At 38.1% G+C, this 51627-nt stretch overlaps 2 protein-coding genes across 2 annotated transcripts; one reads left to right on the forward strand and one right to left on the reverse strand.

Moving 5' to 3' along the window:
* Positions 1 to 4912: 4912 nt before the first annotated feature.
* zbtb21 (zinc finger and BTB domain containing 21) lies at positions 4913 to 12537 on the reverse strand. Its single transcript, XM_084730539.1, has 2 exons — positions 12400 to 12537; positions 4913 to 8827 (listed from the first exon to the last, which is right to left on the reverse strand). Exon 2 carries the CDS (start codon positions 8823 to 8825, stop codon positions 5754 to 5756), a length of 3072 nt encoding a protein of 1023 aa, XP_084586665.1. The 5' UTR covers positions 8826 to 8827; positions 12400 to 12537; the 3' UTR covers positions 4913 to 5753.
* A 2164-nt stretch (positions 12538 to 14701) lies between these two features.
* Positions 14702 to 43283, forward strand: umodl1 (uromodulin-like 1). The gene is made up of 19 exons (XM_084730276.1): positions 14702 to 15951; positions 16216 to 16458; positions 19082 to 19240; positions 21222 to 21349; positions 21591 to 21774; positions 23807 to 23947; positions 27164 to 27394; positions 28614 to 28871; positions 29939 to 30181; positions 30488 to 30745; positions 32097 to 32209; positions 32353 to 32566; positions 34000 to 34137; positions 34224 to 35092; positions 35184 to 35344; positions 36884 to 37120; positions 40406 to 40562; positions 40657 to 40741; positions 43084 to 43283. The coding sequence occupies exons 1-19, from the start codon at positions 15876 to 15878 to the stop codon at positions 43269 to 43271; spliced, it is 4083 nt and encodes a 1360-aa protein (XP_084586402.1). The 5' UTR covers positions 14702 to 15875; the 3' UTR covers positions 43272 to 43283.
* The last annotated feature ends 8344 nt before the right edge of the window (positions 43284 to 51627 follow it).

A 51627-nucleotide genomic window follows, 5' to 3' on the forward strand; every position in this document is an offset into this window, starting at 1 on the left:
TAACAATTTAGATGTGATGAGAAAGACTTGGAGAGTCTGGAAGGTTTTGGTTTAGGTACCTTGAAAGTGCTTGAACTTTACTCTTAAAAAACTGTGCAAAGGTTTGGGAATACGTGCCCAAATGGTTCTTATACCCTAAATTAAGATCGTGGGAGATGTGTTCCACTAAAACACCAACAACCAAGGCCCTGTATGTTTCCTATCATGTAAATGATCAGTTTGCCAAAGTTGGAAAAAGTATTTTGGTGACAGAGACACAGTATGTTCAGAAAGTGGTTTAAATCAGTGGTTCCCAACCTTTTTTTTTTCACTCAAGCCCCCCGACTACTTGTATGTAGCAAAACTTGGGAGCAACCAACAAGGAACAAAAGTAATATGGTAATAAAAGTAACATACCTAATTACTTTTGACACCAACTAATGAGTACAGTAATATTACTTTTTAACTGTGTTGTGCAAGTTCACATTTAATAAGAGTGAGCTCAAAGTTAAGTCCACAGTCTCAAAAACAAACTAGTTCATGTTCAGTTCTTCTGTTTTTTAACTTAATTTGAAATAGACCTTCTTCCTAGCAGGACACTACATCAGTGTTTGCCAGTCCTGGTCCTCAGAGCTCACTGCCCTGCATGTTTTAGATGTTCCCCTGCTCCAACACACCTGATTCACATGATCAGTTCGTCATCAAGCCTCTGCAGAAGATGAAGTAACACCTACAACATGCAGGACTGAAACACACTGCACTACAGGGAGTCTACAGAATGATGTTATACTAAATGTTACAGTTTATTTGTACATGTAATTAAAAATGAAAAAATATTTTAAAGTCATTTCAATAATTAAAATCTTACAGTAGCCAAGTCCTCTGCTAAAATAGAGACAAACATTCGGTTTAATGGCATATACCTGACATATAAAAGAATTCAAACCACATCATGTATATCATTTTGAGAAAGTTTCTCATTACTTTGAGATGTACAGTCAATATTTTGAAATATGAAATCATTCTGAAGTTCCAAGACATCACTAGAACAGTTTGTCATTATGATGACTTACAGGATCTTCTTTTCTTCCATCACATTGTCAGAAATGTTTCCACAGAAACACACGTTTGGAGACGAGTGTATGACCAGGATCTACCTGTGTGTTTCATAAACCTCACTCATATATCACAGAATTATAAAGAAACATCAGGCCTCATGATCAGGGTGAGTTTTTATCACGTCAACACTTCTGCTCTGGTCACACTCTCTCTCACACTTTTGTAAAAAATCAGCTGACGATGTGAGCGCCGTTATCTCTCTCAGGAAGGAACAACACTCACCATCCCATTAATTGGAAAACGATTTGTTGTATTCACTGTTCATCAAAACTAGGAGAAAAATAGTGCATTCATGCACAACACTGCTTTTTAAAAGGAATAAGTAAAAAGTAATTGTTAATATTTCCCAGTGCCCCAAAAATACATTTGAAAAATTCAACAGCAGGTGTCTCTTTCCAGAAATCATGACCTGGTTACTCTGGATAATCCACAGACCTTGTTGTGAGCAGTTTCACATTCAAACTATTTTCTTTCTACCAAACTACATCCACCAGAAAGACGTGTACATCTACTCATGGATGAGAGGCTCGTGCTCATGACAACCAAACCCCTTGACCTCACGACAAGGTCTGTGGATTATCTTGAGGAGTTGAGTTTTTCAATTTAATTTTTTTTCCACGTTGAGCACCATAAGTTGAGTGGCATCTAGTTCCATTATATTTGCGAGAAGGCAGGCATCTCTACAACTTACACTAAAGCTGTCTAGATAGATCAGTAGCATTACAGGTAAGAGAAAAAATCTTTAATATGCTGTGGGGCCAGGTAGAGTTTACCACTTCAAACCAAATAACTTAAATACCACAACTGGTTGTATATATACTCCATTGTTACTCTTTATTACAGAAATGAAGCACAAAAACTGTAGAAAAACCTAAACACAAAACAGCTGCAAGTCTCCAAAAGCAACAATAATGCAACCAATGCTGATACAAATATTCATTATTGCAGTGAGAGCACAGGAATACTAAAAAGATAAAACTTTTGTTTACTAACAAAATTGGTACAAAATCTAGGATACAAACACTTCCATATACACAATTCTAATCATTTCTGTGAAAGCTTTTATCACAAGAAATTAAGAGCACTATTATCAATACAGAAGTTCTCCAAAGAATTTAACATCACAATGCAGCTCGCGTTGCTCATTTAGTGGAAAACAAATTCCCATATAGTTTGTGTGGAGCACTCTTTGAATGCAACATCTCCCAAATAGTAGCGATCATAATAATTTATGACAAAGTTCTAATCCATCAAGCCAAAGCAGAAGTATATACTTGTACAAGAATACAATTGTGGAACAACTGGAATACAATCAAAACAATCTTTAATATTAAATCTTTAGGAAGCAGAATTGCTCTCTCTGGATTCGTAGAGTAAAAGATTTGCTTTCTCGTGCCTCCCTCTTCTTGACGTTACCACCGTGAAAAGCCTGAGTCATAAGTCATCTGAAACTCTATTGTGCTTTTATGTAAAACAATATTGACAAAATATTTCTCAAGTTGCATAAGGCCATCAAAGCGTTGTAAAGCTGGGTTAATTACCAAATGTGTTTAACTGCAAAAATCTATCGGTATGAGTATTTACATAACACTGGTGTTAGTGATTCAGAAATTGTGACAATGTCAAATATACACAAATTCATATTAGGATTTTTATGATTATTATTGGGGTATAATCATAAATTGCACTACTCTGCTGCAATGTGCTTTGCTTGCTATAAATATTTCAGATTGATTCCTGGCAGCTAAAGTAATGAGCCAAATACTTGATAAATGATGTTATCTAGTATGTAGGATACTATCAAATCAACCCGTCCACTTTTCACTGATGATTTCTCTGCTCCAAGCAACTTTTACACACAAGTTTTTCAGCAACATGTAGAAATGTTACAGTCATTAAATATGGACAAAACAACTTTCTCAAATCATATGACTTGTGGCTGATGATTGCACTGTCTCATTCGTTTTTATCACATAAAAATGATTCACCAGGTTAGTAAATAGGAAGATAAATTATAAGTACTAAATAGCGCAATTAATCGAGGCTGCATAATGAAATGCAACGCCTAAAACAACAGGTATCTGAGGTGTGTTTGATGTACAGTGTCTGATATAACTTCATTATTTTACTGAAGGTCTTATTCAATCAGCCCATTAAACAAACTGACACAAAGGCAACAAAAACTCAAATATGAGACAAAAGAAAATGCAAAAGTACAAAGAAACAATTCTGGAAACGACTGGGCCTAATTGTCATTTCTACTTGTGTAGCCTAAAATCTCAGTAAGTAAAAGGTTCCAAGCAAACATTTTGTACTATGTCCCCCTATAACAGAGTCAAACTGTTAAACAAAGTGCATATTGAATACATTGTTGAGGCCACCAATATTATCGTAAGGGATGTCACTCACATCAAGAGAGAGATCTGATACAAAAGCAAAGCACTACTCTTTAATTCAACTGCAGCCTCCAAAAAATTTAAAGCACTTTTTCCACACTCTGAGAAAACAATGTACATAGTTGTACTGTTTTTCACTGTGCCTTTAAGTGAAAAGTCATACATCAGTGTTGGGGAGAAACTAGTTACAATTAAATACAAAATGAGTCAAATGTAATATGTTACAGATAGTGAGGGAAAATATGTAATCCAATTACAGTTACTAATTAAAATGTTAGTGATTACAAAGGGGTTACATCTAAATATTCTTTATAAATATTCTGTTGCTTTGCAGGGATGCCTTTATTTTCGGTATATTTCAGCAAAACTGTTCAGACATATTTGAGCGCACCATCAGAGGCAAGACAGCTTACAAGGAGCAGTCTCTGTGTCTAGACAGGCTCCATTAATTGGGCAGTATCTGCTCAAGTTTTGGGTATTTTTTTATCGGTGCTCTCGTTTGAATCTGCACTGCCTTTTGTCTGCCAGTCAAGTCAATGCGCATCGCTTTAGGCAACCTGAGGCTGCCATGAACGCAACCAGCCGACCACATCGAGGCAGGTGGCTGTGTCGTCAGACAAGAACTGCTTTCAGCGCTGGAAATTCAACAATATCTTCTTTATGAAATCAGAAAAGGGCTCTAACGTTACTGAACAGTGTAAAGCTTGTTCGTTTGTTTGAAATGCTGCATGTCAAACCTGAGGGAATATCTACAGTTAAGTTAATGTAACTGTGGGGGGGGGGCACAATTTCAATATTAAGTCAAAAATCAATCGAAACGAGCTAGATCAAAGGCAGAATCTCAATTCTCCCAGTTTTTTTCTCTCCACCCCTGCCTACTGACAGCATCAGGCGCATGTCTGAAGCAAAATCCAACATTTAAGAAACGACACAGCGAAGCTTACTGGTCCTTATATCACACCTGATACCATATAAACTGTCTTTTCAAGAAGAATTTGAAAATGTTATGTTGTATTGTTGTCAGAACATAACAAGCAATGATCTGTTGTTTCTTTTTATAAATCAAGACACAACAGTTTAACAATGGCATAGGCATCAGTGCTGAAAAAATCTTAACACTCCTGTGTAACACAGATCAGGAACATAAAATAAAGTTGTGAGATTTACACCTGCCTGAATATGACTGTTTTTGCATTAATATGGCTAAAAACACTAGACCTATGTTATATATTTTGTTGAGTTGTGTACTTCCGTAACTTCTGGGAAAACATTGTTAGAGGGTGAGGAAAGAAGTCGACAAACGTGACTAAACGTAACGTGAATAACACTAAAACAAAAATAAATCATGTCAGATAGATTTGTGATGATCTCATACTACTTTACAACATCATCAAACTATGCCTTGTGTCATTGTAAAATTTAATCAATCTACTATCAAATAAAGATCTGAAACATAACAGATAATAATGTAATAATAAATCTAATAGAAATATAAAATATAAAGGTAATATTTTTGCATGTTATTTGATATTCAAGTATATGTGTTTAATATGTGGGCCTTTGCGTGTTTAATGGTGCACAGGCTATATAATGATGTAAGAGAATATGCTATATGTTGCCGTGGAAATAAAGCATTGATTGAAGAGAAAAAAGTTTTTTAAAATAACAATTAGTCAATTAATTAAGTTATCAATGATTGATTAGAGAAAGTGCTTACAGTTTACAACCCTAGGTTAAAGTTATGTTTATGGGGCTTTATCGGCCAGTTTAAAACATTTGTTAGAAATATAGTCGAAAAGTAATCGATGTAATAAGTTACATTACTTTGATAAAGTGATTAAAATAGTTACATAACTTATTAAATTTCTGACAGGGTAACCAGTTATCTGTAACATATTACATTTCAAAAGTAACCTTCCCAACACTGATCTGAAATAATGGTGGGTGCAACTCTGTACCTCGTTTTCTCAAAACAACTAGGTAGATAATTACAAGTAGACAACTAAAGGAGGTTGAAAATAGATAAATGCTTATAGCTCATTTCAAAAGGAAAATAAACCATTTATAATCATTTCGTCTCACAGAGGAATCTAGCACTTGATTGCACATTCACGTTTACACCTCTAATGAACATGGCCACTTTAATATAACATTGGAGGCAAGCGAATAAGCTATACATTCAAAGTCTTCCTTTTGTAGGCTGAGGTGTGTCTATTCTAATATTAAGTCTCTCAAGAGAAATGCACTACTATGACTTGCTTACATGTGGCTATGACTCTGCTCATGGCTCCACAGACTGAAGGCTGTCTTGAAGGTCCTGTGGCAGAGTTTGCACATGTACTGTCTCTTAAACGTCAGGGCAGAGAGAGACGGTGCATGGTAAAAGAGTGTGTCTGATTCCTGAGGGCCACCTGGGTTCTCCATGCTGTTCGACCTCGACAGAGGGCTGTGGCTGCTGGCTTGCCGTTCGAGTTCAGGCCTTTTCGTCTTGCTTACCGATGAGCTACATGGCTCTGGGCTGTTGGACTCCTCAGCCATCGCCGCGGCGACTGGCGCTGACTGGGTAGATTTGAGCACGGAGGCCTGCGGGGAGGGCCGTTCAGAGTTCTGAGGGGTAGTGGGAGGGGAGGGAGAAAGGGGCGAGGGGTGTCTGTCGATCTCTTTGGCTCCAGGTTCATTAGCAGTTGACATGTGGGACTGGAAGTGGCTCCAAAGGCGGAAGTTGGTCCTGAAGGCTTTGTTGCAGATGTGACAGATGAATGGTTTGATGTGGCATAGCAGCTCCTGGTGTCGCTCCAGGTCTTTGCGAGAGCTGAAAAGGTTTCCGCATTTCTCACACGGCCACACACCGGGTTCCTCTGGCCCAGCTTTGGCAGTCTCTGCATTTTCCCTCTCGCTCACGGCCTCCTCTAACGGCTCCTCCTTCACTACCAGCTTGCCGTGATGGCCCATGCTCAGGTCCTCAGGCACGTAGGAGGAGGAGTCTTCTGAATCGTACATGGGCGGACCTGAGGAGTCACTGTAACTGATGTTCTCTCTTGAGCTCCCGGTTGCTAGAGGCTCATCACTGTAATGCTCCTCTCTGAGCATCTCAGATGACTCATTATTGTTCTCTTGTTGCTTTAGGTGAATCTGGTCTTTAACAGTCATCATGTTTTGGTTGTGGACCTCCACCTGGTGGCGCCAGATGCTGAACGAGGACTTGAAGGTCCGCATGCATTCCAGGCACGTCAGTTTCTTGTACTTGCAATGTGCCTCGTGGTCCTTTTTGACCGTTGGACTTGAGAAGCGCAGGCCACAGTAGGGGCATACAGTTGCATGTCGACAGCCTCTCTCATGGTCGCCCTGTTCAAAGAGTGAAGACAGCTTCATGTTACAGAGCCTACAGGAGTAAACACCATCAGCATCTGTGTTCTTCTGCTGAATGATCTCATCCTGTTCCTGGTAGAGGATGCTCTCATTTGGCGTCTCCTGGTCAGCCTTTTCAGCAGGATGTGTCCTTAAATGCTGTCTGTACTGAGACTGGAACACGAACACTTTCCCGCAGTAAGGACATATGAAGCTGGGTCTCGATCTCTTTTTGGTGAGTGCAGGAGATTGCAAACCCTGCTTATTCCTCTTCAACTTCCAAAGCAAGGCTTTCTTTATTTCTCTCTCTCGCACAATATCTATCAGCTTCTTTTGAAATTTCTCATCCAGTACAGAGGAGCTGGAGCTGGAGGCTGGGTTTTGTACTACACCATGCTGAGTTTGGCAGTGAGTCCACACTTTGAAGTTGGTATGGAAGCGCTTGTGGCAGATGTCGCAAGCATACGGCTTTTCCGGGTTGTGATACATATTTACATGACGATGCAGTCCAGCACTGGACCTGAAAACCTTTAAACAGTTCCAGCATTTGAAAATCTTGTTCTGAGGTGATTCCCCACTGTTCTCATTAGAGTCGGTGCTGGCACTCTGAGGTACTGTTTTTGACATGTTCTCATCAAGCGAGAGGGCATGTTCTTTGAATATTTTGCTCTTCTTGAACGGGTACCTTCTGTTGTCTGGCCTGTCTTTTCTTTTCCCAAAAGAGTTGAAGTCTGGCTTGGAACCCTGATCATAATTAGTTTGCAAGTCTTTAAGATTGACCGGCAACGCATCTCCAACTGTGATCCGAATAATGTCCATGGGGTCAGCGAGTGGACTGCTGGGCTCAGCTTTCACGCTGACCTCTCTTTCTACCTGAGTTTCTTCATCACACCTGCTGGGGTACTTTGACCTGAGAACCAGGGGAGATGTTCTTTTTGAATCGCCGTTGTGAGCAGATGTTTCTGGTCCTGATGCTTTTGATGCCATTTTAACAACGGACTGTTCACGATTTTGCAGCTCCTTGAGCTCCAGTGTTGGTGAGAAGACTGGAACAGGGCTGTCCATGGATAATGATCTTCGGAGCAGGCTTTTTATAAGTGGCCCGCTCCGGTCAATGGTCTGGCTCGGCTCACTGGCCTGACCCTGAAAGGGCACTTTGGTGTGGTAGTGGGGCTCCTGCTCCTCATTCTCCTCTTTAGTGTCCTGATCAGTGGCAGACTGCAGCCTGATGTGCTGCACTTCAGCATCACTGAAAGACACGGATGACGTCAGCTGGGGCCTGACAGATGTGATGTGTGATGAATTTCCTTTTAATATGGAGGTGTATGGATAGGTGGACTTCCTCTCAGCACCTTCACTCTGCTCAGATGACTTCCTGCTAATGGATTCAGAGTTCCTGGCTGATTCGTATGAGTTATGTTCTGGTGGAGGCTGAGCTGACTCTCGAGTAAAGTGGGGAGATGATGATCTCTCTGATGTTTTTCTCTGATAATTCGAGCGAGAGGGATGGTTCGTATCATTCCGGACCCGACACACAATGACACTCCTTGTCTGGACATCATTTTCATCTCCTTCTGAGAACGAAAGCCTTTTTCTGGACACGCAGTAGGATGCATGTGGCCTTGTTGACACAATGTTGGTGAGGAAAGGGATTCCAAGGCTGTAGCCAAGTTCTTGAATGGCTGCCAGGCTGCCTTTGTCAACAAAAAGTGAGGAGGAGTAAATGTAATTCAGAACTATCTCAAAGGCGTCAGGCTCGCAGAAATCCAGGTTTACAACTTTGAGTGAGTCTGCATCCATCCGTGTGAACAGGGTCTGGAAATACTCACTGCTGGCAGCCAGAACACTCTTATGGGCCTGGTACCTCTGGTCCGCCACAACCAGGACAACATCACACATCTGGCCCCGCAAGCGCTGCTCATTCAGAAGCCCTAACACTGAGAGGGCATGGGAGGGATTGCTGTAATGCACCAGGCTCTCCATGGCTGAAAGACAAGACAAGAGGATTATAATTTACAACATAACACAGGAATGTAAATACAGAAAGAATGTAAATATAAAAGCTGATCATTAACTGTGCATAAAATTAGTTTGTCATAGAGACGTGCATGAACAGCCACATGCACACATACAATAACAGCCAGCTGGAGCTCAGATACCTGCCTTATTACCCTCTTACTAATGTATGCCTGTGTCTATTGGTCTCGTGATTTCTTTTGCCACACACCATCACTGTCAGAGATAGTGTGCGGTGTGATTAGTAATCCCATATGTAGCCTTTTTTATAGTTAATCTGGCCAGAAAAGACTCGTGTCTTGACAAAACCAATGCACAGTTATAGCCTTGAAATACCAAATAAATCTACCACAAGAAGATAATGATATCTTGCACTGTTTTCACTCAAAGTATCTTGATCTACTGTACTTTGTGTGTTTTGAACAAATATAACAAACTAAAACAGACAAGAGAGAAAGATGTTTTAAAATTGTTTTTGTATTAAGACCAGAGATTTTTTTTTTCCATTTTAGAAATAATTTTACATTTTTTACTCAAACTTCATATAATTTACAAGTATCAGCTGCCACCTGATGATAAACTGAGGCAACTATGAGCCTTGAACTTCACTGGTATTTGGATCTATTTCTTTACATATAATTACTTACATTTAGACACTACTTGGCAATGTTATCTTAACATCTTGCTTAAAAAAGTGTGGTCTATGTGTAAACAAATATTTGCTTATTTGTTTGTTTAAAAAATATATTTTTTTTGTTATTTTTATGCCTTTAATTAGATAGGCTAACTGGAGATATGACAGGAAATGGGGAGAAAGCACACAGCCTCACTACATGAGATGCTCAATCCACCAACTGAGTTATTTTTGGTCTTTTTAAACCAAGCTATCAAGTGATAAAAAAATTATCAGAAAAATTATCAGATGAAATTATACTGAAAATACTCACTGGTTGCTGGTTTACCTTTGAAAGTTAACCCCTTTTATTTACCACAACCTGGTGCACACTACTACAGATGCACATACAAAGCAAGTTTAAGGGCATTACATCATGCTGGGAGTCAGAAGGTATGGAAATACAGCTGTGAAGTCACTGTCAATGATACAGACTAATGCAGGAAGTTTCAAAAGTTTGCCTTTAAAATAAAAGCTCTTCACCACAGAATGTGTGTACTGACTGGGCAGAGGTGGGCTGCCTCAGTTGAATAAAAAATCACCTTCAATTACATCATAAAAATGTTTAATATGCCTCTTTTCTGCAAATAAAATAAAAGAGCAGAGATTGTATTTCATGCAGCAAATGCAAACATATTTATCTGCAGGTATTCCTTTCAGGCTGCATACAGCCCAGGCGACACACACTCAGCTCATTGCTGAGAGTACATGGTAATAAGTAAAGGGAACTCATGAAAGTATCAGCATTATTATCCTCTCCTTACTTCTCTCACTTGCACAGTTGTGACTGGACAATGCTTAGAGAGGTTTTAATGAGAATTTTTCCCTGAATTTTAAAAAGTGACAGGGAGGGGGGCATGTTCTACCTATCCCCGGTTGAAATTATACCATCGGGAGGTACACCCAACTAAACTTAACACAGTCTAATACATGAGCCCTGCAGTAAATGATGCCTTCATTAAACTGATTTAGAGAGGTGTGGATCAGCTTTATAGTCATTTTGGAGACTGCAGCCTTTACAAATGTAGGACTGTTGTAAGGCACAGCATTAGTAAAATGGCAATTCAATTAACAATATCTGGCATATATAGGGCTGCCACAATGATTATGTTATCAACTTATTGTACAATTTATGGACATCAAGTCAGTAACTTATTGCCTGTTGTGTTACATATGAATGTCACCCACATTTAGTGCAAAATGTTATTACTATTTAAATGCAAGATTTGTTAACATTTTTAGTCATACATAATTTTTTAAAATATTGTATTTTTTTTTTCACTAGGGCTGCAACTAGTGATTTTTTTCAGTCACTTAATCAGTCAATTATTTTCTCAATATATCCATTAATAGTTGTTTGCCTATAAAATGTGAGAAAATAGTGAAAAATGTTGATCAGTGTTTTCCAAAGCTCAAGGTAACGTCCTCAAATGTCTTATTTTGCCCACAACCCCAAAATACTCAGTTAACTGACAGAGAAGAGGAAACAAACAAGAAAATATTCACTTTTAAGAAGCTGAAATCAGAGAATTTTTACTTCTATCCTTAAAAAATGACTCAAACCGATGAATCATTTATCAAAATACAATTGTTGACTTATTTGATAATCAATAATTGTTGCAGCTCTATTTTTCACATTCTAATAGGATAAGCTAGGATAGTATAAGATAAACTTTAATGATCCCACACCAGAAGAGCTCAAGGATAGAAAATACATGTGGAAAAAGCCTGAGATACAAATAAAATAAAATGTGAAATATAGAATTAAATATTCTGAACAGCATAAGTAATTATCATACAGGTCTACTGGCACAGAGCATAGTTGTGCATAAAACTGCTGTTACAGAGCAAAGCAAAAGGTTGGTCGTTCCTCGTCTTTTCTAAATACATGAAAAGCCGCATTATCACCTACAAGAGGTGATCTTTATTTGTATGTTTCTCACATTCTTATTTTTCTCAAACACAATAGTATTAATAAATAATAATATATAAATATTAAAATTGATAAATAATATTATCATTTTATAATATTAAATAACGACATATATGAGATATCATTAAAAAAAACAATAATATGACGGACGTTGCTCGTGGGGCGTTTATTTTGAAAACTGTGACCGGAAGGCATGGTGTTATGTTGACGCCATTGACACTTGCTATATTAGGTTCATGGGCAGTAGCTTCATTCATTCATCAAAAACTAAGAAGCGCTCGTTCGCCTCTTCATGAAAACTTGTATCCCAGGTGAAGAAAACAACAGGGAACAGTCAGTCGTGTCTGTTTTGCTATGAGGAAGTCGAGTGAGGCTTTCAGCATTAGATCATCCATGAGACGTGGCTCAATAGCTCATGACAGACAACTTCTCCAACCGAAACGACGCTTTCAGTTTAGAAATTAGTCACGCGTTTCTCGTTTTTGCGGGTAAACGGCGACAGAGCCGAAGCTTGAACCGTTCACACGTAACGTTACAGCGGTTCTATCAAATGTAGAAGGGGGGAAAAGTTAAGCGCGTTACAATGGACTCCAGCACGGTAAATCCCGGAATGAAAACACAGTCGGTGCAGACAGAAGCTGTGAGAGTGTGGGGGAGTGAATTGTTGTTCCCGCTACCCCGGCGGACGTTGGAAGTGCTGTTTTGTTTTGTTTTTTTTCTCTAACGGTCTAACCCCGGTGGCCTCACACGGCGCAGTCGCTTGGCTGCAAAACAGGTTGTAGCTGGTCGGGTTTTACAGCAGCACAATCCCCCTTTCGAGTTACGTCAGGGAGGAAAAGGAAAAAGCTTGTCCTCAACAGCACTCTACCAACTCTGTGTGAGCCTCCCGGCTAATGTTTTCTCAACGTTAAGTTTGGTATTCTGTCCACACTTACCCTGCCCGTCGTCTATATGCTGTTTCCTCCACACAGCCGGGACTTTATTCACTGTTGTGTAGATTTCTGCGCGCTGGTCGTGATTCCATCCATCTTGAATTTGACGTCATCCCACACCAGGGATGAGGTCATCGCAAAGAGCGCTCGTCACGTGCACTGCGCGCTGATAGGCTGGTTAAGGACCAGGAGGCGGGGACAACGGAAGACTTGACACTTGGGCTAATTTAAAGGGATAGGTCATATTTTTCTTTTAGCTGCCAATTTTTCTGTAATTTGCAATGGTTTTCAGTATGGCCAAGGTTAATGAATTAATGATTAATGAAATATATCATATTAACATGTGTGATAATAATGAGGAAGAACTTTTTGACTACTTTGATCCTGACGGTGATCAAATGTTTGTAAATTATTAAGAATTATCTGATAAAGCTGACAGGTATAAGTGTTGCTGATGAAGAACACAAAGTAAGCTAAAAAAACCCCCAAAAAACATGAGATCTGAGGCTTAACAGTACAGATGAATGTGGGCTCACTATTTCGCAAGCAACAGGTCACTGTTGTCCTTTTTATCGAATGTGTCATAACAGCTGATAAATGATTTATAAAGTCTGTTTATCTAATTATAAATAATTTATAAATATCATCGTAAAGTAAAGTGGTACCCATGTATTTGATGACTTCACTTACTTTGCAGGCTCAGTTTATTAATATAAAATATAAATGATAATGAATTATTGATTAACCACACAGCAGTATATAAAGTAATTAAAATGAGCTCCACCTTTACCAGCTGCAGCATTAAAGTGATGAACACATTATTCTATCAATAATTGTAATTCAGCAATATAATATATGGTAATATAATATATATTATTCTGTACTTTTACTTTTGGCACTTTAAGTATATTTTGATGCTCGTGCTCTTGTTTTTCTACTTAATATTTTGAATACAGGACTTTTATTTGTAACAGCATATTTTTACACGGTGGCATTAATACGTTTATGTTTTAAGTCAAAGATGTGACTGCTTCCTCTGCCCATATCTGTATTGTAATTAACCGTGTGCTTGAGCACTCTTCTGTAATTATTTGCCAGTATAGTTGAAATGAAGTGTATTAAGTTTGTAGTTCTATTTAGTTTGAAATAAAGACACATGTGTTACAGTAAACTGGCTGAGGGTGAAGACTTTGATGACTCTTAATCCATTTTTTTTTTTAAATCTTAGTTGGATGTTAAAAAAGAGTTACGCTTTCTCACTGTGAGAGTATACATTTCAAATGGCCACCTTCTGAGTAGCAAATTAAAAAATATATTTATTTTTATTTTTAAAGCCGATTTGCTTTCTTTACACTTAAAAAAATAGATGAGACGACTTAAATTTTAAGGCAATGCACTGCATTGAGTTTTGAGCCCAGCTCAAACTCTTATGGTTTGAAATAAACTTTAAAAAGATTTTCTGACTTATAATCTAAACTTTTTTCTTTAGATAAACTTCAATCTTGGAGTTTTAGAAACTAAAAAAAAGACATTTTCTAAAACTGGTCACAGTGAGCTGCAAACCTGATTTGTCTTTTGTTCTTTTTTTCAGTGCCTGAAAAATTAATTATTATTTTTTTTAATTAATTAATTTCAATTGAAAATATAAAAAATTTAACATGACACATAACATAACACAAGTACAATGTTTTGAGTTTCCAGAATTCAAAGTAGAATATCAAAATAGTTTTGATTGAAAATATTAACATTTAAAAATTTACTTTCATTTCAGTGAATTTGCTCAATATATTTTTTAAAAATGCAATATTTTGTGTTTCTAAAATTCAAAGCTTATCTAAAGAAGATAAGTAAATTATCTCAACGAAAGATCAGTAATTGGTAAAAACTTTTCAAAACTTAAGAGTTTGAGTTGGGCTTAAAACTCAAAAATCTATTGCAGCTATTTCTCAACTTTTTCATTTGTACAGTGTACTCTTACTACTTTCTATTTATTACTACTCTACCTCACTGCATTTTTAATAAAAAAAATAACTTTACACATTTGTCTAATATGTTATCCAATGTTTATATATCACATTTTCATTTACATTAATTAATGTATATTATATTCCCAGTTTAGCATCTATCTGTTTTATCCAACCACAGCAGAGATTGTCTCTGGTAGGTTTAAGCAGTGAGGTTCTGTTATAATATGCATGTAACTGCACGCCCCCTCTAACCCCAGTGAAACTAATTAGGTGAGTGAATGAAAGTACAGCATAGCAGTAGGTTTGTGTCATTATTGGCATCCAGTGGGGACTTGTTGCTATGTTGCTTTGGCCTACAGGCCTCTTCCTGGAAAGCCGTGTCAGCTCCAGCACCTGGCAACAGTCTCATGACTCAGGTGTGGCACCGGTTGTCAAAATCGTAAGCATGAAATACATCGTAAAAACCATCTTCTATTGAGCTGATAATTTTTATTTATGTGGTGTAACTATGTTGAATGCATAGCGACCTTAGTTGACTCAGCCTGTAGCCCTGCTGCACCTCCCTGCATCCATATGCTCCAGAGCGTCAGCATGTAACCAGTCATTATCACTTAATGGCAGTTTAATCAGGCACATGTTCACACCTCATTACTATAAAATGAGCACCATTACATTACTCACTACATTTACTAAGAATGGAGAAATGTTCATGAAATTATTTGAGAGAATACGGAGAGTTTTTCTTTTATCAAACATGGATTTATTTATTCAGAATATCAACATAAGGACAGAATCTTTATTTGGTCTTTTTTTAGAACATATCTTCGACAGCCAAAGAATCCCACCGCTCCTTCATATAATGAGAATAAAGACATGTGGGAAAATGGCAGGGAAGTTCTCACTCCTCCTTACTTTGACACTAATGGCTGACACAGGCTGTTAATGCCAGCAGCATAGCACGCACTGCCATGGTTACCTGTGTAGAAACCCAGTCATTAGGGACTTTGACTCCTCCCATCCCACATCTCTCTGCCTGGCATCATAAACATGTTTACTGACCCTGACTCTGCCAGAGAATGAGTGAAATGACAATTCATCTATTCTGCAAAAACGAAAATGAGACCTGAGATCCCTTTGTGAAAACCACGTGAACCAGCGGCTTTTCTCTTTATAACACACTGACTCACAAGCTTGTCATGCTGCCAAACATCACGGCAAATCAAATTGTCTGAATATTGTGATATTCTTGTGAAAAAATTATGTAATCACAGCACGCTGACAAATGTAACTCCAAATATCCACATAAATCTTATACAGCACCTGCCGGCTGTCATGATTTTGTGGTCCATGAGGGACTGATGGTGCAACGAGGGGAGGAGAAAGACAGAGAGAGCCACAAGAGGATTTGGTCTTTGAGCACACCCTGAACAGTCAGTTATCATCATCTCAAAGAGAAACATGCACGCACAATGTGGTCGATAAGTGTGTGGTTGAGATTTTGATCTGTGAAAAATGAGTTGGATGCTCTCCATCTGGGCGGCTGCAGCCCTGCTGGCTCTCTGTAGAGGAGAAAACACTGTGCATGAAGGTAGGCCTCGAACGCAGCTCTCGGATTGACATGAAATTGATGTATTGCCACAGCAGAATATGGCATTTATGAGGATTTACACTTCTTGTTTTGCCTGCTTTGATTTGTTTTTAACATTTTTGACAGATGATAGGCGTGTATTATGTAATACTTTATGAGCATGTCAAAATCAAGGAGCATTGATGCCTAATTCAAAATCTGATGTCAATACTGTATGCAGCCAGAAACTACCAAGTGAAATTTCTAAAATGTTTCTTATTTCAGCTTACAGCCTGTCTGCATCTGGCTACCATCTATGTATTCGCAATGAGACGAGGAATGTGACCTTCCTGGCGATGCATAAGATGCCCTCTACTGTGACAAAACCCTGTGGTGGCTGGCTGCTCTCGAAGATGTGTACGGTGACACTTTACAAGATCATCTATCAGACCGAGTACAAGACGGTGACAGAGCAGGTGACCAGGTGCTGCGATGGCTACGTCCAAGTCGGCCGTTACTGTGCCCTGCGTGAGTGTAACACACATTATTTATACATCGTCAGGACATTATAGAAGAAAACAACTGCTCTGCTAGGTGTAAGTCTGGAGGGGATCATGCGTTTGGTCAAGTTTGTGTGCATGTGTGACTGTTACATCTGTCTATCTTTTGTAGGCTGTAGCGGGCTCAATTTTAGTTGTGGCTAGTATTTGGCCCAGTGATAACAAAGAAGTGACAGGGAATACAATACTCAGGCCGTTTACTGAGTTTCTTGATGGAGATCTAGCTTCAGTCGTTGCTAAAGTAAGTTAGCTAACTGCTAACTGCTGTTAGCTTGAATAGCCGTGACTCATTGTCAGGATGATATGGGCCAAACTAAGCATGAAAACCACCTCAGCACTTTGGCCTATTCCCTGTTGTCAAACTGGTCTCAGAGGTAAAGCCGCTCTTCCTTCTAGCGTTACATCAATGGACTGCTTTAGCTGCATGGCAGGAGGTACAATACTCCTTAGCTGCCTTTTTTCACACAGAAAACAGAATCAATAAGAACTCCGCTAGCTGTTTCATGGGAACTTTAAAGCTAACCTAACCTTATCCCATTAGATCCTAGCTTGTCAGGGAGAAGGCTGATAACGTCTAATTTCACTAAAATGTGGCACTGGAAAAACTGCATGGTCCTTTGACCTCTGACCTTAATTCATATCTGAATAAAAATGGGTTCTATGGGCACCCAAGAGTCTCCTCTTTATAGACATACCAACTTTATGCTCATCCCATGCAGTTTCTTGCACATTTTATTTATTAATTCATTTTTTTCTTCTAAACACATTATATATGTTAGAAAATAGGTGTTGAGAACATGTGAAAAGACTGAGAACTATGTGGTACTGAATTGTGGAGTTAGACCGTTTCTGTGTTCATGATTTTTGTGGTGGACCTGAAACATGGTTCGGTGAGGTGCCAGAGCCATGGTACCCCAACAATATATAAGCCCCAGGAACCGACACATGACGGATGCCACCTCCCCACCCACCACCGTCATGTACAAGTGTACCTTCAGTGACTCTCAGTCCAAATCAGCCCAGCATTTCACTTCAGCTCACTTCAGTTCCAACAACCCGACACAGAAGAAAAAAAAAACATTCTGTCACTGTCCCCTGGCTCTGGTGGCTCTGACAAAGCTGCTGGATGGAGTGTCCATGTTTCAGGTTGTTTTCAGGTCATAGGTCATTTTTCATGATTTTGAGCTGTAATTTTATATACTTACTGATTTTTTTTATCATTCAAATTTGGCTGGATGATTAATATCACATATTTCTGTGGTGTGACAAACTCAGAACACACATTTATTATTACGTATTGCGTATTGTGGGTATGATCAAAAAGCTGAAGCTCTTGTGGATTTCAATGAGCCCATTCATAAGTGATGATGTTAGCCCCATTATGTAGCCACATCATTGTAGTGAACCATTTTTTAAAACTCAAAAATAATACTAATTACTTGTTGGAATTAAATTGAGTTACTTATCAGCTCTAAGCCAAAACATTACCCTTCTGAAGAGCCACAGTGTTCACTGGGACATGCAGGTTCTGACCTATGTATAGACAAGAGCAAGTGTAAATTATTTTAAATTTTACCTTTTGTAAGTTTCTCCAAAAAATATTTCTGTATCTGTTATACTGTTGTATAGCCATCTGATTGGTTCTAAATAAATAACAATTAAGACATTTACACAGTTAAGTGAATTCAGGATGCTCGATTACAATACCATTATACTATTCTATGTATGTTAAAAAAAACTGAGACTGTACTATTCAAGGGTGTTTGATTATTTGTCTTTATCAACTCAGTCATTAATCGCTGTTGTAATTGCACCTAATTTGACATTGTTGTGTCTGGCCAAGGCATTTGTTGAATAAGGAAAGAGAAAATAATGAAAATGAGTAGAAAAAATAGAAAATACATGTGTTATGTATCTAATTAATTATTAATGATTAATTGGTTTGCATTTTCAACTACCAGTTAAGGGAAATGCACAAACTTGCAACCCTAGTGTTAATATTTTGTGAAAGCACCAACAGCTATACCTACAATATGCAATGTCTATATTATTATATCATCGTATTTGGTCAAAAATATCATGATATGTGATTTTGTCCAAATCGCCCAACAATTATACAACAAACTTACTTTATCACCTTAGTCACCTCCACCCTTTGGGGTACACAACATATGGTCAGTCATGACCTACATGATCAATAATTATTGATATCAACCGATATGAAACTTCACTTTGATGATAGGTTTTTCAGCTGTATCACCCAGACCTAATTCAAATCTTTGCAAATCTCTGCTGGATGTACTTGTGGTGGCATTGCAGTAGGTGCTTCACCATCTGTTGCCTGCTGGAGGTCTTACACCCTACTGAGTGCACTCTTCCAGTTCCTTTTGTTGTTACATTTCAAGTGTCTTTGTGCAAGTGTTTACATGTGATGGTACAGCGACTCAGCTTGTAGACAACAAGTCATCAGCATGACCTCTCAGTGTGTGCTGCTGAGTGCAAGACGCCAGATGGAGGCACAGAAACCGCACAGCTACAAATATCTCACTGCTAATATATGGCCTGTAACATGTTATTTCCTTTGAACGAAGCTGTAAACAGGAGTGGGGAGTTCACTGCCAAGCCAGGATCCTGTCCAACTGCAGATGGACTGTATCCCGGATCTGAGGACTGCGAGTGGGACATGGACTGCCCAGGCTGGCAAAAATGCTGCCAGATATTGGGTTGCTCGGGGTGCAGTGATCCTGCAAGTTAGTATACATCCCAGTTGTTTTTTAAGAAATTGTTTATTAAGCTTGCTTCTAGTATAGTTTCTTAGGTAGAGTCATGTGTCCTTTTCTCACCCCAAAACCTGCAAAACACACTGTTTCACTGTTTTCTAGCTGTTCAGTTCAGTACAGACATAATGTAACATCAGCACAAGTAGGGACTAGTTATAAAATTTAGCAGAGGGACCAAGTCAAGACAGGCAAGTCCCAAGTCCTAAACTTTGGTGTCAAGTCATAAACAAATCATAATGTAGCAGTCAGTTTCCAGCCTCCTTGATTTACAAAGCTCACCTCACCTTAGCAGTGGTTCCAAAACTTTTTCTAGCATGACCCACTTCAGAAACTGAAAAAAGGTTCACCATCCTGCCCCTAACATTAGTGAAGTATTAGCTTGCTACCTCCACTTACTGTTCTTTGTGCAACTTCAAATGTTAAATGAAGTTGGAAGTTTTTGAGTCTTTATCTGCAGTTAGTGCTAGAGAATGCATGTTTTGCGTTCTGCTATTCATTTTTTGTTGACCACCTTATAATTTTGATACACAAACAAAATTATCATTATCATTTTTTCCAACTGGAGCTCAATAAATAAAACTCAGTTTTTCAGGAATCACTCCAGCAGCTTGCTTGATTCAGGAAATGAGAGGAAATTATTTGATTTGTGGCACACTTTTGGATAACATAGTTTTTAAACTTTGGGTTTGGGGGCTCAACTTCGTTCAAGTCTACAGGCTCAAGTCCAAGTGATGTCAAGAGTCAGTGGTGTTTAGTAGGACAGACGTGATTTTTTTTCTTTCAAAAGTACCACAACTCAAGTCTCTTTAGAAACAGATCCCAGTTAATTATGATAATCCACAGACCTGACTGCACCTTTGTGAACCATTTTTATTAGAACAATTTACCGCTAAAGTAAAATAGTCCCAGTGAAAATTCTTATAAGTAGGTTTGTGATCACTTTTAGTGATTTTTCTAAATGTCAGATTTTTACCTCAAAACCAGGAGAAACAAATCCAAACAACACTGCATGTTTGGGACTGTACTAAAATTATTAGGGAGGCTAGCCTCATTTTCACTGCAGCTCGGGGCGGCTTGGCACGTCTCAACTCGATTCTGCTCACTAGGAACTGTCTTTCTGTGGTTTTCCAGAGAAAACTTTGTGGGTAGTGTTAGGTTTGCTCTGATACCAATACCAGAAACGCCTCCTAAAACACTGGATCAAGTACTGGCAAGTACACTGTGAAGAACAGTAGAGGTGACTTAAAATTTCAAGGTGACACACTGGAATAGATGTTTGACTTTTGAGCCCAACTCAAATAATTGAATTTTGAAATAAAGTTTAAAATGTTTTGCTGACCTATAATATTTAGTTTGGATAAATCATTTTCCTTCTTTAGATAAACTTGAATCTTTCAGCTTTAGAAACTTAAAGAAATTGGTCACAGTGAGCTGCAAACCTGATTCGTCTTTTTTTAGTGCCTGTAAAAAAATATAACATTTAAAAATTTACTTTCACTTCAGTGAATTTGCTCAATACATTTTTTAAAAATGCAATATTTTGTGTTTCTAAAATTCAAAGCTTATCTAAAAAAGAGAAGTAAATTTTCTCAACAAAAGTTCAGTTGGTAAAACCTTTTCAAAACTTAAGAATCTGAGTTGGGCTCAAAACTCAAAAATCTCTTGCAGTCCGTTGCCTTGAAATTTGAAATTCTCTCAACTTTTTCTTTTTTACAGTGTACATGGGTCTACACATGATCTGATCTTAATTGGTCCTGACATGTAGCAATATCATGAATTAAAATGTACAATTTGATGGATAAAATATTATGCTGATTAAAATATTAATATTTCACAAATGATAAAAACAAGATGTACCAGTTTAACACTGTTGTTCTCACTGGTTATAGGTGAGAAAATATATTTTTGCTTTGTGATTTGCGTGAACTGACCTTAGTCATTTAACTTTCAGGCTCACTGCATTACCTTGAGAATGGAGGATACCGTTTTAATGTAACAGTGACAGTGAAGACGGATTACGAGCAGCTGATGTCCATGGACAGAGGACATCTGAATCATACAAGACTGCTACAAGCAATGGTAACACTCCTGCTAACACCAGTACTGCTCCTACTACAGCTATTAATGCTGCTGCTTATATAATAAGACTGTGCTGCCAAGACCATTAACCAGATACTTGCTGTGGTAATTCTGTTCATTAGGAAATTTAAATGATTAAAGCATAGACGATATACCAGTTGTCTTGTCTTGTTTAGAGGCATGAAATATTTTCCTTTTTAAATTCTACACTGATTATTTTTTGTGCTTCCATCACTAACAGGTGACTGGAGCTGTGCAGTCTGATGTCTCAGTTTATTACCTCGGCTCGTGGCCCGTGCATCCCTACAGAACCGCCACCTCTCTGCTGATCGACTACGACTTCTCTCTGTCGTTGCACAATGTCACATCAAAGCTGCATCTCCTCCTCAAACACATAGAGGAGGTGTCGTCTGTAACCGTGGAAGGTGAGGACACGGTTTGTTCTGTACAGCAGCTCTCATCTCTACTTGGGTTTTTTTTTTCTCTCTCTCTTTAGAGAAATGACATTCTTGTGGAGTTTTGAGAATGATTCATGTTGCGGAGAACACAGCGTTCAGGAAAAAATGACTCAGCCACCACCACAGTTTCCTTCTCCCACCACTTCTATTTGAGTGACAGTCATCTGTGGGATGTTTCCTGCAATAGCGGAAAATAACACCAGGGCGAGTGCACACATAGACATGCATAAACACATACAAACCCCACACACATGCAGACATTAATCATGAATCGGTCATACTTGTTACATTTGCACTAAAAACACATTCACAAGTTTGCCTTTATGCAGTTAAACGCACATCAAGTTGCCTTTAACATGCTCTTTTATAGATTATTTGTATAGATTTCTTCTTTACACTTAATGCCAGTATGATAATGGGCGTTTTTTTTTTGTTGTGCCACCTCTGAACAGGGGTGGAAATAACTAATTACAAACATGTAATTACTATAATTACTAATTAGTTACTTTCAAGATCATAATTGAGTACTGAGCACAATTTAAAATAATTTCCAAACCTTTCATCTGCATATTTGTAGCTGATCTGATTACAGACAGGAATGAAATCAATGAAAATGAATGAACTTAATGACATACAGAGAAAAAATGCTGCATCAGGCACAGGTTTGGCAACACATTCTCTCTCTGACGTGGCCTTTTCAACACGTGATCAATGCTGTGAAACGGTGGCAGTTTGAGTTTGTTAGCAAGAAAAACTACTTTGTTAGGTTTATGATAAGACCATGTTTGGGGTTACAATAATTATGTTACTCTACGTATATCATGTGACGTCACTGAAGCAACTTAGAACATCAAAGTCATATGATGCACGTAAGTCAAGTCACGCACATGAAGTGACTTGTGACATATATAACATATAACATATATAAGACATGAACCTCAGTGTCCTGGCTGAAAGTCCTGAGTTTGTTTGAACCATCCATCCACCACATCTGTGTGAACTGCCAGTGATAATACATTAAATATCAATGGTTAAAAAGTAACTAGTACTCTGAGTACTTATGTATTTTTATAACACCAATATTTTACTTGTAATTTAGTAATGTAACAGTACTTGTAATTGAGTACAGAGTTTCAGGTCTTCTAAAACAATATTTGTGGGCATAATTTCATAATCTTTGGCTGGGTTTCACCAGCATGGATTCACTTCTAAACCTGATTAAATCATCAGTCATTTCACTTTAAATTATGGTCCAATTTAAACTGTGATCCAGTGTTAACTTGATGAGGTTTAGCTTTTAAAAAGACCATCCTTTTGAGATGGATTGAGAAAAAGAATTCATCTAAGTAGGTTAACAGGCTAACTAACCCTTTAGCTATCTAGAATGATGAAATATTAGAATGATGTATTATTTAAAAAAAAACAAAAAACTCTTTAGCTAGCTAAAAAAACAATGTAACGTTTGTGTGTTTATATGCGTGTGTGTGTAGATGTAAAAATTCTTTTAGCTAGCTAGCAAACAATGCAACATTTTTTGGAGGAATACAGAGTCAACAAACAGTCCCGACAGCACACAAATGTAATTTTTTATTTCTTGTAATTTGGGTAAACAAGCATCTCCATATTGATTTAACTGTATTCAATTTTGGTTTACATCACTGAACCTGGATTTAGTAAACTGGGATTAGCTTTTAATTGTGCAGCAGAGATCTGCTTAATTTTAGATCTGGATTTAGTCGTTATAAATCTAGTTTAGCTAAACTCTGATTAGAACTAATCTTAGATTAAATTATTATTTGTTGGTGTTACCCAGTCTAAAAGTCTTTCCCTATAAATGATGTTTTTGGGTTATCATTTATTGTCAGAAAAGAATTTGTTATTTTCAATTGTCACATTACACCTCAGTTAAAAACAAGCCTAATTCAACAGCAAGCATGCACATGTGATTGTAAATCCAGTGTGACCTCTTCAATCTGTATGTCTGTGCTTTTAATTGCAGATATAGATGAGTGTACACAGCCTGCCCTCCGTCAGTGTTCCCCCCAGGCACACTGTACCAACACAGTTGGCTCCTACCACTGTGCCTGCCGCCAGGGATATGTTGATGTTGACCCCAGCAACCCTGGAGCCCATTGTACAGGTTAGACTGTGTGTGTGTGTGTGTGTGTGTGTGTGTGTGTGTGTGTGTGTGTGTGTGTGTGTGTGTGTGTGTGCACGCATGGTGCAAATAGATATAAGTGCAAATGTTATTTATTGTTTTACCATGTGGTGAAGAATGGTGTTGATTTGAGTTGCAGCATGTAAATTTTTAAATCTTGATATAAAATAGTAGTGTAAACACAGGTGTTACCAGTCATACTATTTAGGGCCTGTTCCATTTAGTGTAGCAGAGCCTTTCCAGTGAGCCAGCATGCACAATTTGTTCAACCTGAATGGAAGAGAACCTTATTTAATATTGTTAGTAACACCTAACCTGACACGCCAGATGGTTAGTTCCACAGAACTATCTGGGGAGTCGTCCTTAGAGACTGTTTGGGAAAGGGCAGGCACTTTCAAAAACACGTGTCAGGTAATTAAACCATTTCTCATGTTTGATGTCTACCACGGGCGGACTTCAAGCGGTTAGATCAAACTCTTGCCAAATCCGGTCAGGAGAAGAGTGAAAACATCTTTTCCATGGAGAAAAGCCTTTGGTGTCATTCTTTGTTTTTCTTCCATTGAAGAAATATTCTTCAGTTCTGATATAACTGATCCTAGCACAGTATCTACGCTAACCTCTTCAGGAGCCACAATTGTTTGTTCTAGACGAGTTGCTTCCATGGATGTTCCTTGCTGTTGTCACACCTAAAAACATGCCTGTAGCTGCTAGTCGTCCCTCCTAGGCTGCACCATTTTTGGTGCAGACATAAACAGATAACTTGAACCCTGGGAAGATAGATTCTTGCATGAGCTTGTGATCTTGTAAAATCCAGCTGCGTTGTAAGGTAAAGCAACACCTTTGCTGTGTCCAGACTCACTCACTGTACACTGTATAGTTCAATTTATGGTGAGTTGAAAGAAAATGAAAAGCAATGACATAATTAACAGTGCAGAGAATACGCACCAAGTAGTGTCTGACATGAAGAGAATAGGGAGCAGTAAATGAGTGATGGGACACAGTGCTGTGTTTATTCTGCTGTTTCATGTCAAAATGGCTGCTGTGAAAAATCTCTTTTGTTTAGGTCATAAAACCTCACCTTATAATATACATCTGTATCTTTGATAGCACTATGATGTATAGAGTGACACCTCTAAATGAAAACATGTTATGCAAGCCTAAAATGATGGTAAACAACCTATATATGCAAATAAATGAGTGGGTGATGTGGGCGAATTAATATCATGACATTTTTTTCATTATATATTTCATTTCCAACACATTCTTGGAGCTACATCGTCTTTGTGGCATTAAAATTCACAATGTACCCATAAAATTATATAAATGATATAAAGAAATGAATAAATAACAAAAAGGAAGAGTACATCAACACTTGAATTTGGTCCGCTTAAAGTCCAAAATCAAGAAATAAACACTCTGGGATTAAATCAAGTCGAGACACAAAAACAATTTTAGTGAGACCAAGAGTGTAGATCTTAAAAAACAATACACCAAAAATAAAGAAAGAGAAAATAATAATAGATATTATAATATACATATTATTTCCTTCATTTATATTAATTTATAACATTTATGAAATAATAAATTATAATTAAATTGGTTATCATGCTCTCCATGATAATGTTAATATATGAAAGAGTCACATAAATTGCTGCTTTATAATGCACTAACCCAGTGGTCCCCAAACTGGGGGGTGGGCCCCCATGTGCAGCCATAGAGCCACTGTAAGCGGGGCGCAGATGACCAGGGGAGAAATATAGTCAGACAAAGTTAAATGAATATGATTTATGTCAACAAAATAAATAAAGAACTTGGATCACTTTTTATAAGTTGCTTCCCCTGTCACTGATGATGATCAATTAAAAATTGTGGGGTGAGGGGCGTAAACGTTTGTCGGTTTCTGAAGGGGGGCCCGCCAGAAAACCTCTGGGAACCACTGCACTGACCCAAGACGCAGAGATCTGTGAGATCTGATCCTTTTAGATAAATAGTGTTGTTATGTATGGCTGTATAAAAAAATGTTATAAGTAGAAATCAAAATAATGTCAGCAATGACCCTCTAAACTCAATAAGTAACAAAGAGCACTGCATTTTAAAGCTTTATCTTTGACTGATGATCTGTTTTCAGGTCTTGAGGAGAATTATGTGTAAACAAAATAAGGTAAATTAATTTTAGAGGAATTTTTCGACTGAGTAGTGTCTGCAATCGTCTTCACAAACTGGACACTCCTCCATCAAAAAGGCAGATATATGTTGCCTAAGAGGCAAAATCCAGATCAACAAAAGTCAGAAAGTCAAAACCACTTCTGCTTTTAAAGCTTGTACGCTGTGAGCGCTCAGTAATGACCGGAGATGACCCAGAGGACTTGTGACAAAGATGTTAGGGTGCTGCTATTGTGCATGTTGCCTCATTAGAAAGAATCTGCTCCACTGAATGGAATGAGACCCCATTAGTATCATTGGTAACACCTGTGTTTAAACTACTGTTTCATGTCAACATGGCTGCTGTGAAAAATATCTATTTATTGACATGGATTGATGAGCAAGATCCATTGTCTGTACAAGAGCAAATGATATTTGGACAATTTAATAATGCATCATAAATTAGGACTGCATGGAACTTTAGTAATTTTTTAAATTCATGAAACAAACATGTCAAAGTATGCACTGTAGTTGAGTGACAGAAGACCAAAGCTGGAATATTCCACCTTTCTTTGTGGGTAAATGATGTTTGCGTAGGTTTACTTTTCACATTTTCATCAGGGTCACATCAGATTCTCACTAACTTGCTAAAGGGTGAAACTTAGGAAACAAGACTTCAAACACAGCAGGGAAAAATTCACCGCCCACCTTGACAGTGTTGTTTAAAAATCACAAGAAATGTCAAATCAAACACAACCATAAAAACATAAGACTGTGCAAGCCTTGTCTTTGGCATAAAGAAACCTGAAGGGAAAAGAACTACCTTTAAATGTGGCTGCACAGTAAGCAGGCTGCAGCATGCGCCAAAGTAGTTCCTCAAGCCAGTCAAAGCTGCTTCAGTCAGGAAGTTGTGGTTGAATCTAACATGACAACAGAGTCACTTAGTCACTTAAACAAACAAGTGAAGCTGCCTGGACACACCCAGCTCTTATAACACAGCCATATTCTGAATCAGAAGCTTTGATTTCAACATCGATTTGTATTCTTTCTCCCCAGCTGACGTCAGAGAGTCGACCACCACAGAGCCCCCGCTTACCTACCTTCCATCCATGAACGCGACCTACACCCAGACTCCCAGCACCACACTGGACCCTGGGGTCTCCACTGAAACCATCATGAGTAATACAAGCCCTGTCCCTTACAATCCATCACTTGCTCCGCGGTGGAGTCCTGTACCTACCAGCATGAGCTCAACTGCAGAGTCACCTCTGCCAGCAACCACATGCTGTAAGAAATATTTTATTTTTATCTCGAGGCTGCTTAAAATGCCTACGTGTTCATTTATGTAAGTGCTAATCTGGTGGGTGGATTTAGTTACTTTTGGACAAAGCCCTGTTTGCAGTCATTGTGCTAAACTAAGCTAGGCTAACTGGCTGCTACAGTCTTTACATGTAAACTACTGGAGTAGTCTACTGGAAATTTTTTTGGACCCGGTAATGTTTTTTTTGTGTGTGATCAAACAGAAGTAATAATTTAAAAAGGAAGGGAAAATAGTACTAAAAATAAAGTAAACTTATGGCGCCTCGTCCCACAGATAGATCTCCATATAAGACACCGAAGGAAGGAAGCTGAACTATTAATTGTAATATGTTGTTTCCCATAAAAGTTTGTAACTGAAATGTCACCTATAAGCCTAGTGGATGAAATTTCATTTGGTTGCTAAGAGTTGCATGTTGGGCAATTTGAGAAATTAGCATGGTTATTAAATGGTTATGATTTGGCGTCTTGTTAACTTCGAAAGTCGATGTAAGTGTCTAAGTCCATGTTTGTATAGTCCAGAAATGCAAAAAAGATTTCATGCAGTCCTCCCTTCCCATCCCTTCTCCCACTGGCATCACCTGCTAGGCAAGTGGTTCTAAAATAGTGGTTCGGGGACCCCCCCAGTGGTCCGTGACATTCTGCAAAGGGGTCTTTGAAAAGCTTTTGGATTCATTCATTTAAAGTATCATGATATAAAAACATATTTAACATATTTATTTATTTATCTATTTATTACACAAACAGTCAGTAATTAGTGTAATTAGCTCATTATCAGGTAAATTAAAAAAAATAAAAGGTAAAAAAAAAAATTGTCACAGACTTCCCAGAGTGAATTTGTTTTAATGTTAATGAACTGCACAGTGTGTATAAAATATTAATATTAGAAAACAATGCCTTAAATGAAAAAAAAGACAAAAAAAATGTGTATTTTTATTATTGTGTTTTTACTAGTGTGTTGTTACTATACTTATTACTCAAAATGCCCAACATGCAATCAGTTTGAATTTCATCCATTAGGCCTATAGGTGACATTTCAATCACAAAAATTCATTGTAAACAACATTGCTGGGGTTCATAGAGGCCGTATAGGAGTTTCCAGTAGACTAATAGGATATTACCAAATAGATATGAAACTATTCCTTGAACCACAGCTAAGGAATGATAACACTGTTCACTGTCCTTCCAGCTCCTGGCAGCATGATCATCTTATGGTCGGCTAACATCACCAGAACCTCCTTCTATGTCTCCTGGACCAGTCAGTTTCAGATGAACCAGACTTACCTGGTTATTGTAAGCAATGGGTCAGAGGTCGTTCAGTCTTCGGTAACCAGTCAGACCATGATGGAGGTGAGGGATCTGCAGCCCGGGGTGCTCTACAATGTTACCGTCACACCTTGTGCCTGTGGAAGCCGAGGAATCGCCCTTCATCTATCAGTCAGGACAGGTAAGAACTGTGCACAAACAGGAAGTTGATTGTTTCAGTGCCCTTTAGTTCATAACTTACAGAGTTTTAGAATAACTTTATCTGTCCCCTGAGGTCTGACGAAGTAAGAGTTGATCCATTTCAACTAAAACCTCTGTTTCTCTTAAACTATACAGTGCTTCTTCCATCATTTTCTCATTAAAGAAAGAGTTGCTCACCAAAATCGCAAATTTTTGGTAACAACACTAGCATTGTTGACAGAATGTTATTCCTATTCTATCTATCTATCTATCTATCTATCTATCTATCTATCTATCTATCTATCTATCTATCTATCAGTTCATATTTAAAAAAAATCTTCACTACATACTTCATTAAAACTAAAATTGTATGTAATGTTACAACTCATTTTGCATACAAATAAAAATTCACTATAAGTCATAGATTCTTAAAATGCATCCTGTGGACTAATGACGACTCTCAGTTGTATGCTGGCTCCCTGAGTTGACACTCAGTCATCAAAACTTTGAGAAACCCTAAGCTAATAAAAGGGCAGTCATCTAAGTGTGAAAGATGTGTTTATTTAGCCACACTGACAGTTATGTAAAATTCGCAAGAAGTGTTGCATTAAACACAAACATAGAAACATTGCGATAGGACAGGAATGGTGAGTTTATGCAAGCTGTGTCCTTTGGCATGAAGAAACCTGCAGGGAACAAACCGCCACCTTAACATGAAAAGTCACAATAGGAGGCCAAAACATGTTTAAGTAGTTTCTCAAGCCAATCGAAGCTCCTTCAACCAGGAAATTGTGGTTAAATGTGACATGACAACATTCTGTCATTACTGCAAACATCACCCACAAGCTGCATGACTCTCCATTTCTCTATTTTTAGACCTAGAGGTGCCAAAACCTTCTTCCTTTTATATTCCTGTGATGTCAGCCAGTGTAGACCTGCAAACTGCATTCTCATATATGATGAGAGAATCACTAAAACAAAATAGTGAAGCTGCTTGAACACACCCAACTCTTATATTCTGGATCAGAGGCTTTGATTTCAACATCGATTTGTATTCTTTCTCCCCAGCTGACGTCAGCGTGTCGACCACCACAGAGCCCCCGCTTACCTACCTTCCATCCATGAACGCGACCTACACCCCGACTCCCAGCACCACGGGTCTCTTCAGCTCCACTGGGACCACTATGACTACAACTCTGAGTAATACAAGCCTTGTCCCTTATAATTCATCACATGCTCCGCGTTGGACGACTCCTGCACCTACCAGCATGAGCTCAACTGCAGAGTCACCTCTGCCAGCAACCACATGCTGTAAGAAATATTTTATTTTTATCTCAAGGCTGCTTACAACCCCAGCGTCTTCATTTATGTAAGTGTTAATTATTGATCTGGTTTTAGAGGTGGATTTTGTTACTTTTGGACAGAGCATGGTAGTTGTTTCATTGTGCTAAGCTAACTGGCTGCTAGCAATAGCATTTCCTGTACAGACATCCAACTGGTATCAATTTTTTCATGTAACTAAATAAGGATGTTTCCGCATAAATGTGAAACTGTTCCTTTAACCACAATAAATGATTGATAAACCTGATCTCTGTCATCCCCACCTCCTCCTTCCAGCTCCTCCCAGCATCACCAGCTTATGGTCAGCTAACGTCACTGGAACCTCCTTCTGTGTCTTCTGGTCTAGTCAGCTTCAGATGAATCAGATTTACCTGGTTGTTGTAAGGAAGGGGTCAGAGGTAATTCAGTCGTGGGAAACCAGTCAGACCATGATGGAGGTGAGGGATCTGCAGCCCGGGGTGCTCTACAATGTCACTGTCACACCTTGTGCCTGTGGAAGCCGAGGAATCGCCCTTCGTCTATCAGTCAGGACGGGTAAGAAGTGTGTAGAAACAGGAAGTTGATTGTTTCAGTGCCTTTGAGTTTTTTTCATAGACTGTATAAGAGAAGTGGACGTAGTGAAGCCAATACGGAATTGCCTTAAACCTGCTTTCTCTCTACTGGCCAGCAGGGGGCAACTCCACTGTTTTCAAAAAGTAGTCAGATTGTATGGAGGTCTATGAGAAAATGATCCTTCTTCTCAATTGATTTTGTAAGTCAGTAAACATTTTCTTAATGAATTTGTAGTCTCAGTTGTTAGTTTGAAGTCTTTTTCAATACAGCATGATGTTCACTTTGTAAATAATGGTCCCATTTAGAGTAAAATAGACATCAAAGGAAGGTATGCTTCAGGGCGTAGCTTCCTTGTGATTGTCAGTTAGGATAGAGGGACAACAATGGGTATCCATGGCACTCTGTACATTTATATCGCTGTCAACTTGTTTTTAGGTGTTGTCATGAATCTTAATTCACATTTTGGTCATCTTAAAATGTCTTGTTCATCATTTGGTTGTGTTAAAAGACATTGTAAGGAGTCGGCTGTTATTTTTTTTCCAGTATTTTTTATACCAAAATCAGCATTTCAATTAATATCACAGTTAATGTGAATTACTGATGCACCTTGCAAACCAAACTAGTTAGCACTAGCGTATTAGCACCTAACCCCTCATTCCACCCCAGCTCTAGTCTCTCATCCAAGTATGGCCACTTCTGGCTCCAGAAAACCAATATGGCCACAGCCAAAACATCACATTTGAGGCCTGAAAACATTAGTCCGCAAATTAATGAGTGACATTACAGTGACAATGTCCACTTCTTTTATACAGTCTGTGCATTTTCACATTGTTTCTGGTAACAGTTGTTGTAACATTTGAGTTTTAAATGTAGTATTACAGTTAGTATTAAACAAGTAAATGGTTAAGTTGTCATTTTGCTTCAGTGTAAATATCAGTATTGAAAACTTTAGATTATATTTTTCCACTAGTTATCTACGCCCCCCAGTTTGGGAACCACTGGATTAAAGTTAGTGACAAAAAGACAAAAATGTTTTTTTCTCTGTGTGGAAATCTTGCCACTCTATTTCTTCTGGTTAAAGGATAACAGTATTGGAAATGTATTTTTTCTTGAGCCACAGGAAAAAGAACTGACTTATCCAGCTATTTGAGAATGAGATAAGATGCAATCGCTGAACACTAACCCAGGGAGGAAGAAGAAGAATAATATTGCTCTTAATGTGTGATGAAGAAAAGATTCAATTTTTAACCAAACAGATCATAGGCTGCTATGAGGGCTGCCATTTAGTCGTAGAAAATGTGTTCATTGTGCCAAGTAAAGCTTTTCTTTATAGATGCTCAGACTCTTGATGCCACAGCAAGACTCACCAACATCCAGTTCACTGATGATCTGCAGAACACGAGCAGCCAGGCCTACAAAAACCTCACCGAGAGTATTACACAGGAGGTAAGTGTGTTCTGAGGATTATCTAATGACAGAATATGATCTTTCAATAGAATTCCACACACTGTAAACATGTACATTTCAATGAATTAATAACTTTAGTTTCTTAATTTTGACTGTGGGGTTGCTTCCTTTGTCACCAACAGATCTACCAGTCTCTGACTCCAGAGATGAAGGCCTTGGTAGATTCAAACCAGGTGAGAATTGAAATCAGAGGCTTCTCCCAGGGGAGTGTGGTGGTCGACTTCACCTTCATCTTTACTCCAAATCAAAGCCACAACATCAGTAATGTGTCTACAGCTCTGCTGCACTCCCTGATGAACAGCACCATATACACTGTGAACAACACAAGCGTAAATGGTAAGTCTCTCTAATCTCTGCTCTAAAAATGTGTTCTATGAAACCAGGACTGGCAGGTATAAAACTCTTAGGTAGTGCTTGGAAGTATGATACCCATCTTGGCTGCTGGGCAGGTTGCTTGGATGTCTCTAGTGTTTCATGTTGTAGATGCCCAGTAGATGGGGTCAGGTGGTCAGGTATTGGGAACACCTGGCCTGATGTTTCTGGTACTATGATAGCACATCCGCTGGTGTGGGATCAGGATCTCAATTCACCATGACTGGCTCAGAAACCACTATTAGGATGGGGCTGTTACAATACTTCACAATACCTAAGGACCTGATCACACCTACTGGGCATCTGGACATAAAACACACAGCAACAAAGATAAGCAACCTGCCCAGCAGCCAAAAGGGCCAGTTTTGTCGCAAAATAATAGTCCTAAAATGCTAAAAGTAACTTTAGCAAAGTTAGATTGGATTAGTTACCCTGATGACATCATCAGGGTTTTCTCAATTTGGACTTGGAGACTTCTCTGACTTGGAGTCAGAGTGTGCAAGCCCCGCCCACTCAGGGTGGAAAACAATTCATGGATCCGAATTGATTTTCTATTGAGTGAAGGTGCCTCCTGTCACTTTTGTCTGATAGCAAACAAGAGAAAAATGTCTAACAGCTGCTGTGTTGTAGGATGAACTACCAAGAGGGTGAAAAACCTAGAACACTTATAACATTCTGAACAGAAAAAACTGAACTTTTGTGAAGACAAATGTGGATACAGCATTATGATGCTAAGCTAAGATATGAATTGCCTGATTTTGATCTGTATTTGGTTAAATGATGATCTTACCTGGTGATTCTACCAAGTAGCTGTAAATTTCAAAGTACTTCACTTCTGATCATTCAAGCAGGATCATTTCTCACCGAAAAGCAAGGTACAGAGAAGGGACACTAAGATAAACTGACAATATTGAGTCTGTCAATGCAGCTCTTCTTTTATAGTAGACATAGGGTACTAAAACACCTTTGACATACTGAAATCTAATGTTTTTTTGCTGCAGTCACTTTGTTAGCGTTTCAGCCCCTGATTGCATATTGGGGCACTGATTGTTTTCCCTCTGGTGGGCGTGGTTTACACAGAATGATGAGTTGCACTCTGTCTCAGTAGCAAATTATACTATGAAGTTGCTTTGTGGGAATTATAGGATGCAGCATTTATAGATGTTGACCTATACCAGGGGCTAAAAGACAAGCTATATTAGCATCTGCTGCCTCAACTTTGATCATGTTTAATACGATTCTAGTGAGTCCTACAACTTTTGGTAGTACAACACAAAATTGCAGAAGTACATCCACAGCAAAGTTAGTTTGTTGGTCTGTCACTGTTTTCAACCCTGAAATTCTTTCAATGCGACATAAAGCCTGACTTATTGGGCCAAATATTTTGCTCTTTGTAGATTTTAATGAATGTGCATCGGGGGAAAATGACTGTTCCCTGTGGGCTGAATGTGCAAACAGCTGGGGCTCCTATGAATGTGTTTGCTGGGACGGGTTCACAGACAACAACCCAGAAAGGCCTGGAAGAGCCTGTCAAGGTACTGTCTTACAGAATGGTAGTGAGAAAGATTCATTTGACAAAGATTTTATGTACAAAATAATAATAGTGTTTTGTCTTCTGCAGCAAATGCTATCATTGAGACAACAACAGCACCAATGACAACAACTTCTACCACTACAACCACCACAGCCCCCACAACCACTACTACTATGCAGACAACCACCACCACGGCCTCAACAACCACCACTACTGTCCTGACAACTACCACTACTGTCCCAACAACCACTACCACGGCCCCAACAACTACCACTACTGCCCCAACAACCACTACCACGGCCCCAACAACTACCACTACTGCCCCAACAACCACTACCACGGCCCCAACAACTACCACTACTGCCCCAACAACCACCACCACGGCCCCAACAACTACCACTACTGCCCCAACAACCACCACCACGGCCCCAACAACTACCACTACTGCCCCAACAACCACCACCACGGCCCCAACAACCACCACTACCATCACAACAACCAGTACTGCCCCTTTAAGCAGTACTATTGCTCTTACAACCACCACAACTGCCCCACCAACAACCACCACTGCCAATACAACCACCACTCCTGCCCCAACAACCACCACTACAGTCCCAACAACCACCACTACTCCTACAACCACCAGTACTGTAATGTCATCCATGACTTCTGCCCCTACAACCATCGTCACCAGCTCCACTGCCACCACTGCAGCTCCTACAAGCAGCACTTACGGCCCGAGAACTGCCACCAATACCTCTATGCCAGGGGTCATCTCAGTCCAGTGCAGGGTTGCTGCCATTACTGTGACAGTTGCCAAGGATTTTCTTCAGAGCGCCAATATCAGGGATAGCTCCCTATATCTTGGCTCGCCAGAATGTCGTGTCAACGCAGGCAATACCACCCACGCCCAGCTGATCGTGGCCTGGAATGAGTGTGGCACTACACTTGTGCATGTGAGTGTTTTTTTTTTTTCTTTTGCAGAAACTCTTAAAGTGCATTAACTTTAAAAATAACCCAAATTGCTTTTGATATCTGGTATTTCAGAATGAAACCCATTACACGGCGTCTGTGACCCTGTACAACAACATGGATCAGTACACCTCACCTGATGGAACAGTGAAGGTACCCACAATACGTCTGGAGGTTCCCATCATGTGTGCCTACACGAAGAGCATGCTCATCTCTGCTGACTTCGGCTCCATGGGGTATGCTTCACTTGCTGTCATTAGCACTCAGAGATTAGATACGCAGATGAAGAATGTTGTCAGCAAGTTGTTCTTAAAGCTATAATAGGTAACAGTAACACATCAAAACATCTATAAACCCTAGATTTATGTTACATATTATGTTGAGTTGTGTACTTTCATTATTATATTACTTGAATGTTGTCAACAATGTTTGAACGCAGAGAAATCCATAATTTTTTCAAGATAACAGTTCATTTCCTGCTTGCTGCTCCTAGCTAGCTGCTAGCTACTATAACTTCCTGGAAAACACAGGATACATCAGATACGTCAGAGAGCCGGGAAGGAAGTCAGCAAACATGACTAAACACAACATCAATAAAACTTAAATATTACCTCTTACATTACCATAATTTCTGCCTGAATCACATCAGACAGATTTTCATCAGCTATGGTGGTTGTTTAAAAGTGTAATAACATCTCCCATGATCCCATGCTACTTTACGATGTCATCAAACTGTGTTTTTTGTTTTTGTTCTAATGTGTGAGAGGCTTTGAGGCAGAGTTTATATACTGCACATTTAAAACAACATTATTTAAGAATTGTTTTTGTTTTTTTTGTGGTTTGGTGCCCAACAGTTTCTTAGTGCAGTTCACCTATACACAGCTGTTGTGAATATGGACACCTGCATTTTTTATGATTGCATTACTGAAAACTAGCAAGTTAATTACTTTGCTACAACACAGCCAAACATCAAACAAGACATAGTAAACCGGCTAATATTACTTACTAGTCTAACAGCAAGAACCCCAGATTGGTGTCTGCCTTGCAACCCCTCGCCAACGACTAAAAGCTGGTCCCACATTTACTATTACAGTGTCTTGTTCGGGCACTCTTGCTTTTTCTCTCCTTAGTTTCCTCCGTCGATTTCCACTTCCATCTTTTCACCTCGGCCATGATGCACAAGAGGCTGAGCCCAGTTCTGAATTTGTTGTCTGCTTGCCCAATTCCCAGTAGCCATTACAGTACTGCTTTCTATTCCCTACTGGGTCCCCATCACCCACGACCTGAATACCTGCTTCCATGTACTGGCAGGATAAACACCAACACTTGCCTGGTACAGTCCGGACAGAGTTAGCAGCTACACATAGGTGTAGAGTTGTAGTTTTTCTGTACTTTTACATGAAATTTCAACACCAGATATCAACACACATCCACTGTACAATATGCTTAAGTTTTGGGAATAGTTTGACATTTTGGGAAATGCGCTTTTGTTCTTTCGCTCTGTACATCTGTACATTAAATATATAACTGGAGCCAGCAGATGGAGAACTTAGGTTAGCATAAAGACTGGGAACAGGGGGAAACTGCTAGCCTGGTTGCCTATTAGCACCTGGTTGCCTGGCAACTCGACAGCCGAGAACAACTTTTCGTTTTTACACTTGGGTTTTTGTACAGATATAACAAACAAGTTAACGTGTTATTTTGTGAGCAGAATCATTCTGCAGTGTATTCCTGGTGTACTTCTGGCTGTATATCTATATTTTGCTCATCTCCAGGTATGACATGATCAAAGATGTCATCATGGGCTCGGGGTCGTTCCAGGTGACCGTGCGTCTGATGAACGGTACCATGCCTCTACCCCACAACTACAGCTTGTCCTCGCAGGAGGCTGTGGTGGTGGAAGTCAGCCTCAACACCTCCTCAGACCACATTAAAGTAGTTATTAACAAGTGCTGGGCCACCCCCACCCAAAACCCTCTGGACGCCTCCACCCACGTCTTCCTGGAGAACAGGTCTGCTTCTACCTGCATCACCATATCAGCTAGTTATTAACTTCTACATTCACTCTTTCTCTTGATTTTATTACAGTTATTACTAATTATTTAACCACTGTTATCAGTATTAATACCAGTACTTCAGAGTATCTCAATCTTAGCATTGGGAACTCACAGAGGTCACTCGCAAGATCATTTTCTAATGACAATAACAAAGTTATTTTTTGTGATAATGGAATAATTATCTTGAAAAAAATGTAAGTGATAACACTGTTACCCAGAAACAATTACAACAAATAATGACCCCAGATAAAAGGATTAAATAAAAGTATTGCTACCACTGCTGTTATCTGGTTCTATAGGTTTTATTTTTTCCATATAATCAATGTGAAACTCCCTCAATCAGTTGAAAAAAGGTTAAAAAACTGTTTACTAATTCAGCGATTCCCAAAGCGTGGGCTGTGGCCCACTGGTGAGCTGTGAAGGCCCTGCAGGTGGCCCTTGAGAGGTCCTGAAAAATAAATAAAATGTTTTTGAAGCAGGATCCACAGGTAGATCACAGGAGATTTTATTTGGGTCCCCAGATAAATAAAATACAATAGAGGAAATTCTGCAAATTTAAGATTTACTTCTGCAGTACACATTTTATGAAGCATTTCATTTCTTTAGGAAATTAAAACAATATGATGGCGTGTTAACTCGGCCTAAATTAGTTAATTTCTCATATATGAACCTTTAACATGTATATGTTATCAATAAAACGTCAAAATAATATAGGGTGATGTGAATTTGGCAGCAACATTTGTCAGGAATGTTTTTTATGCAATAATGAAATGTTACCAGACTATCTTTATAAGGCTTGTTGGGACTTGGGTCGCAATGGTTTGTCATTTCAAAAAGTTGGGAAACACTGAACTAAATTACTTAATCTTAATCACTTTCTATCTGAGAGTTCGATGAAAACATTAATACCACTCTCATGTCTGTCTGTGTAAATATGAAGGTTCCACCAGCAGCTGTTTAGCTTAGCTTAGTTACTGTGACCAGCCAAGACATGGTCCAGCACATAAACCACACTGTGCCATTTTTACACTTTGTTTTTGTATGAATTAAACAAATGAGATGTAACATATTGATTAATGAGATTTAGAGGTGCAGGTAGGTGGATTTTGTTGCTGGAAGCAGCTGCTTCTTGTCTTTATACTAAGCTGAGCTAAGCTAAGCTAAGCTAACCAGCTCCTGGTTGTAGTGCCATGTTTAACAAACATAAATGAGAGAGGCATCATCAACCTTTTGTCAAGAAAGTGAAGTAGTGTATTTCTTAAAATGTTTGTTGTCTTTTTCTTTAACCTCCAACAATAGACTTTTTCCCCCAGCAGCCATTTTGACATGAAATATTAAAGTAAACACAGGTGCTGCCAATGATTCTCATTAATATTCCATTTCACTCATGTCAGTCAGAGTCATGCTGCTGCTGTTGTGCATGTTGATTCACTGGAAAGGCTCTGCCTCACTAAATGGAATCAGACCTTAATTAATATCATTGATAACATCTTGGTTGCCATGAAAAGGGTTAAAAAAGGTCTTTCACAATCAGTCAGTTGAATTCATACCTTCCATACACACTGTCACTTATATTTCTCCCACATTCCCGATAATAACTGTATCATATTTGATGTATCAGTTTCTGAGAACTCTACATCATCACTGTGATCAATACGTTCCTGAGAAACCTGTTGTATCAATCTGAGACATGTCTTCTGCCCTCTGCTGGATTATCAGTGCACTGCAGGCAGCTGCCTGTGTCTGAGTGCAAAATCCATCATGGCTGCCTTCAGGTAGTGAGTTGCATGTTTTTGTCAGGGAAATCTTTGCTAATTTGGAAAAGTTTACGCTAAGAATAACATTTATATTGTTACTAATATTTCAATATTAATGTATTGAAACAACCTTTAATTATTTAATATTTTGTACCTTATTTTATAGTAAAATGTGTGTATCACATATGATACAGCAGATATATAAGAAAACTTATCTGTCTTATCCTCATTCATTATTCTGTAGGAACTTAACTCGCCAGTAATTGTCTTTTTAATTGATTGCCGTTCCTTGGTTATCATAATCTGTATGTGATGTCGACCAATTCAAAAGTCAAAAAATAAAATGGTTCTTGTTTGGAAAAATTAAATAAAAATAGAGCCAAACCAATTGAAACATGTCAAAGTTTTCAAAAGCAATGAATAATATATAGATCTTTGAAAGGTCTGGTGTATTAAATATGATACAAACGAAATATCATATATGTAAATTATATTTCATGTATTTTTTTTTATTTGTCAAAGCTTTGAAGGATCAGTTTTTTGTTGTTTTTTTTTTAAAACTGGCAATTATTTGATGTAACAGACTTTACAAGGTTATTCATTTCAAATGCAGTATCTAAAAAAATTGTGACAACAATGAATTGACAGTCAGTCAGTATAGTACAAATTAAATTTAAATTAAATTCACAGTCCCTCCAGGATTTTTTCAGGCTATCTTTGGGATTGTTGGAACTTAAAATACCTGCTTTCACAACAACTTGTCTCAAATATTGTGATGCATGTTGCAATGTTTGTCATATAGTCGCAGGAACAAGAGAGAATTGCAAAAAAATGTTGCCAGAATCCATTAAAAATCAAAGGTAACTTATTCCAGGTAGAATAAAACTGCACTCTGTTCCAATCCTTACCAAAAAAGCTCAGGGTTAAAAAATTCAAAATTCTAAAATGCTCACAAAATCTGCTTCAATTGTAAATGAAGAAGTGCACCTGAGGGGTTTTCCACAAAGAAGCAGAATATTTTTGGAGATAAAGCTCAGTCAAAACAGCAAGCAGGAAATCACAAAATATACAAATCCACAGAGCATCGAAAAATGACAAACCTTGTGTTCTTTTCAGAGTTTGAACTCACAGGAAGCTCTGATGACTGGTCACATTTGTGAAAAAGTTGCAGTGATTGAAAAAAAATGCAAGGTTGTGCAGAATTCATGGGGATCGGTTGAATTTGCGTAAATTGTGGCGATCGCAATGTTGCAACTTCCCAGAGAGACTGAAACAAGTGTCACTTTATTATAACATGAACTCAGTCACAGCAGCTTAGCAATCAAATAAAAATCCTGAAACAGACGACTGAATAATGTTTGTGATTGTCTTTTAATAGTTTGTCTAGACACAGATAACGGCTTCGGATCATCAGATGCAGACACAGACTAAAAAAAGGAACTTGCAGTCTCAGTTTCTCACTTCACTGTCTGTGTCTCTACAGCTGTCCCCTGAACAGATACACCAAAGTGTTGATGAACGGGAACTCCAGCACGTCTCGTGTGTCTGTGCAGATATTCTCCTTCGTCAACCTGAATGTGATCTACCTGCACTGCCAGGTCCAGATCTGTGCAGAGATCGGATCAGACACCTGTGTGCCTGTGAGTACATCCCCAAAAAAAACTGGATACGGTCTTGCAGCAAGTGGTGATTAGAATCTTCTCCTTTGTCATGTTTGTGTGTGTTTTCTTGCAGGACTGTCTGCAGAGAACATCTCGGTCTGCTAGCACACTTGGAAGAGCGTTTGGTTCTGCAGGGCCTTTGCAGAAATCAGATGAAGGTGGGTACAGAATAATAATATGTGTGCTTTTGTTAGAAAAGAAGTTCATCTGCATGACTCCGCTGTGCTTAAATTTGAGTCAAAAATGGGAGTTAATTCCAGCTGAAATGACAATGACACTTGAACCTCTCCTCTGCCACTGATGAGCGGGCCAGTTTTAAAAGTAGAATCCATTATAAACTTGAGCGTCTCTTCAGTTTAAAATCTGAACAGGCCATCTAGATGCTGAATTATGGCAGCAGTGCCTCCGTCTGTGGTGGAGAGGCAGCTTTAAGTAGCTTGATGGAAACACACATTTCAAAAGCCCTGAACTTGATCAAATATATTTGAGGTATCTTCATTTGCAGTGAATTATTTAGTCTCATGATTGTCTCATGAGTGGAACTGAAAAATGTAGCTTTTTGTAAGTGTGCAGAACAAAAGAGCCAGTAATGATAAAAATTACATTATTTTAAGTCATCTCTTCTCCATTTTGTTGTTAAAGTATTGATTTTTCAACACCATTTTTTTAGATGAATGTATATGTACTAATTTTTCCAAAAACGTGTTCTTTCAAAAACATTTTAACTCAGGCTCACAGGTTTCTTTACAAGGGTTTATTGTGTTTCTAAGCATTATATATCCAAACAGGAAATATGTGTAAAAAATGATTAAAAAAATATAATAATAATGTGAATAATGTGTCATTAATAATAAAATGATTTTCAAAATATATACAAATTTTTTAAATAATTTGAAACAAAAATAACACTGAAAATAACCAACACAAATAAAACAAACATTAAACCAAAACCAAATATGGTTTATATGTAAGTTCACTCTACCTAGACATGCATATTATTCAGTCCAGTTTCCATATGAAAATAATCATAGTTATCAAAAAAAAAAAAAAAAAAAAAAAAGCTGTTTATTGTCTCACTACCTCAGGGTATCACCTGCAGTCCACTTTCCTCAGTACCTTCATATATACATGTATGTATTTGTGTATGTATGTGTATTTTCTCTCTTGATTACTTCTCATGGGCTGAGTAGCAACAAGGATTCTTTTTTAAACCTGATTAAATCATGTTGCAAAATATGTTGCACCAAGGGGTGGAAGGAACTAATTATAAATACTCAAATCAATTAAGTATTTTTTGGAGGGTATTTGTACTTTCATGAGTAGATTTTCAAGTCTGTACTTTAACTATTCTGACATTGTTTTGTTTGGTGGAGCTGTTTCTTGTAGGAAGGAAGGAAGGTCAGGAAAATTAAATTTGGTCTTTAAATGAGAAAAAATGATGGAAAGAACATGCTTTGTATATTATAAATTATTAATGATTGATTGATTATTTGCATTTTCAACTACTGGTTCAGGAAAACACACAAAATTTGCAACCCTAGTTTGAAGAGGTGACTGTGACATCCACCGTTCAAAGTAACTGATACTCTGAGTAGTTTTTGAGACTAATACTTTGTACTTTTACTGAATTATTTTTCTAACACCACTGCTTTTACTTGTAATTGAGTAATTATTTTAGCAATGTAACAGTACTTTTTCAGTACTCTTTCCACCACTGGTTGCACCAAACCTTTAAACCAGCTTAAATATTTAGATTTAAACTTCAGTTTAGTAACTGATCAGTTTAAAATGTGTTCCAGTATTAACCTTAAACTTACACTTGAGGAGGTTTAATCTTATCCCTTTTTGGGATGAATTGAGCAAAACAGTCAAGATCCTTGAAGAAAGAAAAAACGGAGAAACTCAGCCTGACTGAGTTTTATGATGTGTCTCTTCGGTAATGAATAATTCACCCAACAAGTTTGTCTCAGAGGGACTTTTTGTTCATTTTTTAGTGAGCTAGCAAAGAATGCAGCATTTAATTAAGGAATGCAGAACAGCTAAAACGGATTTCCTCCCTCTTTTATACTTACTAGCACTCAAATTATTAAATTAATTTTAAAAAATGCATATATTATATTATATTATTACTTTTTATTTATTTGTTTATTTATTTGGTTTTGGTAAGTAAGCAACTCCACAGTCATTAAGCTCTGTTTTATTCTAGTTTAAATAAACTTGGATTTACTAAACTGAGATTAGTTTTTAATTGTGCTCTGTGTAAACTCTAATTAGAACTAATTAGACATTAGACTAGATTATATTAATCTTTGCTACTGAAATGTTAAGCATAGGTTTGTGCGTGAGGTCATTTTTGCTGCTGATGGTAATATTTGTATTTGTGAAAACATCTGGGTTTTATCCCAAGAACTGCTCTCAGAGTGTCTCTTACCAGTTCAACATTGTTCACAGTCATATGTGTTCTGATTTTTCATTCTTTACTCTGTCAATATTCCCGCAGAGATACCAGAGGATGAACTTGTCACTCTTCATATAGTTGGACTTGCCTGTCTTGGAGTCGGTCTGTCACTCTTCTTCATTATTGGCTTCGTCTGCCTCTTCTACTACCAGAGGAACCGTATCGGACACTACAACTTCAGCGTCAAACCCAAGCAGGAGAACTTCACCTACCTTGTCTTTAACACCTAGAGGTGCAGCAGCAGCAGCAGCAGCAGCAGCGCCCACAACCACAGTCACAGAATTGGAATAGATCAAAATTCCTGCAGCATCTGATACATTTGATAGGCCATTACAGCACAGCTGCCACTGAGTGGCGCTGCTGTATCATTCACATATTAGTGCTGCTCAAATCAAACATTTTTGCACTTTACACAATGAATGAAGCACAGATTATATTTCTATTTCACCTGCCTCCTTAACATATATTTAAGATTTTAAAATAATAGAGTAGTTGATTGTCAAATATAAAGTCTATATGAATATTTCACTATTTCACATGAAAGATTTAAGTTTTGTTAAGTTAAAATGTTAAAGTTAAATCTTGCTGTTTTGAAAATTTTAAGCAACATTTTGTCAGAAATGCTCACAGATGCATGAGACATAATAATACAGAGGGGAAACATCAAACTAAATTCACAATATTGAAAATATCCACTGAGTCAGAGATGGACACAAATACATCAAAAAGTATCTTGTTACAAATGAAAAATACTAAATGCATCAAAATAAAATACTGATATGGAAAATTTATTTAAAGGGATAGTTCAGCCAAAAAAGAGAATTCAGTCATTGTCTACTCAACCTCATGCTGATTGAGGGTTGAGTTTCTTTTGTTAGTCTGCAAAACACTGCTGGAGTTTCACAGGAAAACAGTGTTACAGAATCTCCCAAACAATGGAAGTGAATGGTGACCAATATTAATACATAAAAAACAACAGAAAAAAAACCTGCAACAAGAAGTGCCTCCATACTGCTTGTCTGGTGTAATCCGAGTCTCCTAACGCCCAAACAAGTTGACAAAAAAAATGTTATTTACACCATGTTTTTAGCCTGAATCCCCACTGTAGATCCTTAACTTGGAGCTTCAAATGCACACTGTCTAAACTGTGTGTATGTGTTGTGATGATGTGCACACGGTATGTTGGGATTTCAGGAGATTTGGATTACACCAGACGAGCAGCATTGAGTTTTTTTTTTTGTTTTTTTTTTCAGTTGTTTTTTTTTACATTTGAAAACTGGTCACCATTCACTTCCATTGTTTGGGAGATTCTGCAGCACTGTTTTCCTGTGAAACTCCAGCAGTGTTTTGTGGACTAACAAAATAAACTCGACCCTCAATCGGCATGTGGGATAGTAGATAAGGACTGAATTTTCATTTTTGGGTGAACTTGCCCTTTACATTAAAATTCAAGTAATTTGTAATTTGAAAATACAAAAACATATTCTATATAAACTGATATGATCATATTTCAGGCCTCAGTATGGGTCTGACATGGAACAGATGAGCTCATTTCTGACATCAGGTTACCGTGGAGTTGGGAGGCCACAAATTCAGGGCTGCATGCTGGGTGGGTTCTAGCTATTAAGTATATTTGCTGGTTCTAGAGCACACATGTTTGCTAAATGCTCTTTTCATTTTGGTGTCATGCAGGATGTTTGCTTTAGCATGCAATATCTGATCATATTTTGATGACATATCTATATCGTCAGGGACATTTGCTCCAAACACCAAATCAGCTTCTTTCCTCAAGCGACTGGTCTCGAGGAACACAAATGAAATACTGTACTTCACAGTGAGCGTGATGCTGGACCCAACAGGATGTGTCATATGAAACTATTTCTTTTAACTTAAAAAAAGTAAATGTTTGGGCTGCCTTAAAATTTTAAGTTGACTGAATCAGATGAAATTGAAAAGACAAGTTGCAGTAATTATGTAATTATTCAAAACAAACTTCTGGTCAAACAAACTTGATATTTATTCAGCTGTACTTGAGAAAACTTGTTCAATAAGATTAAGAATTTAAGTTGAACCAACAACTCTTCAGTCACACTGACAAACTTCACAAACAAATTTGATCTCTTCTTAGATTCTCTAAGGTTGAAAAGTCAATTTTTCATTTCATAAAAATAGTTTTAACTCAAACAGTGCATGCTGGGAAGTCTGCTCATATGCTGATCATGTTTCTTTAGAAACTTAATTTAATGAGTTGGTTGAACGCTGCTCAGTACATTCATTCAACTCATCATTTCAAGTCAAAAGACTACAAGTTAGAAGAACCCATAATTATAAGTCCTGAAATGTTGACATTTACTTAAAATTTTAAGTTTGTTTAACTTGAATAAACAAAACTATTATATTTACGTTAATGAGAAAAGATGAACTGATTCCACTAAATTCCTGTATGATTTTTTTTACAGTGTGCTTTTAGCCAAAGACTGTGATTAGGCTAACTGTTGTACAGTTTTTTTTTCTACAATTTAAATCAAGGGATAAATATGTGTCTAAGAATACAATTATAAATTAAATAATCTATTTTAAGTATTATAATTTATTTATTTACAAGCTCTTAAAGTATTTTGTTACAAATTCCATCTTATTTTTTTCTTCCCAGCAGACTATAAATGATAAAATGCTCAAAACTAATTAAAAACATATTTTAAATATGTTTAGTTGATCTCTACTCTGAGTATGGAAAAAATCACCACATGGTTCACATAAGCATTAACACTAAACTAGCTTGTAGTCAACTCTGACATGCTGGTCAAGCACAGGTATCACTTTATTTTATTTTAGCTGCTATTTTTCTACAATTACCCTTTTTGTATTTGCATTTTTTTGTATTTGTATTTATTGTGCATCTGGAATATTAACTCTGTTCTCACTTGTACAAAGTGTGTGTGTTGTAAGTGGTGTGACAATAAACCTGTCCTGTATGAATGCAGACACTTGGGGGTGCTGCTGACACGCTTCTTCAGTCTATAAAAACAAGGCAAGATGGCTTCCTGCTTGCATCAAGACAACATGTTTACACTGTTTACAGAGGACAACAAAATCTGTGAGATGATGCAAGAAAAAGTTGCCATTATGAGCAACATTTTTCATATTTTATGGATGGGATAGTGGTTGGGGGATGTCATAATCCTCCTTTAATCAGATCGAGGGTTAATAAAAAGATTTCGAGTGAGCTTTTCTCAGTCGAGTAGAGCTGAAGAGGAGAACCCTTTCCCCCCACACTTCCCATAATCCCACATTGTTGACTACAGGGTCATAAATGTGGCTCCTGGATTGACAGCGAGGGGCTGAATACTAAACAGAAGAGGCTTTCTCTTTGAGAGGAGAAGGAGGTCCCCCGGGGGAGTTGCAGTGAAGGAGGGCTTACTACCATCTGGAGGGCTGCAAACGCCCCGCCTCCTAATTAACCCATTCAGGCTCACCGTCTGAGACCTGGCAACCCGTCTCTATGGCAACAGTCCAGTGCCGGGATGGAGGGAAGGGGATGATGGATGGAGAGCAACAGTGATCAAAGGGGAGAGAAAGAGCGGAGAATAATTTCAGTTTAAAAGCATGAAATTGGATGAAATGTGCCTTTGTTATTGATTTTAAATACAAGATTTAGTGATGGAAATTTCTGGGCTTCAATTTCAGATTTTCTGTACCTCTTTTAATGAGTGTTTTGGAGCTGTTAATCTACTTTGGATGGCCTTGGCTTGCTGTTGGATAATAAAAACACCAGTCTCCAGGTGTTTCATAATTTATACCCTTCACAACTGGTAACAATCCTCATTTTTAAATACACAAAACACTAACAAGTGTCCAGGGAGTGATTTCTGAATTCCCAAGTAAGGCGTTTGGGAAATGAGCTTTTCCACTCTGTACGTCTGTATACCGGAAAACAGCGGAGCCACATCCCTCGTAATGGCTGCAACGTGATCTGCGCCTCCACACTCGTCTTCCTCACATCCGTCTCTCTCTGTTCTTCCAGGTCAGGGCAGCTCAGAGGCACAGCCATTCATCATGCTTTATGTTCTCCTGTGTGTGTGTGTGTGTGTGTGTGTGCAGGATATATAGGGATCTCCAAAGGTTTTCACTCACTCACTCAGGTCATTACTAATTAAACATCCTGATTGTGTTTTTATAGAGCAGCTCAGGACCTTCCTCCAAGACGGTGTAATGGATTGTAATCCTCAGATGTGAGCAGTGTAATTGCCCTGTCTGGGGAACTGTTATAAAATCTCAGTCACTTGCTATAGCGGCTTTTGCTTGTCAATCACTTTAATTAAAGGGATCATTTATTTGAAATGGGGTAGTATGAGGTACTTAATGTATAATGAGTGTATTAGCTACAGTAGATGGTGGTGAGCATGCCTGAAGTTGAACTGAGTCAGCAGCAAAATTGTATTGTAATTGTATTTTTAGCCCCCTAAAAAAGGTCCACCTAATAAAATTGATATCACTTTAAGTGTATGTTTTATCTAGAATATTTTCACCACTTTACTTTGCCATCAGACAGACTTTACCAACAGTAAACTGCTTTTATATGAGCCAAATTTTAATCTCTCAAAACCAACCAAACTCAATAGGCAAAATCAGCAGTTTTACCTCCCAGGACAAGATAGCTGTTTGTTTACCGCTGCCTTGACCTCTAAGTTTGTTTGTGTTACCATGTGACTTCTGTCAAGCCAAACTATCTTTTAAAAACACCAAGGTCATACAATTGCATTAACTGACAGATTGAGGCAGCAGTAGACCAGCAACTCCAGTGTTCTGCAACCTAAAATGATGGATTTTGCCTATGGGGTTTGGTGAGTTTGGGGGAGACTGATATTTGGCTTGTCTCTCAGCGAATTTCCCACCAGAAAAGTTGTCTGATGGTAAAGTAAAGCAGCTAAAAGGTTCTAAATATAGTGTACACTTAAACTCATATTGATTATCTTTCAGGTGGACCTTTTAAAAACACCCTTTGTTGTTGACCACGTCCACAGGAGAAGGCTACATTGCTCAGATTCCATGTTGGATGTGTAAGATAAAACTAATTACAACTGATAATAATATGTACTACTTACATATTAATACATCAGCATTAACAATCTAATATTATATATATTTTAACAATCATTGGGTCATTGGTCATTTATCTGTATAGACTACATTTACTCCTAATACTTAAAGTTTATTTTGTTGATAATACTTGCATACTTTTTCAGCGCAGTACTTTTACTTGTATTTTTACATTGTCATAGAGACGTTTTTGTCAACACTGACATGAACTAGTAGGATAAATACAGGTGCTACCAGTGACACTAATTAAGGTTCTCCTCCACACAGTTTAATCATAGTCAAGGTGGCAGCTGGACATTAAGGCCGCTCTCCCCACATCCTAAAACTTAAGTGAAGAGGACTTAATTACTTTGAAATATATACTGTGTATTTATCAAATGAGCAGTGTGTAGTTGGTGAATGACATATATAGTATGCAATAACCATTAGCAAACTATAGCAGACATTGTGTCTAGAAGAGAACTCCAGATCTGCATGGTCTCACGAGAGTGAAGATTTTGACTGAAACAATGAAAGATCTTGCGAGAGTGTCACAAATTTAGGTTTCCCTTCTAGACACAAACAGCAGACACTGAGAGTGATGGATACGGCGTGCCACCACAGCAATAGCACTGCTGCAAGATGGCGGAACACACAAAGTGGTCGCTGGATTCGTCTATATGTACACGCGCAGTCCGATCCTCTTAATACAAGACACAGCAGCTTGGTGAGCATGATATACACACCGTCAACATCTGGGTGCCAGCAGCAGACCCACATCTGCAAATTAACACAGCGGAGTGAGATGTGCTGATACTTGGAGGTGTCAAGTGCTTCAGCTGCTAGAATGGAGACATAAAATCCAATGAAGTCACTGTAATAAATGTGTTTTAAGAGGAGAAGGTGAGAGTTAAAGAAACTGGACCTGGTCAGGCTGACAACATAAAACAACAACAATCAGAGGAAGATGATAAACTCTGGACAACATGAGACAGAGGAACTCAGGTGATCTTCAAACAGGTGAGCTGTGCTGGAGAAAGTATTCACATCCTTTACTTTAGTAAAAGCACTGATACACACTATGAAAATACTCCACTACAAGTGAAGGTCCTGCATTCAAAACCTAGTAAAAGTATGTGAGTAATATCAGCTGTTCTTATTATGAAAAGTAACCACTGCAGTAAAATGTTCCCTGTCAGTAAGTAGTAACTGTACCTGTCAGGCAAACGTAGTGGAGCAAAACGTTGAGCTGAACTATAAAGTAAAGTTTCAAGTACAGTACTTGAGTAAATGTACTTCGCCCACTGGAGATGATAGAAGCTGAATGTGTAGTTTTGGTCTTTTACAAACTTTTAAATAGTTGCTGTTTTATGCAGAAAAGTGGACAACACATCTTAAAGTAGATACTTTATATAAACCTGTCAAAGACATTTAACCACAGAGTCACTGAGATATTTACATCTCTCAGGGAGAATTTATGTACAAAAATTAATTTTAAGCCACAGGATGGCAATTTTTATAATTGAAATAATACCATATTTGTATTAGTTATTCTTAAACTTTGTTATTTTCTCATAGGTTTTAGGTTTCTCACAGGTGTATACAAAATCTTCTTCCATTGTCTCAAGGTTTCTGCCATCAGATATCTTTTATACTTGTTGAGTTACTTTTTGCTAAGTGTAGTCTTTCAGCAGAAAATGTAAAATAAAATATAATTATTATAAAGCATTTGCACTAATTGAAGTACCTTCACTTACGTTAACTTAGCAAGCTCCATTTTACTTTTCACTTTTCTTGTTCATTTTCTTTACAGTGTTTTTGATAAGCACCTCAGTGTCTTAGATAAACATTAGCACCATTAGCTCCCTCTTAATCATCTGCCATTGATCTTTTCACAGGTAACACTGTGAATTAAGGACCAAATGAGAGTCGGTGGTTGTTGAAGTAGTGGAAAGAGGAGGAAAGATGTTTTTGGTGTGTTTTATTGTGTTTCTGTACAGTTTTAATGAAAATGAGGATGCTAGCTAACTAGCTAACATTGCTTACAGTTATCTGAGACAGTGGTTCCAAACCTTTTGTCCTTGGAGGACCCCCCTACTCGTTCCTAAAAAGAGATGAACCCCCTGTTCACACATAGATACGCCATGTTTCATTCCCAAGCTTTATTGTCAAAAATTAACTTAAATTATTCTTAGAACCTTCACCTTTGATAAATGTCCTTTTTCCATTGACAGTTTCTCTTAACATTTTTTCTTCTAACAACAGTGTGTGTTTTTACACTCATCTTTTTAAACGCATCATTTCAAATAGTTTTGTATACAGACTTGAATAAACTGTTAACGTGCAGGTCTAAATTTGATGACTTCAGAACACACAAGGCCATGGGGACCCCTGTGATTTCTGGTGCCCCCCAACAGAATTTGGACCACAGGTTGGGAACCAATGATCTAAGACACTAAGGTGATCAAATTGCTTAAGAACACTATATACAGAACAAACAGTAAATACTATAAAGAATATGTACCAAGCTAGCTGTCAAAAGTTATGTACAAGTTATGTAGATTTTTGTATGCTCCTATGACTGGTTTGGCATTTTAATTTCATTGTACATGTTACAATGACAATAAAGATATTCTATTCTATTCTATTCTATTCTATTCTATTCTAACTCAAGTTTGTAGGTGAAGTTAACATCACTACAGGAAGTAAACAGATATGCAGCTTGTAATGTGGATATACATCACACTCCATTGTGCAAGTAGAGAACTGTGCATGTTGGCTCAGTGGGGAAGCTCAGCTACACTAAATGGAAAGGGACCTTAGCTAGTATCATTGGTAGGACCTGCGTTTACCCTTCATATCAGTGTGGCTGCTGTGAAAAAGGTCTACCCCTTCTTTTACTCAAGTATTGAATATGAATACTTTCTCCACCACTGATGTATTTACTGTTGATGCAGGTCAAATCTGAAGTTCTCTATCTGAAGATTCATTTCAGGGACGAATGATTTCATCAGTAGTGTCTCAGCAAAGATAACTGTGACAGACTTGTAATACAAAGCTTCAGAAACAGATCTTTCATTGGTGTTTCTCTTACTACCAACAGATCAGCGGTGTAACACAACAGAATGATTGTCGAGCCACCTTCTTCACACACAGTCCTCTTTGGATTTTGAATAATTTGTGAGTGTTTGATCAACATGGCTGACTCGCTGATGAAGACGGACTTAGTGAGTGTTACTTCTGCACCAATCCAGGTTGTGATGAGACACCACATCTGAGGCAGCGAGCTCGTGTGCACATTGTCTACATGCATGTGAGGGGGTGTGATAATCATACAGTCTATTGTCATGTACAGTTTGCTATGAAGCTAACAGCAATAATTCAGGGAAGTCAGTCTAATGAAGAGCAATATGAACTGTGACAGGGAAACTGCTCCTCTCCTCCAAAACCACAAACTAGTTTCCTCGTCTTGTTTCCTGAGCTGTTTTTATAATCTCTCTATCCCTT

This window comes from Lutjanus erythropterus, chromosome 11 (assembly GCF_056507025.1).
Source record: "Lutjanus erythropterus isolate fLutEry1 chromosome 11, fLutEry1.hap2, whole genome shotgun sequence".
NCBI classification, from domain to species: domain Eukaryota; kingdom Metazoa; phylum Chordata; class Actinopteri; order Lutjaniformes; family Lutjanidae; genus Lutjanus; species Lutjanus erythropterus.

Excerpts from the sequence above, each read along its gene's own strand:
- umodl1 (XM_084730276.1), top strand. The coding sequence starts at position 15,876 with ATGAGTTGGATGCTCTCCATCTGGGCGGCTGCAGCCCTGCTGGCTCTC. Across the intron at positions 30,746-32,096 it reads TCGTCTATCAGTCAGGACGG|ATGCTCAGACTCTTGATGCC; the intron begins GTAAGAAGTGTG and ends TTTTCTTTATAG. Across the intron at positions 40,563-40,656 it reads GATCAGACACCTGTGTGCCT|GACTGTCTGCAGAGAACATC; the intron begins GTGAGTACATCC and ends GTTTTCTTGCAG.
- zbtb21 (XM_084730539.1), bottom strand. The coding sequence starts at position 8,825 with ATGGAGAGCCTGGTGCATTACAGCAATCCCTCCCATGCCCTCTCAGTG.